We start from the raw sequence: 66572 nt of genomic DNA on the forward strand, positions 1-66572 counted from the left end.
ACATCCTCACCTCCACGTCTTAATTCTCTTAACGAAGTGCTTATACTTATCAGATCCCATACCACCACCACCACCTACTCCCTCTCCAATTGAAGATGTTAATTATGACATATCACCACCTTCTCAACCATCCCATGGACCCTTACCATCTCAACCTATTGAACCATGTGCCGTGGTTTCTCTTCAATGCACACATATAATGCTCACTCGCTCCCTTACCGGAACCAAAATACCTAAACTCTTTCTCTCAACCCTCTCTCTTGACAACACTGAACCTAAAACAGTTCACTAAGCCCTCTCTCACCTTTAGTGGTATCTTGCCATGATTGAAGAAGTGCAAACATTGCAACGCAACTCTACATGGACACTATGCAAGTGGGTATTCTGTCTTAAACATAACCCCAATGGTAGTGTGGACCGCTTTAAGGCCCATCTTGTGGCCAAGGGCTTCACACAACGAGAAGGCATTTATTATGTTGAAACTTTCAGCCCTGTACTAAAACTTGTAATCATACATGTTGTTCTTCATCTTGCCTAGAGGTGTAAATCGGGCCAGGCTGCCTGTGGCCCGGCACGACAGCCCATGGGTCATGTCGTGCCGGGCCGGGGCTTCATAGTCCATGGGCTGGCATGACTTTTCGTGCTGTGCCACCCGCGGCCTGCGGGTTGACACGGCCCAGCCCCCCCCCCTCAAGCCCCAAGTCCCTCCAACGACTAGTTTCAGCTTTTTTGGGGATTTTTTACATAAATGCCCCCCTAACAGCTATAAACAACTATATAGGGGGGCATTTATGTATTTTGCTTATGGAGGGGAAAAATGACACAAATGCCCCCCACAGCTATATAACAACTAGTTTATGGGGGCTTTTTATAAATAACTCTACAATAATCAAAATACCCCTCCTAACAACTAAAACACAATCAGTCTTTAGGGTATTTTGGGCAAATGAATTATTTTCAATTCCTATAAATAGCCCTATGGCCCCTATCCTCCACCATTCTTCTCATCACACCAATTCAACAATCAACATTCAACAATTCTCTTATTCTCTTAATCTTTTCAGTCTTCCTTTTCTAAGTCTCTTAGTCTCTCATACGTTCTCTGCAATTTGAGTGAATTCTAATAGTCTCGTAGTTTGATTGGCCGATTGTCTAATTCTCCAAGTTAGCAATTTGGGAGGCTTGGAGCCTTGGACATTATCACGTTGAAAGGCTTTAACTGTTGAAATCAAGTTGGGATTCTGAACTAGCAATCCAGAGCAAGTCCAATCAAATTAATTCTATTTTTTTAGAATTAAAAAAATGGCCAACTCTTCCTAAAACCCCAAGTTTAATAGCCCGATTTGGAAAATATTTAAAATAAAGGATGTTGAGGGAAAGGGGAAAATAGCAGTTTACCAAAAATATAGAAAAGACTTTAGCTATTGTAGTAAGGGTGGTACTAGCTGATGAAGGATGATTTGACCCGACCTATGAAATGGCGACACATGGACGCTGACTCAGCGTAAGCGACAACTCAGCATTGTGGTCCAGTACGGCTAAGTGATAGGCCCATAAAGCAACCCGCTACGCGGTAGCGAGGTAAAGGAGGGAATCGCCACAATGCGAGCTCCGAGTTCCCCGAGCTACCTCAAGGGATATTCTGAGGACCATTACAGAGTAGCTCGCGAACGGGCCGCACAAGCTTCCCTCAGGAAGCTTCTAGTTAATAAGCTGTACCTGTCAGACTGGGCCACCTCCCTAATTGACGGCGCAGTCCCTGTCCTTTCGACAGTCTGTGCCCACGTCTCTCAGTAGGCAGAGGCGTGCCTGTCACTTTGGGGACGTGTCACTCGCCCTAGTAAGGAGTACGTCCCAGCGGCCACCTGCGCAGCCCTGGCAAGTAACGGGTGTTGCAGGGACCCAGTGGCGGTTATGCCCGATCTCGCAAGAGCGCTCTTATAAAAGCCCTCAGGGCAGAGGAGAAACGTCCTCTTGAGACCTCTAATCTCGGGAATATAGTGATAAAGCGCGACCTCCACTCTTATCTTTCGTTTCTCTCTTTACTCCCCATACACAGTACTAACTTAAGCATCAGAGTATTCCCATCGAGCAAATCCCCGGGAATCCTTCCTTTCATCTTCTCAGGTGCCGGTCATTGCCAGCGAGGAGCCAGTCAGCCGCCAGCTAGGAGTGCCCGGATCACGCCACATCATTTGGCGCCGTCTGTGGGAAACGCTTCAAAAGGCCTTCCCCTTTAAATTCTCAGTTACTTCTTCTTCCTTAAACACAACTCAGTGCTCATGGCTTCCCCTAGCAACGTCGAACGAAGCATAGAAATGGGTAACTCCAGGGAGCAACCCTAGTCTCCTACTGTCTGTATCGGGCAGTTCACTGTCCCCCTCTCAGCGGATGGAATTCCCATCTTGAACGTACTTCTCACAATGGCACCTGTCATCGCCCCACTCCCCGCTACAGTCGGAACAACGTTCACTGAACCCTCGGTTGTGCCCCCAGCGGCCAGCCCGAACCAGCTGGAGGACCTGATGCAATGCATGAGGGCCATGTAGGCTCAAATGCAACAGTTCCAGCAACTTCAGCTCTATCAACAGCACGTGCTGCACCAGGTCTCCCAGTACCAGTACCAGCAGCAGTTCCCCCAGCTGCCCCAACCTTAGCTTCAACAGCCTCAACTCCAGCCTCAGCACCTGGCCCCACAGCAAGCCAGATCTCGCCGCCAGAGCGAGCACTCTGACCGAGGAGAAGCCCCCCAAAATCCCCCCAAAAACCAGACCTCCCCCTTGGCAGACGGAAGAGACCGGCTACCCCGATCTCGCCGCGGGTGGATAGGTCGGGGGGACCCCGACTAGGCAGGTCAACGTCGCCCCGACAGTTGAAGTTCGGAACCCCAATCCTCAAAAATCGGTTCGAGATACTGGTAGCAGACTCTAAGCAGGCCCCTTCTGTCCGCAGCCATCACTAGCAGACCGGGCTGCTCCCAGCGCAAACCATTTTGGACAGTGCGGAGCTGAGCAACACTAACGTCGAGCCCACCAAGAAGCAGAGACACCGCCGCCGAGCTCGCCGATCTGTCACCCGTGATTTGCCCGAGCTCATGGGCAAAGAAGAGGTAGGCTCGGCCGAAGCCAAGGCTCCACTCCTCTCGGTTCCATCCCCCCTGTCCGCCGAACTCTTGGCAGTCCCAATGCCCAAGGATTTCAAGCATCCCTCTCTTGACAAGTATGACGGGTCGTTCGACCCGAATGATCATGTAGACGCCTTTCAGTCACAGATGCACCTGACACGAGCCAGTGAGTCATGCATGTACGTGGCCTTCTCCACCACCTTCAAGGGAGCAGCATGCACGTGGTACCGGAACTTGGCGCCTGGATCGATAAGAAGCTGGGCGCAGTTCGCACAAGCCTTCACGTCCCACTTTGTCACCAGCAAGCGGTGCCCGCGGACTGAAGAAAGCATCTTCAACGTAGCCCAAAGAGAAGGAGAGTCCATCCGAAGTTATATCAAGCGGTTCAACGACGCTTGTATGTAGATACCGCGCCAGGACCTCGCCGTACGCCTAGCAGCGGCCAAGAAAGGCGTGAAGCACAAGGAGTTCAGTGGCACATGGTCGTCAACCAACCCGCGACCATAACCGAGTTCCTAAAGCTTGCGGATAAGTTCATAGCCACTGAAGAGGATATCAACCAGAAGGGTGAGGGCGCACCCGAAAAAAGGAAGAGAGAAGGGGAACCTCCCAGTCAAGAGGACACACGAAGAAAAAAGGAAATAGTCCGGGGTGCAAAGCCGGGTCAGTTGTTCCGGGCTCTTGCACCAGACCGGGCAGACTACACTCCACTGAATGCGAAGCAGGCCGAAATTCTGATGGCAATCAAGGACGCCCCATACGTGAAGTGGCCGCCCCGTCTGAGGGGGAATCCCAATGAAAGAAATAAGAGTTTGTATTGCAGTTTCCACAAGGACCACGATCACAGTACCGAGAGTTGTAAAAACCTCCACGACGAGATAGAGGAGCTCATCCGTCGCGGATATTTGAGAAACTTTGTACAAAATAATAATAATAATAATAACAGTATTAGAATAGCTCGGCAAGGGGAGCACGGTAAAGACGCCCCCGAGTCCAGTAGCAGGCCGGCCGAACAACCGCAGAGGCAGCCTCCAGAGGAAAGGCCAGTTCGGGGGACCATTCACATGATAGTGGGAGGCTCAATCGTCGCGGGTTGTACTTCGGCGGCAGCTCGGATGTCGGTTCGTGAGGTCACCCGGGAGGAGCAGAACCCCCCGAAGTGGCCGAGAACGAAAGAGCCAATTTTCTTCACAGAGGACGATGCGCGAGGAGTCCATTACCCCCATGATGATGCGCTCGTAATAAAGCTGAGAACCAACGACTTTGAGGTTAGGCGTATACTCGTCGACTCGGGCAGCTCTGCCGACATACTCTTCAAAGCTGCGTTTGACCAGCTTCAGTTAAAGAGAAGTGACCTGAAGCCCGCAGACACTCCTTTGGTAGGTTTCAGCGGAGAAGAAGTCCGACCCCTTGGGAAAATAACAGTACCTGTAGAGATCGGCACATGGCCTTGCGTGGTCAGGTTCGAACACAACTTCCTAGTGGTAGCGACTCCCTCTCCCTACAATGCCATAGTAGGTCGACCCATCACTCATGTCCTACGGGCGGTGGTCTCCACCTACCACTTGGCTATGAAGTTTCCAACAGACTTTGGTGTGGGGGTAGCGCGGGGCGACCAGCTCGAGTCCCGCAAGTGCTATGTTGCCGCCCTAAAGGGGAAGACCAAGGTGGTCGGTGATCTTGAACTGGAACGACCCACAGAGCAAGGCGAAGAACGAGCTGTGCCCACGGAAGAAACAGTCGCGGTCCCGACCTCAACAGCAGACCCAGCTCGGACGCTCCAGATCGGCGCTTCCGTCCAAGAGCCCCTACGATCTGAACTGCTAAGCTTTTTACTTCAAAATTTAGATATTTTTGCATGGTCCGCGGCAGAAATGCCTGGCATACACCCCGAACTCATAACTCACAAGTTGAACACGGATCCTATAGTTACGCCCATTAGACAGAAGAAACGCAACATAGCCCTGGAATGATGGAAAGCGGTCGACGAGGAAGTCGAGAAGCTCGTCGCAGCGGACTTCATAAGAGAAGTCCAATACTCGAGCTGGGTAGCCAACCCTGTCCTGGTAAAGAAGGCCAACGGCAAGTGGCGCATGTGCGTTGACTACACCGACCTGAACCGGGCTTGCCCAAAAGACTGCTTCCCGCTTCCCAGAATCGACCGTTTGGTGGACGTGACCTCAGGGCATGAGTTGCTAAGTTTCTTGGACGCCTACTCGGGCTATAACCAGATCAAGATGGACCCGACAGACGAAGAAAAGACTGCCTTCATCACTGAATTCGGTCTGTACTATTACAAGGTTATGCCCTTCGGGTTGAAAAACACAGGGGCAACCTTTCAAAGGCTTGTAAATAAATTGTTTGCGCCGTTAATCGACAGAAAAGTAGAATGCTATGTAGATAATATGGTCGTCAAAACCCAATTCTCACATGAATTAATACAAGACTTGCATTCTGTTTTTGAAATTTTGCGTAAGTTTAATATGAGATTGAATCCAAACAAGTGTGTGTTCGGTGTAACCTTGGGTAAGTTCCTAGGATACATCGTTAACCGGCGCGGCATTGAAGCCAACCCAGATGAGGTTAAGGCCATTTTGGACATGAAACCACCCCGGAAACCGAAGGAGGTTCAGAGGTTGAATGGCCGCATATCCGCCCTAAGCCGTTTCATGTCTAAGTTGGCAGGCCGCTCGTTGCCTGCCGTTCTTCAAGGCAATAAAGGGCAAAGGGTTCGAGTGGACCTAGGATTTCCAGCTCGCGTTCGACGAGCTCAACGAATGCCTTACTAGCATGCCGACCCTAACCCGGCCCGACGAGGGTGATGTTTTAGAACTCTACCTCTCGGCAGGCGACGAGGTGGTCAGTTCGGTACTAATAAAGGAAGTAGATCGGGTCCAACGACCCATCTATTATGTTAGTAAATTATTGCAGGGAGCAGAAACAAGATACCCGGAGATGGAAAAGCTAGCATACGCATTGATAATTGCAGCTCGGAAGCTCCGCCCGTACTTCCAAGCTCATACTGTTATCGTCCTTACCGACAAACCTCTGAGGCAAGTATTGCTTAAGCCTGAGGTCTTCGGTCGGTTGATGAAGTGGGCCATTGAGCTCAGCGAGTATGACCTCCAGTACAAACCGTGAACTGCCATTAAGGCCCAAGCCTTAGCAGATTTCATAGCCGAATGCACATTCAGCTCCGAGGTTCCCAGGCCGGTTGAGCGCGAGGCTCCCACCTTGGGTGAGCCTGAAACTCCCGGGTCAGTCGAGTCCGAACCCCGCGAAGTAGTAGCCAGTGTGGCACCTCTCCTAGCTCGGCCAACCGCGAGCTGGGATGAGGAGCCCTGGATCCTTCACGTAGATGGCTCCTTGAACCAACAGGGCAGCGGTGCCGGAATAGTTCTGCACGGCCCAAGCGGCATGAAACTAGAGTACGCGCTACGCTTCGAGTTCGAGGTGTCTAACAATGAAGCAGAGTACGAGGCATTGATAGCCAGACTAGCCTTAGCCAAAGAAGTAAAAGCTAAGCACATCATTATCTGTAGTGACTCACAGCTCGTGGTCAACCAGGTCACGGGCAAGTATGAAGCTCGCGAGCCGACCATGGTCGCCTACTTAGCCAAAGTCAGAGAGGCCCTGCTCAACTTCCAATCACACTTTATCAGACAGATCCCTAGGTCGGAGAACGCCGAGGCCGATGCCCTGTCCAAGTTAGCCAGCACTAGCGACATCACCACGAGAACCGTATACATAGAGGACCTGTCTCAGGGGGGCAGAGGAGGTCGCTCCCGTCGTTCAAGCAGAGCCAAGCTGGGTTGACCCACTCATGAACTTCTTGTTGCACGGGACCCTCCCTGCAGAGCGCAATGCAGCCAGAAGGGTGCAACATCAAGCAACCAAATATGTCATAATAGACGAGTGGCCATACAAGAGATCCTACATGCTCCCCTACCTGCGTTGCTTGCGACTTACCGAAGCTGAACTCATACTCCGCGACATTCATGAAGGTCTGTGCGGTAGACACTTGGGGGGCAGGGCCCTCGCCCAGAAAGCACTTCGACAAGGGTATTTCTGGCCAACGATGAAGGCAGATGCCATTGAACTCGTTAGAAAATGTGATAAATGCCAGAGACACGCCAATGTTCACCACCAACCCGCTGCCGACCTCAAATACCTCACAAGTCCGTGGCCTTTTGCACAGTGGGGCATTGATCTACTCGGGCCATTCCCGCCAGCAACGGGTGGAAGAAAGTTCTTAGTGGTAGCAGTGGACTATTTTACTAAATGGGTAGAAGTCGAACCCCTCGTAGCAATAACAGCCCGAAACGTCCAAAACTCCTTTTGGAAGAACATCGTATGCCGCTTCGGATTACCTCGGGTATTGATCTCCGACAACGGCAAACAGTTCGAGGACATCAAATTTCAAGACTGGTGCCGAGACATGGGGATTCAACAAAACTTTACTTCAGTCGCGCACCCTCAGGCAAATGGTCAGGCAGAAGTCACGAACAGAGCCATCCTCCGCGGACTAAAGGCACAGATGGATTGAGATAAAGGATTGTGGGCAGATGAACTACCTAGTGTTTTATGGGCCTACCGGACCACGGAGAAAACCGCCACGGGAGAAACACCTTTCAATCTCACCTACGACACCGAAGCAGTGATCCCCACGGAGATCGAAGTACCTACGTTGCGCCTGGAAGCATACAGCGACCAAACAAACGAAGATGAGCTATGCACCAACCTCGACCTACTCGACGAAGTGAGGGACCTCGCGTACATTAGGACCGCAGCCTACCAGCAGAGAGTAGCTCGGTACTACAACGCCAGGGTCAAGAAGCGGAACCTCCGCGTTGGCGACCTAGCCCTTCATAAAGTTATGGAACCTGAACCCGGCACTAGCAAACTTGGGTCCAACTGGGAAGGTCCTTACCGAGTGAAACGAGTGCTCGGGGAAGGAACATACGAGCTTGAGACCCTCGAAGGGAAACAAGTACCTCGAGCATGGAATATTGTCAATTTGAGGCAATATTATCTGTAAGAAGCGAGTAGGTCGCGAGCTACTCCCAAAGCCTAAGGGCCAAAACACCGAGCTAACATGACCTCGGCACAAGAAGACCCCAATCGCCACTTCGGCTTGGGAGAATCCAAGAGCGGACTACGGGTCCCTCCCTATGCATAAGGGCCAAAACACCGAGCTAACAAAGACCTCGACGTGAAGAAAGATAGCTACCTCAATAGTGAAGGCAAAGTATGAAATATTAAAGGTGTAAGCAGCTCGGGTTCAAACCCTACGAAGCATAGCTCGTCTCGATACGTCGGTCGAACTAAGGGATAACCAACCAATGCTTAGTTCAGACGTACGTAGTAATCACTTCGCGGTATGCCACGGAGGCCCTAAACGTGACCAATAGGGAGAACGCCTACCGAAGAGCCCTACTTTGGGTAGGTAACTTCAATAACCCAAATGATGAGATCGCTTTAGCAAAATAAAAGGAGTTCATCATAACAAGGGGAGAGACTTTCATTGTCAAAAAAAAACAAACAAACAAACAAATGCAGTAAAGGAAAATAAAAAGTGCAGCAACCGAGCTAAACAGCTCGGGAAAGGTTTGATCATCATGGGGCACAACTGCCCAACAGGAAGAAACTGGTGAAAGACCGGGTTTACGGCACCCGGAAGCCACAGAAGCCCAGAGAAACGCCACCTCAAGGATCCACCTCCTCATCCTCCGGAGAGTCGGGCTCCTCTTCGTCCGCTTGGTCTGCTGTCTCAGGGGACAGACCCTTCATGGTAATGTCATCGAGGTTAAGGCCGGAGAACTTCTTTCGAACCAGCCACCGACAAAGCTTGAACCCTGAGCGGTACGAACCCGAGCCATACTTCGCCTGGAGGTCATGGAACTCCTGGGAGTCTTTAAAATCCCAGATTGCTTTCTCTCGCTCAGCCTCCACCATTTGGTCAAAGTTTCGGGTCCGATTCAAAAGAGTAGACTCCAGTTCCCGCACCTGTTGCCTGAGGAGCTCCCTCTCTCCTGCCGTCCTCGACGATTCCTCCCTATAGCGTACGCTCTCTTCAGTAAGCCGAGCGATTTGAGCCTCCTGGTCATGAACGAGCAGCTCCTGAGACTCGCTCCCCTTGCGGGTGTGATGAAGCTCGCCCCGGATCCGGTCGAGCTTGACCTGGAGCTTCTGGTTGGCTGCACGCTGGTCGAGGGCATCGACGTGATGGATGTGTGTCTGGAGAGCCATGGCATGGATGGCAGAGTTTACCTATCAGCGAAAACGAAAGATCAGAAGATCGTGGAAAAGGGTAGAACAAGAGAGAAAAAAAGGGGAAAAAATGCCACTTACCACCATGTAGTGAGCAGAGGCGAATGCGGAGAGATCCCCGGGCTCCATATTTCCCCACTAAGCAATTTCATCGTTGGTGATTGCTTTCTGACTCCTCCGACGAGCTACCAGATAATCATTTACCCCCTCCCAGCTCCCCACTGGGAATCGAGGGTAAGGTCGAGGCTGAAGGGGGTTAAAGGGCACCTCCCCCGGCTAAGGAAGCTCGCTTCCCCCAGGGTTGATCCCACTAGTCCCCTTAGGAGGGGGCGTCGGGACCTTGGGTGGAGAAGGCAGGACCAGCTCGGCAGACCCGAACTCAGTGCTTCCCGAAGGAGGAGTCCGGTCGGGGCGTGTCCTCTTCACCTGGCACCTCTGGCTGCCCGAGAGTAGGCGGCGCGAATTGGCACTAGACATGATGGCTGCCAAAAGACCACAAGATATTAGTCCAACAGGAAGCAAAATGCATGTGTACACAAGTCACAAGACGCTACATGACCTAAAAGACCGACCTACCCGGGCTCAAGCCTGCCCGCACGAGCTTCTCCTCGGCCAAGTAGTTCGAGCAGAGGAAGCCTACCGACACCCAAGACAGCATCGTTTTCCGAATCTCGGGGTTCAGCTCGGCCCCTGGGTCCTGGATAGCACACCTCCAAGAGGTGGGAAGGGGCCACCCCTCGGGGTTACGGACCACAAAGTAGTCCTGCTTCCAGGCGAGAATCTTATTCGGCAGCTCGTATAAGAGCTTGTAGCCGCGACGGGGGGAGAGGTAGTAAAAGTGCCTCTCCGGAGGAACCCCAGGAGCAGCATTCTTTATACAAAGGATAGAGGCGAAAACATCAAGGTCCAAGGGGAGGCAGTACTCGTGACATAGGGATATAGTCCCAACCATGTTTCGAACAGCGTTAGGGTGAAGCTGGTCAATGGTGACGTTGAAGTGGTTCAGCACCTCCACTATCAAGGGGTGCTGGGGAAGATGCAGGCCAGCCTCGAGTTGTTCCTGGAAAATCACTATGTCATTGGGACCATGCTCCCAAGGAAAGTTGCCAGTAGGGAGGCTGTAAACCAGGTCCCCGGGAAGGCGAAAGTAGCGGATTAGAGACCTGAGTCTCTCCGCTATCATTAAAGAAGGGCCAAAGGTATCGGGCTCCCTCCCTCTAGAAGTGGACGCCATGTCGCCAGAGGCCTCCCGAGCCTCTGGGATATGCTCCCAGGCTCCCCCCGAGCTCGAGGGAGCATCACCATCTTGGCTATCGTCCCTATGGTAGGTATGGCGTGGGTACCCAGACATGGCTGACGGCAATTGGGACTCACCAGAGTAGACGGAACGAAGCGGATTGACAAACTTGAGTAGACTAAACGAAGTACGCGACCTCAGAATCCAAAGCAAGATAGCGTGGACGAAGGTAGGGCCGAAGGGTGGGGGGCTCCCCATTTATAGCCCTCACCCTCTCAAACCGATGGCCCAGATCAAAGCAGATCCAACGGTCCGAGGGTGCCCTGACCGCACGCCTTCTAAAAACCGAAGGCGATTGGCGGCACGTCTTCCGCGATTAAGGTAGTCGCAGCAGCACGACATTCGGAATTAAAGGCCACCTCAGCACGTTTTCGGAACCCGAAAAGTCAGAGAAGTCAGAAGATCTCTTGATTCCCGCAAATACATTTATTGAAGACAATCAATCAAGTTTTGAATTTCGGTCAAATCAGTCCATCGTGCTTCATAAACTCCCTGCGCTAAGGCGGCACTCTTAGCCCGAGGAGTGGGGGGCAATTGATGAAGGATGGTTTGACCCGACCTATGAAATGGCAACACGTGGACGCCGACTCAGCATAAGCGACAGCTCAGCATTGTGGTCCAGTACGGCTAAGTGATAGGCCCATAAAGCAGCCCGCTACGCGGTAGCGAGGTAAAGGAGGGGCTCGCCACAATGCGAGCTCTGAGTTCCCTGAGCTACCTCAAGGGATATTCCGAGGACCATTACAGAGTAGCTCGCGAACGGGCCACACAAGCTTCCTTCAGGAAGCTTCTAGTTAATAAGTCGTACCTGTCAGACTGGGCCACGTCCCTAACTGACGGCACAGTCCCTGTCCTTTTGACAGTCTATGCCCACGTCCCTCAATAGGTGGAGGCATGCCTGTCACTTTGGGGACGTGTCACTCGCCCGAGTAAGGAGTACGTCCCAACGGCCACCTGCGCAGCCCTGGCAAGTAACGGGTGTTGCAGGGACCCAGTGGCGGTTATGCCCGATCTCGCAAGAGTGCTCTTATAAAAGCCATCAGGGCAGAGGAGAAACGTCCTCTTGAGACCTCTAATCTCGGGAATATAGTGATAAAGCGCGACCTCCACTCTTAGCTTTCGTTTCTCTCTTTACTCCCCATACACAGTACTAACTTAAGCATCGGAGTATTCCCATCGGGCAAATCCCCGGGAATCCTTCCTTTCATCTTCTCAGGTGTCGGTCGTTGCCAGCGAGGAGCCAGTCAGCCGCTAGCTAGGAGTGCCCGAATCGCGCCACATCACTAGCCATTTGACCAGACATTTTCTCACACATGAGAATGAAGAAGAAATAACCTACAATTTAAATGAATTGTTGAAATAATGGAAAATGAATTTTAAAAATATTGGGTGAAGTTGAAGAACATTTCTCATTTCCAATTCCGCCATGGCACGTGATCCATTATCTACTAACCCCTCTTGTGTCTATAGGTTATAGTTCCATCAGAGTCTTGTTTAGTTGTTTTAGTGCAGGACCTGTAGGTACCACTGTACCGGGGTTGGCTAGCTGTAGTCATGATGTAGAATATAGATTAAACTTTACAATTACAAGACAAAGGAGGGCATGATACTAATACATACACCGGATATTTCACCTGAAACAAATGATGAAAGTGTGAATGCTTTCATCATAATGTATATGTAAATTTTGTTTAAATTGTAAACTTTAACAAATAACCCACCATTTTTTTTTATTTTTTTCAAATTATTGTAAATTTTGTTTTAATTTTATTTAAATTATTTGCTATTAATGTAATTTTGTATTTTCAATTTGTAACTATATTATATTTTTTATATTTTGTTAATTTATTCTATTTTCATATTTCATTCATCCAAGTATGAAGTATGGAGTATCCAACCATTGTATATTTCAATATTTGTATGCTTTGTAATTTGTATCATTATTTATTCAAATTTAAATGAAATAAAATTCCTATTTGAATTGTTTTATACTTTTATTTATTTATTTATTTTTTGGGTTAATCGTAAATTCGTAATCCATAACCATATCCATATCCATTCAGTCTAGCTCGGTTCGGCCCCCACCCAAGGCCTGCCCTGTGGCCCAACCCGGCATGTTCCAAGCCCATGACATGGCCTATAACCCGGCTCGGTCCAGGCCCACGGCACGGCATGGGCCCGCATGGGCTTGGGCCGTGGGCCGTGCTAAGCTGACTCCCAGAATTTTCACCGGGGAGGGCGGCATGACCCGTGATGGTCCGCGGACTAACATGGCACAACCCACACTTTGTGCAGACCACCCATGGGCCGTGCCATGCCGGCCCAGCACAACCCACTTTACACCTCTAATCTTACCCTCTCCAAGGGATGGCCATTCTGACAACTTCCTGTAATCACTGCATTTCCATATGGTAATCTTCAAGAGGTGGTTTATATGTCTCAACCACCTAGCTTTGTTGATACTCATCATCTGTCTCATGTCTTCCAGCTTCACAAAGATCTTTATGGCCTTAAATAGGCCCCACGGGCCTGGTATCAAAATCTCAGTGTTTTTCTCCAACAGCTTGATTTTCTTCTATTAGTGGCTGATACATCTCTCTTCACTCGCCACACCGCCATTGAAACCACTATGAATCTTGTATATGTTGATAATATTATCATAGTTGGCTCCAATTTTGATGTATCAATGATATCATTTCTACGCTTGGCTTAGCTTTCTCCATCAAAGATCTCAGTTCCCTACATTATTTTCTTGGACTCGAGGTTCTTCATTCTGGTTCTTCCATTCACTTGTCCCAAGGGTGGTACATAATTGACCTCCTTCATCGCACTAACATGGATGGTGTTAAGCCAGCTGCTACACCCATGGTTGTGAGTACTTCTCTTTCCAATAACAATGGCTCTCCCCTTGCTGATCCTAGTGAGTATCGTCAACTAGTTGGTGTCTTGCAATACATTACTATATCATGCTCTAAGATCTTGTTTGCTGTAAACAAATGCCAATTGCTCCATCAGCCTACGAGTGACCACCTTGCTGCCTTAAAGCGAGTGCTTTGTTATCTAAAGGGGACTCTAGATCTTGGTCTCACATTTCAGCAATCCTCTTCTTCTCAATTGCCTGCTTTCTCAGATGCAAATTGGGTAGGTTGCCTAGATGATTGGCAGTCTCATAGTAGCTTTTGCATCTTCTTGGGCCTAAACTTAATCTCTTGGACCTCTAGAAAACAGTCCACAATTTCCAGGTCCTAACCAGTTAGAATATCGGGGTATTGTTGTTTCCACATCAGAACTTATATGGCTGCATTCCGTATTCTTTGAATTGATAATCAATTTGTCTTCTCCAATTTTATGGTGTGACAACATTGGTGCCATGTATCTCACCTCCAACCCGGTTTTTCATGCACATGCTAAACATATTGAAATCGACTTCCATTTTCTGTGGGAACAAGTGCATCGCAAGCAACTTCAAGTTCAATTCATCAGCTTTGTTGATCAGCCTGCAGACATCATCACCAAACCTCTACTTAGGCCATGGTTTGACCTTCTTTGGTCCAAGTTGAATGTCGGAAACCCACCTTCACCTTGTAGGGGGGCTGTTAGAGTATAGAGAGATTGCCACACCTCTTTGTATCTTATCCTTTCATGTATTTATCTCCTTTTATTTTTACCTTTTACTCTGTAATCCTTATCATATGCAATCATCTCTCTCTCTTTCTCTCTCTCTATCTATCTATCTATCTATCTCTCTCTCTCTATATATATATAAAGACACAAAATTAATTCCTGTAATTTGCCAACTCTATACACCCAGAAACTCCACAGTCCCTGGTGAAGGCAGAATCTGATCCCAAGTCTCCTTTATAACTAGCCAGATACTTTATAAGGAAGCTACTGAGAACTTTCACTATTTTTTTGCCATCTATACTTTGTGACTTTACCCTTTTGAGGCATTGCTTGTTTGCGTTGCAGATTCAATTTTCATTTCTAGTGGTGTAAATGTATGAGAGTTTGTATCTTATCCATTTTGTATTGACATTTGCACCAATTTTGTTTTTCTTAGGCTCAATTTGTTTGTAGTACAAATTTTATTTGGTTCAGTGTAAATGCATGGAAATCAGGAAATGAAAATAGGTCACGTGTGAATTCTTGTTTACTAATTCAAAAATAAAAAAATAGAGTTCTCATTTACTTGGGTTTAAGATTTGACCTTTGCCTCAAGGCCTTGTTCATTTTTCAAAATTTCACTTATCCAGGTAAGTGCATTTACCTAGGTAAATGTTTCTTACGAAACACTTATCTGAATAAGTTTACTTACCTATGTTCTTTTGATTTTCAAGTAAGTTATATATTGTTTTTAATTTTTAATCATAAAAAGCCCATGTTAAAATGGACAAACTTGTCCCATTATGTTTTGTAAATTTTCTCTCAATTGGAAAAGTTACTTATCCACTTGGGAGATGGGTATCACTTACTTGGGTTACTGTAGAGCTTAGAACTTATCAAAAACAAGAACACTATATCACTTTCCCATTGACCAATTTCCCCCCTCCTATTTCCCAAAATAAAAAACAAACAGGGTCTAAGATTTTGCACTAAACATATTCGAATTTTCATATCATATGAAGTAAAATATGATGTAAATTGAAGTGGTTCCAACGAGGATTGTTTGTTTTGTTAGGAAGCAAATATGAGGTAATCACCGCTTTATATGAGAGAGAATTGTATAAGGAAGATCATTTTTTGCCCTGCCTACCCTGCAAATTTCAGTAAATTAAATTAAAACTATAATATTTAAAAACCATACTTTTATTAACTAATACAGTCAAAAATCAATGCATGACCCAGGCCCAGGCCTAAACATATATTATCATGCCTAGGGTGTGGGCTAGGCCAAGCCGGGCAGCTCTAAATACCTATTAGTACTGTTAAAACCCAGTCTAGTCCTGGCCCAACTTGTCCCATGATCATTGCTAGAATTGAGGTAGGAGGAAGGTGGTGAAAATTTTACATCAGTTTTTAGGATGCAAAATTTGAGATTGGCTTCCATCAGGGCATGCCCATGTTCACACTGTCCCAACAGCCTCTTGTAATCTTGCATCAGGAATATCTCCTCATAAAATAAAGTACATCAACACAGAGATATTCCTAATAAAAAGCTGTAAAGGCTGGAAGGGCTGTGGCCTTAGCGGAAGCTGAACTCGCAAAATTTAAACTATCTGTAAGTGCAAATGAAACAAAAGTACAAATTTTATGCCATGTAAGATTTGAAATCTCATAATTATAAACAAATGAATGGAAAATTGAACAGGTATGAAATTTGTATCTAGTTCAGATTTGCATAGTAAACAAACAAAAAGTTAGAGGATGGTGCAAATGTAAATACAATTTTTAGGTCTTGTGTACAAAACCATGTATCCAACGTTGGGTCCATGTTGGCATTGGATTGTATGACCCATGACATTTCACATGTTGCTCACACATAGGGAAAATCTTTGTTCGGCATAGACATGGAAGAGTTTTGACCAATCAAAACCCTATTGTGAACTTTCCAAAATTATAGTTGACCCGGGAAACATACATTTTTTTTTTATATTTTTGTAAGTACATAAACATAAATTTGTTTACACACACATATTTGGATAAATTTATGCAGGTCATAGATATTGGGGATGGGTTACTCCCATTGTGTAGATTTATGAACAAAAAATCATAAATTAAGATTTTTGGTTCTAACAACCATAAACATTGGAAAAGTCCAATTTCGATTTTAACACTATTGTAAAGGTTTTCCTTCCATTCTTTTTCCTTTCTCTATTTTTTCCTTAAAACCAAACATAGGCTAAAGAATTTAGAGGGCCATTTTAGACTTCAAACTAAGTTGTAGAGCCATTGTTAGCCCAAAAACACAGTATTAGTAATGCCATTCACAATCTGTTAAATAATGAATAAATAATAAAAAATACTGATGTGATCCTATTCAATTCAAAAAAATGAAAAATTACAAGTGAGTCCCAGTAAATAAAATAAAAATTATTTAACGAATAAATTAATAAATATTGCAAATAATATATAGGTGAGTCTCACTTGAAATTTTTTCTTTTAAGAGAAAAATAATTAATAAATCCCACTTGAAATTTCCTCATTTAAAAAAAATAATAGATGGATTTCACACACTCTTCTTCTTCTTCTTCCAACGACATGTTCATTGTCGTTTCTTGGCAAGTAGAAGACATTTAAAGCGGTGGTTCCTCTGCTCACCCTTTGCTTCTTTGGATTTTTGTACACCTATTAAATTGGATTTAGTAGACATGGGATTGCATTGCAAGCAAATCAGAGACTAGACACAGGATTGTACTCACTGACTATGATCCGATGTCGTACTTTCAGAAGGCCAAATAAATAGAATAAAGACATCAGAGAGAGTCCTTCCTACAATAGCCACGAATCACGATTTTACACATTCCTTTTCAAGTAGCAAACATTTTCTATAAGAAAGATGCTCACACAAGCCATTCATTTGTGCTTTGCCTTCTTGGATTGCCTACGACATTCAATCTTCTTCCTTGCAGCTTCAAATTCTTCTTTGGAGGGCTCTGGATGTGATGCACCGCCATTATATTTTGCCATCAATGATGAGAACATGGAATCAAATTGCTCTTTCCTCTGGCTTCGTTGTTGAGAAATAACTGCGAGCAACTCTGATTCAGACTCTTTGTTTGATTTTTATTTTCCTTCGTTTTAGAGGATCGGCAGGTGGCTCTGTTTCATCTACTTGCTTTGCCCACTTATGGTAGGCTTTGGTTGCTTTAAGCTGTCCTGCAGCCATATCCTCGTCAAGAATATCCTTGAACTTGTGTGAATCCAGTTTAGGATCTGAACAGAGCACCGAGCAGAAAAGCATGTTCATATTGCCCTTGTACTTCTGAAAAAGATTCTTCAAATCATTCTTCTCTGAATCAGACCCTTGGTAATTTGCTTCAAACTTTTCGATTTCAACTTCTATGACCTTTTTGTACATTGTTCTGAAACAGCTGTGCAGATTTTGAGCAACTTCCCCCGCAAGGTCAGCATCATCAATACAACTAAGGGTGTTAATGGACCGGTTCTGGGTTGGACCGTGTGCAGTACAAAATCAATTTGGATGGATTAGATGGGCCAACAAGACATTTTGGATTGGATCCAAAACATTTATTAGATTGGATTGGACCTGGTTCGCCCTTAATATTTATATTGAATTAGGTTGTGATGGAGGATGATTTGACCCGACCTATGAAATGATGACATGTGGACCTGACTCAACACGGGCAACAACTCAACATCATAGCCTGACAACGACTAAGTAGCGATCCTATAGAGCAGCTCGCTATATCATAGCTCGCTGAAGGGGGAGCTCACTACAACACGAGCTCCGGGTTCCCTGAGCTACCCCGAAGGGGATATTTCGAGGCTACTTCAGCTCGGGAGCTAGGAAACCAACTCACTCCAGCATCTGAGAAGATAAGTCATCCCAAGAGACCAACCTTAGTAAGGGTAACCCCGAAGTATTCTCAAGCTCGCTACAAAGTAGCTCGCGAGTGAGCGGCGCGGACATTTCTCAAGAAGCTTCTACCTGACAAACCGTACCGATCAGTCTGCGCCACGTCTCTTGACTAACGGCGCAATCCCTGTTCTTTCAACAGTCTGCACCCACGTCTCTCAGCAGGCGGAGGCGTGCCTGCCCCTTTTAAGACGTGTCACTCATCCAAGCAAGAGGTACGTTACAATGATCACTTGCGCAGCCCTGGCAAGTAACGGCTGCGGCAGGGACCTAGTGGCGGTTACACCCGATTTGACAGTAGCTCCCCTATAAAAGCCTCTGAGGCAAAGGAGAAGGGCTCTCTCAGACTTTTGAATACTTCCACACTCTCATATCCTCAACCTGAGTCTTTACTTGCTCGCGAGCTCATCTCTCGAGCACAGTGATAAAGCGCGACCTACACTCTTAGCTTCCGCACTCTCTTTTTTCTCCTTCCCCAACATTCTGACTTAAGCTTCGGAGTATTCCCACCGGGTAAATCCCCGGAAATCCTTCTTTCCATCTTCTCAGGTGCCGTCCATTGCCAACAAGGAGCCAGTCAACAGCCAGCTAGGAGTGCCCGGATCGTGCCGCATCAGGTTGAAAAGCTAATATCTGGTCTATTGATATAAGATAAGAATATATGTGTCAATGGACTGGATTTGGGTTGAAACCAATCTAAATCAAAATGAATTTGAATAGATTGGACGGTCCAGACGTTTAATTGGATCGGTCCAAATTGGTCCAAAACATTCATTGGATTGGATTGGACCTGGTCCATTTATAATGGACTCACATTGGACTAGATCGGATTGGACCAAATCCAGTCCAATTGACACCCCTCAATACAACCAGTTTGATAATATGGTGCCATTTTCTCTTCATCTCCAAGAATAGATATCATCTTCTATAGTGCAAGCAGAGGAACCACTGCAAACGTCCTTAGCTCGCCTAGAAATGACAATGAACATGGGTTTAGGAAGAAGAAGAGGAGGGAGAGAGACCCACCTATTATTTTCCTCTTAAAATAGAAAATCTCAAGTAGGACCTATTTATTAGTATTTTTATCTTAAAAAAGGAAATTTTAAGTGGGAGTCACCTATATATTATTTTTAACATTTATTAATTTACATATTATAAATTATAAAGACCCTCTTCTACTATCACCGTCAACAACAAAGACCCTCTTCTATTAACTTTCCATTGAAATATGCTGTTGTAATATTTTTTAATCCCCATATTACCCTTTTAATAATTATTTGTACAATTAGGAAAAAATATTGTTCATCTTCTTCCCCAAATTTACTATACACGAACAGCAGCAGTGGAAGAAAAATCTGACTTTCTTTGATGAAAAATGTAGAACGTCTAATCTTCGGCAATTTCCGTTAACAAAGATTGGCGTTTCGTCTTTCCAACAGCGAACTGCGATGGCATCCAATTTCTATTGGGCAGCAACAGAGGGACTTCGCTCATCAGATTTCAATCTTGGCCATACCATAGTGGCATCTGATTTAGAAACAACCAAGTGATGAAGAGTCCCAGCTCTTCCGAACCCATATTCGACTCCGCCGAGATTGGGGTCGGTTGGTGGATGCTATAGAAATTACGGCTTCCTAACCCAGATTCCACTCGACTGGACCAGCTTTGCAGCAACAGTGATTGCTACAAAGGAGATGTTGGTGGACCAATGGACTGGTCTAGCGGTGGTGGTCGCCCTGTGGGCATGTTTGGAACACCCCTACTTTCCATCTTTGTATTGATCACAGGACATCATCCAAATTCTCAATTCTCATGTCAGCTCTGACAACACCAATCATAGGACATCATCCAAATCCTCAATTCCCATGTCAATTACTCCTTACCCTTTTTCTGAAAAGGAGCCACCCACAGTGGAGAATGACTTTGCCCACTTCCCCATCTCCAAATCAAAACCCACTATGGAGAATGGCTTCATAATCATAAAATACAGGTGCCCATTATAGAATATCCCTTCCTAGTGAGAATTCTCGCTAAGAATATGGCAAAAGCCCTTGAATCGGCTCCATGAATTGGAGGTTGAGTCATAAACGAAAACAGAATTCGAAAAGGACCTAGAAGAGAGCACAACCATCTTGTATCCGTTTGACGATGAGGGGACGAGAGAGACCGATTTGAATGAGAAAGGGTGGGTTGGAAACTCGATGAGTCTTGAGTATCTAGATAGGGGATTTTGAACAAAGAAGGTAGATGAATCGTGGGGAGGAGTAGAGGAGGTTGTTGGAGGTGGAGAGAAGGCGGGATGGTGCGAAGGACGAGGGTAGTTTGAGGGTGCGCCACATAGGCGGCGTAAAATCAAAGTGAATGAACTCGTGGTAAATTTTAGGGTTAGAAAATAGAAGAAAAGAGAAGTGTGGATGAGCTTGGGTTTTGTCTCCAACTCCGAGCTGAGAAGAAGAGTGAATGGAGATAAAAAGACAGAGAAGAGCAAAGAAATTGAAGCGCTTACAAGTAGAACGGAGACTCAAGAAGGTTTGAGAGGGAGGAAAGTTAGTACACGTTCAAGAAGCTCTTTTGCACCCTACTCCAGATTGCAAGCTTCATCTCTAGTTGACTCATCGAAGTCCGGGTGTTCCAGATTGCAGGCTTCATCTAAGTCACCCTTAGGTGAAGAATATGGTTTAAACTCATGCATCTTTTTGCGAGAGCATGAGGCTATACCCACTGGTTCCCGGGACACCATTCACCAAGAGGCAGCGAGGATGACATGTTACCCGATGGAACGGTGGTGAAGATGATTTTTGACGAAATAGGTTGGAAGGTGTTGTCGTGGGAGGAAGAAAGGGGAGGAGAGAAGGGAAGGGGAAGAAGAGAGATCGGGGGAGAGGGAGAGAGAGAAATGTGAGAATGTTGTTCGGTGCATCGCGAATTTGGGGAAGAAGATGAACAATATTTTTCTCCTAATTGTACAAATAGTTATTAGAAGGGTAATATGGAGATTAAAAAATATTATAACGGTGGAATTCAACGGAAAGTTAACAGAAGGGAGTCTTTGTCTCATGGTCATAGTTAGACCTGTTCATGGGCCGGGTAGCCCGACGGACCGGACTGACCCGGCCTGAAACCCATACGGGCTTGAGCATGTGTTTTAGTCCGCGGGCTTGACCTCGGGCCTAAAAGACCGAGCTCGACTATTTTACGGGTTGGGCTTGGGACTTGTTAAAAAGGCCCGGCCCGACTATTCCTAAACTGCCTAACCCTAATCCTAAATACTTAAAATTCTTTCCATTCTCCTTTCTCACTCTCACTCTTAGAAGCGGCTCTCATTTCTCCCTCTCAACTCTCAAAACCGGCGAACCCAGCTACACCTACGAACTCAGTCACCGGCAGCCAACGCCACCAGAAGTAGTCATCTCTCTCTTCGGTGGTGATCTCTCTCTCTCTCTCTCTCTCTCCAGCCAGCACCGTTTTCATCTTCTTTCTTCTAATTCTCAGTTCTCTCTCTTCTTAGAACTAGGTCTTCTATCTTCTTAGTTCTCTCTCCAGCTGGTGCCACCAGAATCCAGGCGCACCATTTTCATTTTGCGAACTCAGGCACCGACGACTAGTGCCACCAGATCTAGATCATCTCTCTCTCTCTCTCTCTCTCTCTCTCTCTCGAGCGGTGAGTTCTCTTTCTCTCTCTCTTTGGCTGACATTGTTGTCATCTTCTATCTTCTCACTTTCTCAGTTTCTATTCTCACTCTCAGACTCCTAGGAATCGGCAAACTCAGCAGGCACCATTCTCTCAATCCTCAGAGGGCACCGGCGCTCAGACTCCCAGGTTGGGCTTTGGGCTTTTTATGAGGGCCGGGCTCGGGCCAAAGTTTTAGGCCCATTGGTCGGGCTGGGCTCGGGCCTGAAAAATTTATGTTAATAAAGAGAAAAAGCCCGGCCCGGCCCATGAATAGGTTTAGTCATAGTACAGGGGGGTCTTTTTTTGCAAAACAAAGTACAGGGGGGTCTTTCTCACAGATCCCATAGTACATGGGGTCTTTGTAATTTACCCAATAATTTTTATTTTATTTAATGGGCACCCCCTCCTTGTCCCTGCTCCGAAGTCACAATACCTTGCCCCGTACTCGCCCCGTCCTAGTGGCGGGGCGGGGCATGCATTCCCCATTGGGGACGGAGAATCCCCGAATTTTCTCCGCTCCAAGGCAATTACTTAAAAATTATCTATTTTTTGGACAATTTATACATAGGATATATGAGTTTGGGGGTATTTTAGAATTGAATTATAATACTTTAGGGATAATTCAAAAATAAAATTATGGGATCCTAGTATTTTAAAAATTTAAGAAAAACGTAGAGATATTTTAAATATCAATATTAAACCTAGAGATATTTTATTAATTTATCTTCGGATTCAAGGCGAGTTCGAGGAATTATATATAAAATCTGTCCCCACCCCATACCCAATTCAGAGAAAAATTATTTTCCCTATCCCTGCCCCGTTCGAGGCGGGGCAGGGCAGGCCCTGATTTTATGGGAGAAATTGCCATCCCTATATACACTAGTAATAAAGGGCTATATATTGGGCCTGGGCCTGGGTCAGCTTGGGTTGAGGGCTTGAAACGTAAGCCTAGGCCGAGGCTGGGTTATGTGTCTGCCTTGCTTTTGTTTTAGGTCCATGACTTTATTTTATTTGTTTGTAAGATGTAAAGTAGAAGTAAGATGATGGGGTCCCCAATTTAAATAAATGAAAGAAACATCAGACGGCGAGAAGGTTTATAAGCAAGGTTGGAAGTAAACTGATTTGTTCTCCACATACCACTTCATATGAGAGAATTAAGGTGGAATGATGTGGTGTAAATCTTGCATCGTTTTTTAGATGTAAAATTTGCTTTGTTAATAAATGCAAATGAGTCAAAATGTGCAAATTTTGCATCAGGTAAGGGTGCAAATAATAATCACAAACAGATGGGTGCAAATGGAATGAAGACCAAAATTTGTTCTCATTCAAATTTGTATTGCAAACAAATACAAGTTAAGGCTTGATTTGTTTGCAATGTACCGTGTAAAAATATGAGTGTAGATGAATTGAAAGAAAATTCCAGCTCATTTTTTTAATGGATGTTACTTTATTTTGTTCCTGTGCTTTGAAAATGAAGCCGAGGCTTAAGAGAAGTAAATCCTATAACAAGAATGAACCCAAATTTGCACTCTTTCGTATTTGTATTAGTGCAAGTTGCACTATAAACAAATGTAACTTTACAGCCAAAAGGGAAAAGAATGAGTTGTGGCCTACGAATATCTTACTTATTTTTCATATTAATATAAACAAATGTATGCCCAATTTTTTCTACAAAATATTTTATATTTTTGTACTTATTTCTATTTTAAAAATTTTATTATTTTACCATGACATCATGTGTTGACCCATTTGAACTTTTGGTTGAATTTTTACTCACCACTTGGATGGAAAAATAGTCTTATCTCTGGGCCAGTTTAAAGAAACATGGGTTTTATATTGTTAAAATATTAGATATAGATCTAATTAGTAGAATTTATTGGTGAGAAAAATACCTTAGATATAGGATTTAATAAGAAAGAATGGGATAGTTAATACCTTAAATATAAGACTTAGGTACGTGGTGTTCAGTAAATTTGAAGTGTGAAGTCTGAAAAGCAGAAAAACCTTTGAAAAAGCTCTAAAAATTAAGTAGAAAATTTGCTTTTTTGCTTTTGTAGGCATCCAAATATAGTGGGGTTGTTGACTATCTGAATAATTTGTCACTTGAAAAATGTGCATTTTACAAACTTACCCCTCAAATTGTCATTTAAATAACAATAAAGAAAATGATTAAAAATTATGATATCATAAAATAATAAAAAATAAATATTAAGAAACAATAACATTAATAAATTAAAATATAATAAATAAGATTAAAAATTAATAATAATATTAGTATTATAAAAATAATATTAATTGAACAAATGTTATAATATTTTATTAAATATTATAAAAACATATTAATTTATTTATAGAAAAAATTGGAATTCTGGAGAGAAAAAAGGTAAACTATAAGTTTAAAATATAAATATTAAAAAAATAAAATGAAGTAAAAAAAAAAGTGCTTGGTGGCAAGAAGAAGATAAAAATAGGGTACATGGAGAAATAAATTTTGATTCATTTTTACATGGGGCACACATAAGGAAAGTTTTTACCAAATTGTTTTACTTGAGCACACCCATCTCATCTCTTATTTAGGGCGGTGGCATGAGAGTAGTGGCAGCCGCTCTTCTCCCCCACCTCTCCCCTCTTTCTCATTTTCTACCTTCATTTTCTTTTATCCTTCTCCTCTTTAGTCATCCCCCATCTCTCCCCTATTTATTCTTTTTTTTCCTCTTCTTTCAAAAAACTAAAAAGAAGTTTCTTCTTCATTCTGAAAATGCAGAATAGAATGGCTGCCGTGCGCAAGAAAAAACTAGAGGGGAACCAAAATATGTATAACAAAGTGGTCACTAGCTACAGGGGAGAAGAGAATAGTGGAGAGACGGGAAAATGAGAAGGTGGTCACTGGTCACCGAAAAACGCAGAACACAGTGGTCACTTGATATAGGGGAGAAAAGATTGAAATTAGAAAATGAGACGGTGGTCACCAGTCACCGGAAAGTAAAGAATAAACCGAAAAACACAGAAGACAGTCACAGGGGATAAGAGAATAGTGGGGAGACCAGTGTTGTAGCAGGAATTTGCTGATCTCCCTATTGGATAACAGCACGGACGGATGGGCTGATGAGATCGGCCCACGCCTACCCACAATACACTATCCCCGTGAATTGGGAACATCTCCCCCCCGTAATACTATACAGGGGATGAGATATTCTCCATATATGATTATGATAAATATGGGTAGAGTTCTGGTGGGCAGGAACATGAAAAAGAGCTCAATCTTGAATTGGGTACTCGGATTCTTAAGTCAGCGATGAGAACATGAAAAAGAGCAAAAGGTGAATAGTTGGAACAGATTACAAGTACCTTCTGACGTCCTTTTTTATAGATGTCAGGATCCGTATTCCGTGTTTGAGATACCCGGGAACAGTCTGCCTTATCGGTCTGTTATCTTTGGAGTGCCTTTCTTCCATGTTGGCGGTGATCCAAATACGATCTTCTTGAATTGTGCAGGAACCGGAGATATGTGTACTGGGTAGTTGACATGCTACATTCTGGATAAGAACATTCGGCCACTTGGTCGGTAGGTTGGTACCCCAGAAGTTCTTCTCACTACTCAGGTCTTCATCTGCCTAGGTTGGGGAAGTCATGCTGGCCTCTGAGGTCTTTGGCTTGTCCTCTCGAGGTGGTGTGTGTGAGTCCAGATTTTCTGCCCACGAGAACTCTGCCCACATTAATCGCAATCACACATAGAGAATATCTCATCTTTTACATAATATTATACAGGGGAGATATTCCCAATTCATGGGATATAGTGTTTTGTGAGTAGGCATAGATAGAGTTCCTGTGGGCTGGAGATCCAGAGTTGGTGTGTGTGCCACCCTTCCACGAAGCGATCTATCGCTCTTCCTCAGCTCGGAGGTAAGTCAGCCTAAGTCGTCTCAACTCCATCCACCTGCCCCATGTGGCACCGAAGTGTAATCTAATAGTTAAGACATGCCACGTGGTGCTTTAGAATTGGCAGGCCAAATCAACCCTCATCAACCAAAAAACTAGATGGTGGTCACGGGTCATTGAAAAACATGGGACAAACAGAAAAATGCAAAACTCAAGAATAGTGGGGAGACCAGTCACCACCGTTAGTGTAGGCGATTTTGAGATTTTGGGCACAGTTGGAAGTGAAGTTTCGTCCGCTACCTCCGAATGCGCTCGGAGGTATCTTAATCACTGAACGGTTATGAGATTTTCGGCATCCAAAGGAACAGTTCAATGATGCATCCGAACGACCTGAAAAAACAATATTTTCAGCTTTCAAAAGTTTATTTAGTGCTACCAAACATGATCTTAATGAAAGAGATTTGAATGGGATGCAAAATAGCAATTCAAATTATATTTTTGTCTTAAAGAAAAAATTGAGGTATTTTAGTGAAAAAAAGTTTTAATTATAAGTATAGATATAGATATCAATTGTACTTTTAATATAGTATAGATATAGATATCAATTGTAAGAGTTGATTGGGGCATATAGTTGTAACACATATGAATGGACAGTTTTTAGAGTGAGAGTAACGGACATATATGCCCTTTTTTATGTCTATTATATGTTGCTTAGATAAGGGATAAAAATATCTATAATCCACTTTTTTATATATTCTCTATTGGGGGATATATAGATTTCTATAGTTCACTTCTTTTGTCATTCCATATATCCTTCAAACATTTTATTAGCTCCATTATAAATAAATAAATGAATGAATAAAATGCTTATAGTTCTAGAAACTAAGAATTTGTTTTTGCTAATTCTTGTAAAGTGGTGATACTTGATCCTCCGTAGACTACAAGAGCCCTCCTCTATGATAGCTTCTGCAATGTGTGCAATGAAGTAAACTTAGAAAGTATTTTTATTTTAATTTTTTGATGCTTTTAGGGGAAAAGCTTGGACCTTGAGGTAGAGAGTTGAGATCTGTTGAGACTAGAGGACCTGAAAAAAAAAGTTGTACCAGGACTGCTGCAAAGCTGGCAAGAAGCAAAATAATAGAACTAAGGGAAAGAAGGCTACATAATTAATATGATAGATGAATAGTCACCTGGCAATGCTTAGATCCATTGTTGCTACCAACTCCTCTAGAAGATATGGTGGTTCTGTCATTCTTACAGGGAAAGAAAGTCATTCTGGTTACTGATTTGGCTGAGGATTTGGCCGGTTAGGATTCCCTCGTCTGAGAAATCATGGATTTGGGCAGCATTCCTTCCTGAATTCATATTCCCCCTTGGAGCTCTTGGATGTAAGATGTGAGCCAACCTTTGTTGAATGGTCTTCTTTTAAAGAAAAGTAAAGAATAGAAATTAGAACCAACCTTTCGGTGATCTTTCTTCCTGGCAGCTTCATTGATAAAACAAAAATGGAAACTTCGTGGTTCTCACCTTCTCACCTTGACTAGCATATATGTAACTTAGTTGCTGTTCCAAAAGTTCCATTCCATCCCATCCCATCCCTCCCCACCATTTCTGTGGAGTGGTGCCCACCCTTTAATCCAATGTTTTGTGATTTGATCTCATCTTCTTGTCAATTTCATGGAGCAACATCAGAAAATTTGCCCAAGACTAGAGACAAAGTGAGCTGTAGGGTGTTTCACTCAATCGAAGGGTTCCTTTTTGCCATTTGATAGGTATTCGTGACAATCATGACAATAAAGGGTGGGGTATGGATGTCTAGATTCCAATACAATGGTGGAAATAAATACTACTCCCTCATATGATCTACCTATCATTAAATAAGGACTATATTAACAAAAATTATTAGTATTATTATTTATTTTGAATTTATATCAGAATATTTCAGAAGTTGGCGGGTTATCGATGATCAAGAGCATGTACGTACTATGAGCCAACAAGGGACGAGCAAAGGAAAGTTGGGAGGGGTTGAATGAAAGCGCGTCTCTGTTGGATGAAGGTCTAGAGTTTCAGAATTCACAGCAGAGATCAGAAATTGGGTTTTGTGGTTTCTTTTGGAGAGAAGAGGAATCTTAGAGGTTTTCGGTTTCCTATTTCTTCAGTTTCGACTTTCGTCCCTCCTCATTTTCCGAAGGTTCAAACGTTCACTGATACATGTTTGTTTTTTGTTACCAGGCAGTTGGCAAATCATGGCACCAAACGGAACCAGTGCTACGAACTTGACCCAACAGAAGATCAGAACCAACAGTACAGCTGCTACCGTCTCTACCGGTTGCTGCTGTGGCATCCTGAGGGGTGGCGCAGAGTCAGAAGCACCTCGTTTGGTTCCCAAAAGAGGAGAAATTCTCAAGGGTATCCTCAGAAAAGCGTTATCAGTTCTCTGTTTCTCTATGGAGAAATACCCATCTCGATTGCCGAGAGTTTCTCCTTCTCCTCTCCTTTGATAAAAAAAAAAAAAAAAAATCTATAGAGTTTCAATCGGAACCCATCTGGGAACCTTTTTCACTTGTATTTGATCTTCCATATTGCCTCTCCAGATCTTCTACCCCAAACTTTTCCCACATCCCTACCCATCTGGGAACCTTTTTCCTAATTTTCTGTAATTAGTAGGTTTTAGATTGTTTTTAATGGGTCTTCGTGGTTTTAATTAAAATGCAATGGACACATCTCTGTAATTCCTCTCTTTCGTTTCGGTGTCCATTTAATTGGCCTCTGTAGGTCTTCCCTCTCTTCGGTTTCAGAATTCAGACTGCTTTTAATGGATCTCTCTGTATCCCATATCCCTTTGTTCTTTCTTGTTTTAATTTGGAGTTCGTGTTCTGGTCTGGATCTCTATAAATCTCAAGTCCCAACTCTCTCTCTCTCTCTCTCTCTCTCTCTCTCTCTCTCCTGCGATGTTGTTTGTTTGAGAAAACTGCATCTCTCAGACATGCATGGGATCGAGATGTAGCTCGAGTGGATACTGGATAGTTCTGTATTTTCCCTCCTGTATTTGCATGGTTTTGATATACGTCCTATTTCATAGGAATTTGCAGAGTTGCAGGTGGATTCTCCAAAAACTTCTGTACATATTCAGTGGGAGTTCACTTCTAAGTCCATATTAACCTTTCAATTGTTGATTGATTCATGGATGCATGATCAACTATCCAAACGGTTCAAAAGGCCACAAACTCCCAAAAGATTCAGAAAAAAATCTAAGGAGTCACTTTTAATTGTATAAAACAAACGGTTCAAAAGGCCACAAACTCCCAAAAGATTCAGTATTAATCAGAAAAAACATCTAAGGAGTCATTTTTAATTGTATAAAATTGCAGTGAAATTCACAAGTCTACAGTGTGGTGCAATATATATTTTCGAAAAATTATTTCATGGCCGAAGATTTCTTTCAACTACTTTTGGGATATTGCAGTTTTGCCACGAAATCGATCAAAAGTACAACCCTGAAAATAGAAGCAAATAATTTAACGCATTTTATTCAGGGGCGTTGGAGTCCTGTTTTGCTTCCCCAGGAAACAAATACAGTACAAACTAAATATCTTCTTTGACAACTCTTACGGAATCGAAGCTGGAGATGTTCCCGATGTGTGGCTGTGGTGAGTTTAGTGAAATGTGGGTAGAGGTGGAAAGCGTCTTTATTGATAGCAGATACGGTCCATACGGACGCTGCAACTGGAGCATAATCCTTGGTTGATCTAAGTATTTCATTCATATTCAGGTTGGTCTTGGCCCCAGAAACCAGGCTGGTCAAGGTTTTACCTCTTAGAAAATGAATTAAACTTCTTAATTTGTTAAGATGAAAACCATTAAAATCATTTATTGATCTTAAGAGAAGAATATAACAGGAAACTTAGGATACCTTGACCCATATGCATTTTGGAAGTTAAAATCAAATTCACGTTTACCTACTACCTACTAAGCTAATCTAGACCTTAGTGCCCCGTTTTGTTGCTGATAGAAAGGATACAACTAGGGTAGGTCAGACTCAGACCACACTCAGCCCAAAGTTCAGCGGGCTACTGCTGGGTTTAGGCATTGTTTTAGAACTAAATATGAACTTTGGCAAGATTCAGATATAATTCAACCTTGAGAGCAGTCAAGCCCAAACTTCAATCGACACTAGGTATAAATGGGAGTAGGGGTGCAAATCGGGGAGCTGATATGAAGAATTTATACATCACCAGGCCCAGGCCCAGGCCCAAGCCCACGATTCAGGACCATTTAAATTCTAAGAAATCCTCAATCCATAGTTCCATACCCACTCATGTCGCACACTTAGATGGGAGAGCATGTGCATTGCTAGTTTGCCCAAAACGTTTGTAAGAACATCCAAGTCAAGTGGCCTCCCTATAACTTGCCACTTGTTGCAAGTGGGAGCGATGATTTCAGTTCATCGTCAAATGGGTGCAAACGTGGTTATTATGTGACCAACAATCATTTGGAAATATTTGAAGATGAGAGTGAAGAATTAAAATAATGAAAGTGACAAGGGAAATTAAGGAGTAAGAGTTGAAATAATTACATTAAGATCACCCATATATATATATATATATATATATTAAAGGAAGGCTTTTCAGGTAAAGGTGTTAATGGATCAGTTTTGGATTGGACCCAGTCCAATTGAAAATCAATTTGGATGAATTGGACGGACCAACAAGGTATAATGGATTGAATCAATCCAGTCCAAAATATTTATTAGATTGGATTGGACCTGGTCCGTCCGTAACAAATATATATTGGATTGGGTTGGATTAAGCCAATATCTGATTTATTGATATAAGATAAGAATATATGTGTCAGTGGGCCGGGTTTGGGTTGAAACCAATCTAAATCAAAATGAATTTGAACAGATTGGATGGTCCAGACATTGAATTGGATTGATCCAAATTAGTCCAAAACATTCATTTGATTGGATTGGATTGGACCTGATCCATTTATAATGGACTCACATTGGACTAGATCGGATTGGACCAAATCTAATCTAATTGACACCCCTACTTTCGGGCTACAACCCCCTACCATTCAGACACGTGGTTTTTTCAAATTTAGACACATGGCATTTTTCTGAGATGTTGTTGTTAAAGCCCACAGCCCACTACCACCATTCAGACAAGTGGCCTTCTCATTTTTTAGAAAGTTAAACACGTGACAATTTTTGAGAAATTCCTACTAAAGTCTACAACCCACTATCAAGCTACAACTCCCCACCATTCAGACACATGACCTTCTCATTTTTTTTAGAAAGCTAGACACATGGCATTTTCTAAGAAGTTGATGTTAAAGTCCACAACCCACTACCAACATTTTTAATCCATTCCTAAAAAATGCAAAAAATATAAACTTCTGCCTACATTCTATCAATCTCATTTAATCATTTTTTTATATAAAATCTCATTTAATCATTAACCCTCTACTTATCATAACAAAAGAAAACTATCTATATTCTAATAATTATTGAAAAGCTATTTTTTGAAATAAATATTTCTTAAAATTTTAATAATTATTTAAAATATTAATAAATATAAATTTAACGATATTGATTACATAATGTAAATTTAAGAGAGAATGACGGTTCAGCCCAGGGTCAGAATTTTTTAGGCCCAAAGTATAGTTGGACTAGGTGCCAGCTCAGAATTAATGCCAATTCACAGGCAGGCATTAGTGTACATAGAGTGGGGCTATTGACATTTTGAATGTTTATAGCTCTATAGTGGAATTCAGAAATCTGCATTGAATCTACCCATACATTTTCATAAATTATTTAACATTATTGATTCCCCGTACTTAGTATGGAGTCATTCACTAGTTTAAATATTGTAGTAATATAATAATGCTAAAACTGAATTTACCTCAAGGGACCCTTGAGTGTATATTATGTTGAATGTGGTTTTTATATAAGAACTATTATCATAGCATAAAAATGCTAAAATAAATTGTAAAACTGATAATATATATATATAGTAGCATGTTATTAAATGTGGAATGCTATAAAACTCATTTATTCAAAAGTAGAATGCCTGCAAAATTGATGGAGTTTCGTTATTATAATGAAAAACATGATAAAATGTGAAATACCAAACTAAAGTTTCAACTTGGATGGTGATATTGTTCGAGATGAGGTGGACGAGTAATAGAAAAATTTGTTGTTAAATGAAAGCTCCGTTTTGGTGCATTTTTCTGCGCAGTTTGTTGGTTATTTAGGCAGTTCATGGTTTTGCCTTTTCCCATTTGATTGGAGGAAGATTTATTCGTCAAAAAACATTGTCAAAAAAAAAAAAAACACGAAAAGCAAGATTCAAACTTATTTTAGGAATATAGAAATGAAACTTCTTGCCTTTTTCATCTTGTCTTCATGCAGAAAATATGTCTCCAACCAAACGGTCTGTGGGCTGCCATTATGTAAAAACTTGGAAATGTTGGTTTTTACCTCAATGTCATGGCAAGTTTTTTTTTTGGCATTTGTCATGTGTTCCGGCATGCACCAATGTTAGACTTTGGGTGTATGGGAGCGTGCCCTGTCACCGTTCCTTGGCCCATCTGAACTTTGGATAAGTGGTGGTTTTCGGCTAGACCAAGTGTCAGTGTGTCACCTTGCCCATCTTTCATGTGGCAATTCGACTCATGCCCAATTTTCAATCGCATTAGATAGGATTACATTATCTCCTGCCCACATTTACCCACATAACATTGTAGTCACACATGAAGAACATTTTATCTCCTGCCCACATTTACCCACATAACATCGCAGTCACACATGAAGAACATTTCATCCTCCTGTATAGTATTATGCAGGGAAAGATATTCCCAATTCACAGGATAATGTATTGTAAATAGACGTGGGCAAAAAATCCCGAGTCGTTACATTCTTCTAATTTTAGAATTTGATTGAGCTATGGAGGTACACGTAATATACATAGGATGATAGAAATCAAAAATAAAAAAAAAGGAGACCAGGAAAGGGAAAAATCAACTAAGCTAGATCAAAACCTTTAAATCCAAGAAAATATGTGATCTAGAGATGCTATTTGAATGAACTCATCTTAAAAACCCATCTAATACTTTGGTTCATTTGATTATTGTACATTTACCGTTGCCCACAATCTAAGTATAGAATAAAAAAACAAATTCCCTAACATCAAAATGGAAGAAAACACTTATCGTTGGCTGAGACCCCAGTTTGTTTCTGGTTCCCATATTTCCTCATTTAAAGCTTATTTTTATCTAGTTATTTTCTTGTACTTAATTATTTTGTGCATGATAGTGGTAGGGGTGAACAAACAGTTTATTTGGTTACAAACTGTATTGAATAAATCAGAATTTTAAATTAAAAATCAAAACCAAAACCAAAATTTCCGGTTTGGTTTTCAGTTATTTTGGTTAAAACCAAATTTCATCCATATATATACACATTTTAATATATATTATACATATTATATGTATTATATGTTAATTTATATATTATATAGATAATAAAGTTCAATTAATTTGGTTTTTTTGGTTAACTGAATTTTCTAACTTGAAAAACAAAGCCAAAACCAAAGTAACTAAAAGCCACCAAACTTAAAAAAACCAAAATTGAAATTATATTGTTGGTTTGGTTTTTGGGTTTTAATCGAACAATGCTCACCCCTAGATAGTAATGACAGGAATGTTGCGATTGATGATGATTGTCTCCTATGCTTTTAGTTCTTGTGCTTTTAGGGTGTGGTATTTCTAGGGAGAAGGGAGAAGGGAGAGGTAGATGGAGGATTGGTTTTTGGAACAAAGGAACGGTGGGAGAGAACAAAGAGATAGAGAGCAAAGCCTCTATTACATAGATAAATAATAGTGGTGTTAGGGAGAAGGGAGAGGTAGATGGAGGATTGGTTTTTGGAACAAAGGAAGGGTGAGAGAGAACAAAGAGATAGAGAGCAAAGCCTCTATTACATAGATAAATAATAGTGGTGTTAGGAGAAGGGGGAAGTGAGCAGGGTCTTTCTAGGAGAGAGGTGGATAGAGAAAACTAGAGAGACAAGGGAGAGGAAGAGAGTCTGAGCCATGGATGGAAAGAGACAGTCTTAAGGTTAGAGAGAGAGAGAGAGAGAGAGAGTTGGAAGGATTAGCTGAATGCGATGGCTATTCAATGGGATGTGGAACCAATGGTAATGTTTCACACCAGTGATAAAATACATGGGACTCACATTTTTCACAATGGGGCCTATAAATTTTTTATTGGTGTGGAACATTATCAATGGTTAGTGGCAAATCTATGTAGAAGTCAGTGTGGGCAATTGCCCCCATTGAAATTTAAAAAAATGTTTTATATAATTATGAGAATTATGAAGAAATTTAATTTTTTTATAATTTCCCCCACTCATAAAATAATAGGGGGTTAAAATAAAATTTGGCTTCTTAAATATCTGGGGTCATTTTTTTAGAGGTGAATAGGTAAGAAATAAAGATAAAAATATATGCAAGAATGACATCTATATCTCTCTATATTCCATATTGACCAAGTTATGAGGTTTGGGATTCATGGTTTTAAGTTTCACATTTTTTCTCCCATTTTTGTTTTTTTTTTTTCTTTTTCATTTCACATCAATTGACAACTCAATCTCATCTATCCACTTTGTCTCTTCAAACCTAGAGATGACAATTTTCCTCATCCCTATTAGGCATCCATCCTACCCATTGGATACCCTGCCCCCATTGATCAAAGGTTAGATCTACAACTGTTGATGGTTTCACAGTTCACTGAACAGGCATCAAGTTTAGCTAATCTTAATTAGGCAAAATGGATAATTAATTATAGAATAGATCTACAGAAAGAAACCATTGATATAACATCTAAGGGTTTGTATAAAATGGATATAGCGATGGATCGATAATCCGTCGGTATATAACCACTAATACTTGTAGCCAAGGTTCAAAGTATCGATATGATACGAGTATCAGTTGTATCGTATCGGTACTTAGAAACGGTTGATACATACTTTTTTTTTTTTAGTTTTTTCAAAGTTTAGTTTTTGGGAAGCTTATAAGATATTTTTTATTATTAAAAAAAATGGGGATCTGAAACACTTGGAAACAGGCATTTCAGACCGTATCTTTTTCAAAAGTTACGATACGATACATCTCGTATCGGACGTATAGTATTAATACTTTGAACCTTATTTATAGCAAAAGAAATTAACAACCATCGTAATAGATAGATTTATACCGATAAGATATCCATCGATAAAAATATCCGTAGGTATATATCATTATTTTTGTAGAGAATTTACAAATAAAGCCAAAGAGCATTTTCTTTTCTTTTTTTGTTTTCTGTTATAAATTGCACTTTAGCAAATGATCAGGTCATTTGGAAAACTAGCCAATAACTATTGAAGATTATGGGTGGGGTGACAGCTGAGAGTTCATCGAATGATATTATTTGCTTCTGAGTCAGAGGAAGAGATAAAAGGATAACAGTCGTAGCTTTCCTTTCAAGATTTAGGGTAGTTCATAGGTAAGACCAGAATTGGAATCAAAATGATCTATTCTTGATGCCTATTTGGTTTAATCAGGAATTGGAATTGGATTCGGATTGTTACAATTTGGTTCATTGGAAGTTGGAATTGGAATCAATTGAAAATTTTCAATTTTGTATTAATCTATTTATTATTTTATTATTATTTTATTAATATTTTATGAATATATAATTATTATTTTATTAGTATTTTATTATTATTCTTTAATAATTAATATCTTAAAATTGATCATTAATTTATGAATATTTTATTAATATATTATTTATTATTATTACTTTAATAACATTTTCACTACTATATTTTATTAATACTTTAAGGTAAATTATAAAGACCCCTGTAATTTATTTTGCGACAAAGACCGCTGCTGTACTATGACCGTGAGACAAAAACCCTTTTCCATTAGCTTATACGAACAGCGGATCCACATTTCTCTCTCTCCCTCTCCCTCTCTCTCCTCCGATCTCTCTTCTGTTTCAGGAGAGAGAGTATGTGTGTCTCCTCTGTAAATCTGTAAGGTCAATCTAAGAGAACCAAAAACAGATGAAAACGAAGATATGAAGAAGATATCTTACTGTTTTTCTCTTCTTCTTCCACTTCCAAGTTGTTGCCTGAATCTTCAGAACGCTGCAACCGAGTTCCTAGCGGAATCCCTTTTAAAGCACCGAATCAAAGCTTACGACATTTCCGCGTTTAGCAGGAAAATCCATTATCGTGTTTCTTCTCCTTCTCATCTTCTCTCTCCTAAAACTTCATCGCTGCCTCCATGAAGTAACACTAATACTGGAGAAGGTGCGACATGTGATGAATACGATTCTCTCAACAAGCCAACTAACAAAGTAACACTAATACTGTTCGTTGAGATTTATTCTTTCAAGCTTTTCCCCTACACTTCTTGGAGTAAGCTATTAGAATCAGAGCGTGTGACAAGTGCGAACAGGGCATGAAACACCGCTTCGATAATGGCTTATGGAAAGGGAAAGGCAAGGAGCTTTCCGATTTTCTATTTGACCTGAAGAAGGTCTCGCACCTCCTGGAGCTCCAAAGTTCGGGAGAATTAAAACTCTTTTGAGCAGATCTAACTGATGAAGGGAGGTTCGATGCCACTGTCTCTGGATGCGGCGTGGTCTTCCACGTCGCTACTCCAGTCCACTTTGCTTCTCCGGATCCTGAGGTAATGTAATGTCGTTGGATCAATTGTATTATTGGGCTATTTTCTTTGTATATATCATTTTTAGGCAACGCATAGCTGCTCTTTCTCAACAACAATGACGAAACGATATTGCTTTTCTTATTTTTTCAAGTTAATAACAGATTAAGGATTAATTTTAGAGTGAATTGTTTAAAACTCCCAAATTAGTGTTGTTGATTGAAACAGAATGACATGATCAAGCCAGCAATTCAGGGAAGGTTAAGTTTTGCTGGAGACTACAATTCTACGCGGGACGAAGTGATTCATTCCTGGAAACATGTCAAGGAAAAAACTGGATCTGATGCTGAGGAAAAATACAGAGACGCGGTGAACAAAAGGCGAGGGAAAAATATTGCAGAGATAGAACAGCAGCGATGGTAATCCCCGATTTTCCTTTCTCTCCCCTTATCTCCACTACTGTTTGTGTATTGTGAGGTCAAGGAAGGTGAAATAGTGTTTTTCTTATTATAAGAGTAGCATAATATTGTAACGCGGATTTTAATGGAAAGCTAACAGAAGGAGGATTCTGTCTCAGGTCATAGCACAGGGTCTTTAACGCAAAACAAAGTATAGGGGGGTCATAGACTACTTAGTATAGGGGGGTCTTTGTAATTAACCCAATATTTTATTATCATTTTCTTATCAGTTTATTAATTTATATTATTTTTGTTTATTATTTTAAAATGCAATGATTATTATTAAATAATTAATATGTTAGTATTTATCATTAATTTATGAATATTTATTAATATATTATTATTACTTTAGTAATATTTTTATTATTATATGTTATTAATAATTTATTATTTGATTATTAATTTAATTATAATATATTACTATTTTATTTATACTTATTTATTATTAATTAAATAATATTATTGCTTTTTATTATTAATTTATTATAGTACTATTATTTGATAAATACTTTATTTTTATTTTAATGATTAATTAATATAATTTTATTTTATCATTATAATTATCTTATTATTACTTTCATAATATTTTATTATTTTATTAATATTAAGATTTGGGTATTTTTTTGTCATTAATTCTTTACTTCTTGACATACATGTAGAATGAGAATCGGAATCCTATTCGTACCAAACAATTGGTAGTTATCCGAATAGGAATGGAAATGGGTCACTTGAATAGGAATGTAGAAGCTTCGTACCACGCATGCGTTGATACCGATAACCGGCCCCATCTCCATTTTGAATCAACGAATTGAAAGCTTTTTGGGACTTGCCCAAATGTCAAAGATCGGTCGCAGAGGCTACAGATCAAACAGAAAAGAGATCCGTTCATGATGTTAGATCATCACCCATCATTCACACTAAAGTGCAAAGGAAAGCACTTCATTAAGTCGGCCAGGACGAGGGAGTTTGGTTTCGTTCACATTTATTCAGTAAACGTGTTTATGGGTGGTGTTATATAAGTGTCATGCATTTTCTGTCTCTTGCTTTTTTGTATATATTAAAAATATAAAAAGTAAACTTTGATTTATGTGTATGCCGGTCTAAGTTATTTTTTAAAGCTAAACTGTCAGGCATTTATTCATTGTTAGGTTGAAGTGGCATTTAATGACGCTTAATTGTTATAAACGATTGTAATTATTGCATTTCTCTATTTTATTAGTAAATAAAGTACAAATATTTATTAAATAAACATAAAGGGAACCAATCACGTACATAAACTTACATCATGTTGGGAAAAAGAAAAGAAGGTTGAATAATTTTTATCTTATGGCAATTGCTATGGTGCTGGTTGATCGGTTATCAGCTTTTTCGGTTTTTAGGATTTCATTGTACCACATACCATACAACCAGCCAAAGTTGAAGCAGCAACAAACATGTCGACTTCTGTTTCATTTCTGCTAGGTTACATTATCAAGAATGTTATGTGCCTGGATCATCTTCTTCTTAATTTATATATATGTTTTTCTTTTTCTTTTGATGGATAAATCAATAATGGTTTTCTAAGTTAGAGTCTGGTTCTTGTACATTTCTATTTTCTCTACTAAATTTTCTTATTGGGGGATATAAAGGCTTCATTAATTCTAAATAAAATAAATAAATGCCTATAGTTCTAAAAACTAGCATTAGTAATTTGTATTATGCCTTATTATAATTGACAATTCGTGTAGAACGAAAGATATTATTCTTTTGTTCCCCTCACTTTTTCCTTTACAGGGAATGAATATATATAGATACAGGCCTTCTTCCATCTTTCCTTGTCCAATACAAACTACTCCTATGATAAGGATAAGTGATCACTGACTCTGGATAGGAGTTGTCCCTTGAATTAAGGAATATCCTCCTACTTTGACAGCTCACGCTAATACTCCCCCTCACATTGGTGCGTACAAATCTTGGATGCCCAACTTGCTAAGTGATCTGTGGAAGTTTTTACTGGATACAGCTTTTGTAAGTATATCCGACAGTTGGTCTTCAGACTTGACAAAAGGAAATCGGATGATTTTGTCTTCGATATTTTGTTTGATGAAATGCCGGTCCACCTCCACGTGCTTTGTTCGATCATGTTGAATGGGATTCTGAGAGATATCTATGGCAGCCTTGTTATCACAGAATAGGTCCATCTCAGAGGTTGGGGAGAAACCGATTTCAGTCATTAATCTTCTAAGCCAGAGAAGCTCGCAAAGCCCTTTAGCCATTCCCCGAAACTCAGCTTCAGCACTTGATAAGGCCACCACCTTCTGTTTTTTACTCTTCCATGTGACAAGATTTCCACCGACAAATGTAAAGTACCCCGAGGTGGATCTTCTGTCCGAGATATTTCTAGCCCAATCTGTGTCTGTATAGCCTTCAATCTTTAGATGATTATTCTTTGAGAACATAAGTCATCTTCCGGGTGAGGACTTCAAGTATCGAAGAATTCGCATTACAGCATTCATGTGATATTCGCTTGGACAATGCATGAATTGACTCACCATGCTGACCACGTAAGTGATGTCTGGACGAGTATGTGAGAGGTAAATAAGTTTACCAACCAGCCTTTGATATCTCTCCTTACTGGTAGGTACTTGGTCTGTGTATTCTCCAAGTTTATGGTTTTGTATAATTGGTGTGTCTTCCAGCTTGCACTCCAACTGTCCTACTTTAGATAGTAAATCTAAAGTGTATTTTCATTGAGATAGAAATATATCTCTCCTTGATCTAGCAACTTCAATTCCTAGAAAATATTTGAGCCCTCCCAAGTTCTTCATTTCAAACTCAGTCGCCAATTGCTTTTGAAGAGTTGCTATTTCTCCTGAATCATTTCCGGTGATAATCATGTCATCTACATATATTATTAAGGTTGTTACCTTCCCTCGTTGGTGCTTTAGAAATAGTGTATGATCCGAATTGCTTTGTTGAAAGCCATATTTCTTCATCGCAAGACTAAACCGCCCAAACCATGCCCGCGGTGATTGTTTCAGTCCATATAGTGCTCGTTGTAGTTTACACACAACTTTGGTCTTGGAATTTGTTGTATAACCAGGTGGGATGTCCATGTACACCTCCTCTTCAAGGTCACCATGGAGGAAAGCGTTCTTTACGTCGAACTGGTGTAGCGGCCAATCAAGGTTTGCTGCAAGAGATAATAAAACTCTAACCGTATTCAATTTTGCCACTGGTGAGAAGGTTTCTTGATAATCTACGCCATGTATCTGAGTACAACCTTTCGCGACCAGCCTCGCTTTGTATCTCTTGATCGACCCATCTGCTTTGTATTTAATGGAAAATACCCACTTACACCCTACAGGTTTCTTCCCTTCGGGCAAGGTAACAAGAGTCCAGGTTTTGTTCTTCAATAGTGCCTTCATTTCTTCCTGTATGGCCTGTGTCCATTTCGAGTTTGTCAGAGCTTCTTGAACACTGGTGGGAATATGATGTGAGGACAATTCTTGCACAAATGTTTTGAGAGGTTTGGAGAGTCTCTTTGTTGATACATAATTGGCAATTGGATACGCCTCCAATTCTCAATCTCTGGAGAATATCTATTTGGCTGTTTGCCACGATTATGCCTGAAAGGTAAAGTGTAACCAGCAGAAGTATTCATATAATTAGAGCTTGAAGGTGTAGTAGGAGAGTTTACCTCAAGGTCATTCGCTTCAGGAATATTCTCAGGAGATGGGTCTTTGGGTACTATGGAGGTTGGGGTCTCTATTTCTTCTACTGGAAGTGGCGATGGTGATGTAGACGTTTCCGGTGTTGTAGATGTCTCTCTTGAAACTACACCAGTTGTAGAAGGTTCTTCATTGACCATCTTTTCTGTTGAATCACTATTATTTAGCCAATCGGGTAGAAACCAGTTCTGTTCTGCACTCTGACTCTCCCCCTGAAGAGAAGAATTGATTTTGGAAGGAGAGTAGAATGTTTCAGATTCCAAAAAAGTAACATCCATGGTAATATAGGTCCATTGGGTGGTTGGATCATAACATCGGTATCCTTTCTGATGTAACGCATACTCCAAAAATACGCACCGAGTTGCTCGTGGATCAAGTTTTGTGCGTTGATTTTTATGCAGATGTATGAATGCCACACAGCCAAAAACTCGAGGTGGAATCATCAACACGGATGGCAGAGAGACATGTGATGAAAGAGCTTGTAATGGTGTCTTAAAATGTAAGACGCGTGATGGCATTCGATTAAGGAGGTGTACAGTAGTAGCAACAGCATCAGCCCAATGTCGATTAGGTACATGTGCTCCAAGTAGCAAAGCACGAGCAGTTTCGAGTATGTGCCGATTCTTTCTCTCAGCAATGCCATTTTGCTGCGGAGTCTGTGGACATGAAGTCTCATGAAGTAGTCCATGAATCCGGGAAATAATCTTGGAACCGTTGATTTATGTATTCCCCGCCATTATCAGACCTGAGAACCTGAATTTTAGCTGAGAACTGAGTCTTCACCATCATATGGAAGGATTGAAATACAGTCAACACTTCATCTTTATGTTTCATCAGATATAACCATGTCATGTGATTGCAATCATCAACAAATATTACAAACCAACAAAACCCAGACACCGTAGTTACCGGGGATGGCCCCCACACATCAGAGTGAATTAAAGCAAATGGAACTTTACTTTTATTCATACTTAAAGGATAGATAGTTCTATGACTCTTAGCTAAGATGCAAGTTTCACATTGAAAATCACGAGGCTGCATTTCTGTAAATAAATCCGAAAATAAATGCTTCATGTAACCAAATGATGGATGTCCCAACCGGCGATGCCAGATCCAAATCTGTTGTTCTTTGGTATTACTTTGATGGTGTGCATGATGTGCTTGACCCATATTAAGATCATCCATGTAGTAGAGCCCCCCCCCCCCCTCCTAGTACCATGCCCAATTATCTCCTTGGTGAGAATATCCTGAAGAAGACAAAAAGAATGATAGATGAGCACAACACAATTTAGATCAGTGGAAATTTGGCTAACAGATAGTAATTTATGGGAGAGAGAGGGAACAAGCAAAGTGTTCTTTAAGGATATTGTAGGTGACAAGGTTACAGTACCTGCTCCTGTGACTGGAGATATGGCCCCATTGGCATTAGCAATTGTAGTCCATCTTGGTGGTGAAGTTTTTGAAAAATCAGTGGCATCATAGGTCATGTGGTCGGTAACCCCCAAGTCAAGTATCCATGCATTGCTATCAACGGTGTTGTGGGGAAGATTGTTACCTGAATCTGAGAGGTGTACGTCTCCTTGTGGTAGTTCAACAAGCGGTGTGAATGACAGTTGGGGTTCTGCTGTAACCATCGTAGCCTTACCACCAGTTTTAGCCTTGTCTTGACGTTTCCGGGCTTGGAGTTCATGCCACCAGTCGGGGTAGCCATGTAGTTTGAAGCAATTCTCCCGGGTAAGCTTTGAGTTACCACAATAAGAACACTTAGTTTTATTAGAAGATGTTCGAGATTTAGAGGACATACCAACTTTTTCGTTGCTCAAAGAAAGAGAGCCTGTTGAGGATGAAGTAGGTTGTCCCGTTTTAACACTTTTGGAGGCCAAAACAGCTCCTAGAGTTTCAATATTATTACTGGTGATCATGACCTTTTGCCGGATAGCTTCCCTACGAACATGTGCGTATGCCTGCTCAATAGTGGGAAACGGGTGCATTTGGAGTACATCTGTTCGAATCTTGTCAAGTTTGTCATCAAGTTCATCTAAGAAAATATACACTCTCTCTTCTTGAAGAAGATTATTATATCGTTGAATATCTGCAGCACACTCCATTGGATTTGGACGGCGAAAATCAATTTCACGCCACAAACCTTGGAGATCATTATAATATTTTTCAAGAGATCCTTCAGACTGGCGCAAGCGGGTCACACGGTGTCGGAGATCATATACTTGTGAGGTGTCACTGCCATCAAAGTAGGTAGTAGCAACAGAATCCCACACCATCTTTGCCGTAGGGAATCGAATAAAGTTACCGATCAAGGATACGTCCATGGAGTTAATTAACCAGCCCTTGACAATAGCGTTGTTCGTGTGCCACCTTCGAAAGGTTGGGTCAGTCTGAGGAGGTTGGGGAAGCTCGCCATTAATATATCCCAATTTGTCTTTGCCGGAGATATACATCTCAACAATTTGGGACCAAAGAGCATAGTTGGTGCCATCCAACTTGATGCCAATCTGTGCGACATGAGTCTCTGTAGTCAAGGTTGGTCTGTGCAGGATTTCAGCCATTCTAGTGGTCAATTCGGTGAGGGTAGGGTCGGATCGTTCTTCCCCAACTGGATCTGAGGTTTCTGAATCGGACATGGTTGTATCTCCCGAAGGGTGTCCATGCTAATGGCGTCTTGGAGCAGAAGAGCTTAGTGCCACAGGGCGGAGGAAGAGGTGAGAAATCTCGGAAATCAAACACCAAGTTTGCAATCTCGACGAAGGAATCTGAGTTCCTCTTGTTGGTCGAAAAAACCGTTTGCACTTCGCCGATCTCCGAGATAAAAAACCAAAGCTCTAAAAAATAGTAATATTCTAGTACGGTGACGAATTACCTCAAGAACGTGATCTTGATGCTGATCTCTATAGATGCTCCACAGAACCGATAAATTTTCCCAGCAGATTAAACGTGTAGAGGTCCTTTGGAGATCGCCTATCCGGCTGCGTCCACAGGGCGGAGGAAGATGTGATCGCCTATCCGGTTGCGTCCGACTTCCGACGTCGGAGATAGATGACACGATCCGACTGCGTCCGCAGGGCTGAGGAAGAGGTGATCGTCTATCCGGCTGCGTCCGACTTCCGATGACTTTATCGCTGCTCCGAACTTCTATTTATCTTTCCTGGTTTTCGAGTGATTTGCCGTTGATCATCAGGCGGAAAGAGAACCAACCATGACTGGAAGGACGAAACCTAAGAAGCATGTGGCTAAGGAGATTGCCGCCAAAATCGATGTTGCTACCACTAACAGAGGAGGAGGTAAGGTTGAGCTCGCCGATCGTTCTGGGCTCGGCACGGGTGGCCAATCACTGTAGGATCACTGATTCCGGATAGGAGTTGTCCCTTCAATTAAGGAATATCCTCCTACTTTGACAGCTCACGCTAATAATAACATGGTGACACTTGATCTCCATACATGCATGCATGGGAGATGATAGACATGCGCATGGACTAGTTGAGTCTACAGGAAGCCCTCCTCTCTCTACTGATAGCCTCTAAAATGTCTATGTGCAATAAGATAACTTATAAGAAATATTTCTATTTTAATTTTGTTTAATTAATTTTGACTCTTTTAGAGGAAAAGCTATGGCTCTGAGTCATGTGCATATTCGATGGGAATTAATCACTTTTCAATCTCTTGTTTGATTCATGGATGTATCAACTACCATACGGTTCAAGTGTTCAACAAAGAAAAGCACAGTGGTACAGCCTACATGTCTTCCTTCAAAGCTCTTGCATGGGATTTTTGTCACGTCTACTTTAAATTAAGTATTAGGAAATTTAAGTTTTAAGGTATTGCTGCGGGACTATGTTTATTATCTTTTCTTGAAAACAGAGCCCTTCTAAAGTATTAATTTGCATGCACGCCCCCACCACATCTCAACCGTGTATTAAAAACATCTCATGAAAAGTAGGAAAGATATTCCTAATGCACGCTGAGTGTGCACGTAGAGAGTCTGTGAGGCACCAATGTGAATCCTCACATCTTTCTGAGTGAGTTTACATGTATAGATGGACTCAGGAACCAAAAAGAAAGAACCTTTTCATCACAGAAAAGGTGTAACTTTTTAGGACGGTGTTGGGACGGATCCAAACTCAAAATGGGTAAGGATGTTTAACCAAAAAATAGCTCCCAACACAATCCCAACAAACCACTGTGGCCACATATTGAGATTGGAGAACATCTCCCTTAACGTTCATGAAGTGCTACTTTTATCTGTAAATGTCATGAAAATGGAGCATCCCACCACCACTGGCCTTTGGCGTAGAATGGCGCGAAGCGTTTTTCAGTGACATTTACTTCTAAACGTCAAAGAAAAAGCTTTTTGCCACATTTTGATTGTGTTTCCAAACATCACCAAGTTTTTTTATTGTGATAAAATTAGCAATTTATTATTGTATCAAATTAACTTTTATATTCCTATAAATTAGTTTTAAAATTATTCAATTATTTTATATTTTATTACTAATTATTAGTTAATCAATTAGGTAGGAATGTCACCAAAATTCTTTTTTTTTTGTGAAAATTCTAGCAAATTTGTTGTTGTTGCTAATTAACTTTTACATTTGTATCAATTAGTTTTAAAATTTCTTTATAATTTTATATTTATTAATAATTATAAATTAATTAATTAGGCAGGGATGTCAATGGATTTGCCTCAACCCTAACCCTAATTAACTAGAAGTATCGTACACCTAGGGGTGTAAATGGATTGTTCTAATCCGAGATCCAATATCATATTCTATCAAATTTGGATCTCCTAGTTTGAATCTTTGGATTGGATCAAATAATAGGACCTGATCATAAATTTGATCGGATTCAAATCACCTTTGTTCAATCCAAGAAGACCTGATTCGATATATATGTTATTTATTTATAAATATATTATTTTTATTGCATTTTGTAAATATATTATATTATTTATTTCAAAAAAAATCAGATCTAAAGATTCGATGATCTCATTGGATTCGAATACAAATCTACGTCTATGAGATCCAATCGAATCAGATCTCCCCTTAATAGTGTCATACTGGATTCAGATATGTATGTTATGGCTACTAAGTTGCTATCTACTTCTTATTGTGATCAACTTATGTAGAGTGTAAAACAGTTCATATAAATTGCAATGTTGGATTAGTTTTGCATTGACAAATTTACCTTCTTACCAAACAGATTTTTAGCTGTAATGGATGCAAATACGAATTTCAATAAAGCATATGTTTTTTTTTTTATAAAAAGCCCACTTGAATACAAATATACTTCTTTTTTATTGATGTACTTTTACATCTTATTATCAATGTAAATATGCATTGGTCTGTCATTTGTCAATACAAAAATGTAATATTACCAAATACAAGCAAAAATGAAATAAAGTATATATTTACCTGAGCCGAGATTTACACTCCATTTGCATTGTTTCCAAACGCAGCCTAAAGAATTGGAGGTCGATTACTGAATCGAAGTTTTTTGGTGGTATGGGGTTAAAGAATTTCAACCATTTAAATGCTGCATTGGTGGCAAAGTTGTGTTGGTGGTTTCTCACAGAAAGTAATCAATTGTGGGTGCAAGTATTGACAGCTAAAAAACTTTGGACTGTTTCTCCTACGGAAAGATGTACAGCTCAGTGGGCAAGTATGTTGAAGTGTCGGTCTACTCTCCGTAAGGGTTGTCGTTTGGTTGGTACGTAATGGTGGTCTAGTTCTGGCATTTGCTGATCCTTGGTTACCATTGGAAACTCAAGAGTTAGATGTTAATGTGCAATTGTGCATAATGATACACCACACGTGTCGGAGCTATCAGATTTCTCATCGCCAATGATGATAAGGTTATCGGCCATCAGATCTACGAGGCAGCCGGCACATGTGTGCATTATGCAAAAATAGTTAATTACAATTAATTAATTAAAACTTAATAAAGATTGTCATTGATTATTTATCGAGATAAAACCACTGTTTTCAAAACCGGATTGGACCGGAAAAACCAGAAACCGGTCACCTTCGTTTTCCTCCAAAATTGTTTTTTTCCCTAAAATCATTAATTTTGGTCAGCAAATTGTTGAACTGGCCGATTAACCATTCAAATGGTTTTGACCGTTTTTTAATTTTTTAATTTAAAAAATTTTTTTTTGTCAAAACAAGCCAATCGTTCGAATCGAACGGTCGAACCATTTGAACCAGTAACTTGACCCCTGACCAGTTTGGTCACCAATTTGTTTTAAAAACCATGGATAAAACTTCACACGTCCCTCAAAGGTCACTTGTAATCCGACGGAAACAACTGCCATTGATTACTTACCAGGTAAAACTTCACATGTCCCTTGAAGGTCATTGGTAATCCAACAAAGGAGATAACAATTTTCACTTTGGCTCCATCATAGTGCAATGGCGAATGTCACAACACATAAACTTTACAGAAACCTCCATCATCATGCAAAGGAAGAAAACTCCTTCCTATGACTTGAATAGGGTTTCTAAGGGGGTAGTGTTAAAACTCCTATAATAGGATTTTTGGGATAGGGATTTTCACCTCCCATGACTGAAAAGAAGAGGGAAGGGAGTAGGGTTTAGGAGAAATAAGAGCGAATAGAGGGAACAAAAGGATCTAGGGAACATATGGTTTCTAAGGGCAGTAGGGTGTTTCCCTTCTCGTGACTGAAAATAAGAAGGAAGGAGGTAGGGCAATAGGAACTGAAAAGAAGATGTGTTGCGAATAGGAAAAGAGAGATAGAGAATCATAGAGACAAGAGATGAGAAAGAGAACCACAAAGACAGGAGAGAGAGAGAGAGAGAGAAGGGGGAAGGAGATATGGTCCAGAGAAGAAGAGGTGTTGTGAGTAGGAGAAGAGAGATAAGGGTGTCCACGGTTTGGTTAACCGAATCATAAACATTTCTTTCAAACTGAGCTGTTCCTATCAATTTTCAATTTTTCCAAATCGAACCACCGGTTGACTAGTTGATTGGTCTTGGTTTTTGACTTGTTTGATTGTTCATTAGTTTTTCAGTTTTTTATATTTATAATATATATTATATAAATATGTGTAAAATATTATAAAAATATATAATATATAATATATTTATAAATATAATGTATATACATATTTATATATAATGCATATATATTTATATATAATATATAGAAAATATGTGACATATTAAAAATATATATAAAATATACATATAAATATATATACCAGTCAATTCGATTTTCCGTTGTTTCTTTTCTAGGTTAACCGAAAACCGAACTGGTCCTTCAGTTTTTCAAAAATACCAAACCAACCAATTCAATTAACTACATTTTCCGTTCAGTTTGGTTTTTTGTTTTTTGGTTTTGTATGGACACCCTTAAAGAAAGAGAGAGAAAGATAGTGCAATAGGGATTGAGAAGAAGAGGTAGGAGGAGAGAGAGTAAAGGGGGAAGATGACCAAGAGATGTTCACCATAGACACAGGAGAATAGAGAGAGAGAACCCAAAAGATAGGAGGAGAGAGAGGGGGCAAGAGAAAGGGGAAGCAACAAATTGGATTTTGTGAAAAGGGGGTAGAAACCTGGAAGGGATTGAGAAGAAGAGGTGCTCACCACAGACATAGGGGAGAGAGAGAGAGAGGGGAATTATAGAGATAGGAGAAGAGAGGGAGAACTACAGAGATAGGAGGAGAGAGAGTAAAGGGGGAAGATGACCAAGAGATGTTCACCATAGACACAGGAGAATAGAGAGAGAGAACCCAAAAGATAGGAGGAGAGAGAGGGGGCAAGAGAAAGGGGAAGCAACAAATTGGATTTTGTGAAAAGGGGATAGAAACCTGGAAGGGCAAGCACACGTATTTGCAGCTTGGACTTCTCATGCTCATAAGTTAGTCCACTCATGTGGATTCCATTTAATTCATGATGAAGGTGTCCACAAATAACCATTTCATATATATATATATATATATATATATATATTGATTATAACCATGAGAGCATTGGTTGATCCATTTGATGCTGATGGTTGACTATCTACTTGCCACTCAAACAAAAGGGTGGTTTATTTAATTATTTTTCATGTTAGTTTTGAACATAGTTTTTATATTACTAAAAATATTAGATATAGACTTACTTTGTAGAATTTGTTGGTGAGAAACAAAAAAACTTCAAATAAAGTATCAAATGAGAAAGAATTAGAGTTAATACCTTAATGAGAGGAAATTTAATGAAGTGGGATGCAATAGTACTTTAAATTACATTTTTTTTGCCTACATAGTTAAAAAGGGATTAAATTCATAAATAGGGGTGTTTAAATCAAGAAAAGTCCTCAAAGCCCATTTATTTAATGTGCCTTAAATATAAGATTTAGTAAAAGAAAATGAGACTTAATAATTTAAATATAGGACTTAATGATGAGGAATATAATGAATTTAATAAAAGTAGTATTTCAAATTATGTTTTTTGCCCTCATAAATATAGGGAGACCAAGTTCAAAGAGTAAAAATATTTTAGTTAAAAATTTTCAGAATCTAAACCTCATTCACACTTTTAATTAATAGCAATATAGCTATAGATGATTGCTATATCAAAAAATATAACCCCATCAATAACAATATACAAATATGAAACATGTTTGAGATGTAAAAATATAAATCCTGTTGGAAGCTATGCCGATCGCTACGATGTCGATGGTAGCAGATTCGAACCCCCCTTTTTAGACCCTACTACATCCACTTTCCTCATCTGGATGGGCATTTTGGATATAACAGGGCTGAAATCTTCTCCACAAGATCTTCACTAATGATGTAATCCCATTCACCAAGGCATCTATCAATGTGAAAAAAAAGAACAGATTTAGATAGATATGTGTGAGAGAGAGAGTGAAGATTTTTCATACATTTACCACCTGCACATTAAATATAAGCAAACATTGGGCCTGATTTTTACTAAGTCTTATATTATTGGGCCTCGGCCTAACTTGGACATATAGTATTTGGCCCAATTGTTTTTGGACCTAAACGGAACCCTACTAATTAATTAGAATAGGGTATGTTGGATACCCAAGTAATTGGATGCTTGCTAAAATCACTTAGCTTGAATATGTTCCCACGTGTTCTATAATGTAGAAATACAATATAAAGTATTAAAGTCATCGTTAGATAATATTGGAAACAACAAAAAGCTGATTTTTGGGGTAAATTAAAAGGCTGCCGCCCTGCATTAAAGGGATGGTGATAATTATTCCTATAATTTTGTTTTCAACAACTCCCCCATGGATTTTAGTAGGGAATTTGTCTAAAATTCATCATGAGTTTTCAATATTTCTTAAACTTTCCACAACTTTTTCATAATGTCTAAAACTCACCATGTCAGAAAGTTTTTATCTTCCAAAACCCACATTCCGTTAGTGCACCGTTAATGCTTCTTAACAGAGGTGTCCATGTTAGCATAAATAATATTTTTTATGACCAAATTACCCTTGAATGGTGAGTTAAAGGAAAATTGATCTTTTCAGTTTTCAATTTTCTTGTTTTTTTTTTCTTTTTTAGTGTTTTGTTATAATTTCCAATGTTTTTTATAATTTCTGTTTTTTTACATTTTTCTATTTCTACAATCTATAAATTTTCCTATATTTTTTTATTTATTTGCAATTTCTGTGTTTTTCTAAAATTTTTGGTGTCTTTTCGACAATTTTTATTTTCTGATTTTGTTTTTCAGTTTCTATAGTTTCTATAATTTGAAAATTATTATTATTTTTTTTTGCAATCTCTATAGTTTTTTATATTTTTTGTAATTTCTTTGTTTTTATGCATTTTATATTTGAAAATATTTTTTTGAACTTTTTCCTTTTTTCATGTCTAAATATTAAAATGGTAATATATTAACACCCATTAATTTATTTTTTATATATTTTATATTTTTCTGTGAAGGTTAAAATGGTAATCTATTAACACCCATTAGTCTGTTTAACATGAAGTTAGTGACATGGTGACATTTAGACATTTTGAAAAGTCGTGGTGAATTTAAGAGAAATGCTGAAAACTTATTGTGAGTTTTAGACAATTTCTTTTGCCCCTATTTCATTATTCCATGTAATTAATAGTGAAAATAAAATTACAAAATTATCCTTTGAAATTTGATGAGGGAAAGCGAATTTTTTTTTATAGAGAATTACATTGCATCTCACCGCAGAATTCTAAAATTACAGCCCCCATAATCTACTAGTAGCCTCCCCTATAAACTGCATCTTGCCTGTGGATTTGGCATCAATCCACGATCAGGATTCATCCCACTTGTACAGTGAGGCTAAGAATTCTGAGGTGGGCTGAACGGTCATTCTCTGGACTATTGTGTAGCCCATCCCTTATACCCATAATTTCAACCCTTGGTGGCGTGAGATCACCTATTCACTTTTTTTTTACTGTTAATTTTTGTTTTTGGTATATATCCACCTCCTACCTGTTATTGAATCATACTTAGCACGTAAATCATAATAATTACTGAAAAGACTTTATTGGATGTAATTGAACCCTAAAATATCAAGAATTTCTTTTAAGAGGCATTCTTTTTCTGGATTTTGAGAGGGGGAAAGTTGGTCAATGGGATTTTGATTCCCATTGACCAAAAATCCCATATTCTATTTTCAGATTTATGTGGGACCAGGGAAAGTTTATTTTCCTGGATATCACTTATCCGAGTCAGTGATACTCATCTCCTAGGTGGGTAAATAACTTTCCCACCTTGGGGGAAAGTTGCCAACACTTGAAAGGGATAAAAATGCCCCTTGTAATAATGGATTTTTATGGATAAAATGGTCATTGCCTTATTTACATGGAAAATAAAAGAACATGGGTAAATGTACTTACCCGGGTAAATCTTTCCTAGGAAACAATTACTTGGGTAAGTGCATTTACCTAGGTAAATAACTTATCGAAATGCGAATAGGGCCTTAGGCTCTTTTATCAATCAGCCTCCTATGGGAGATAGGGTGAGCGACTTAGTAAAGATGAACCTTTGGTTTTCAATCTATGAATACCTTTGATAAGTAAACCTAACAAAATTAGGCTAAGTAAAAGAAACCTATCAAGTTTTATTTTTTTCAAAGTTACCATAAAGCAAGCATCACCTTAGGCTATGTTTGTTTGAAGGAAAAGGTAGGGAAAAGAAGGGAGATGTAGGGAAATCTTTACAAACCTTCTATAGGTTTCCTTGCCTTTCTCTTCCTTTCCCTACTTTTTCCTTCAAACCAAACACAGCCTTAGTGTCTATACATTCAGTTATAGGTGAGTTTATATCCGGTTTTATATGTAGTTTTCATTTCCTAGTGTGATAATTGAGTGATTTGGAATCATGATTAGGTATTTTGATGTCATATTAGGTGTTTTGGTCAAAAAAAAAAGTGAAAGTGGAAAAAATGCACATGCTGGAATGGATGAGTGGAAGAAGTAGAAAGGATAAGGTCAGAGATGAAATTATTCCATAAAACTTAGGAATAGTTGCAATTAATGACGATAAAAAAAATAGAATAAGATGGTTTGTTCATGTGCATGGAAGCATTTATAAGAATAAACAATTTGTTGTCAAAGAGGCTAGAATTGCTAGAGGATATACAGACCAAAAAGAGCATGTACTGAAATAATAAGAAATGATTTAAGCACTCATAACTTAACAATAAATATGACATTAAACAAAGTAGAATGACAAAGTAGAATGGCTTAATTAGAAGAAGAAAATGATGATGATGATGATTTAGGTGCCTTGATGTTATTTCTCTATTATGTGGACTTATATAGTGTAATAGAACTCAATTTGGTGTTATTTCCCTATTATGTAGACTTATATAGTGTAATGGAACTCAACTTTCAATACTCCTTAGTTTGGAATATGAATCTCAAGCTTTTTTTTTTTTTTTTTTGTCTTTTGGAAAGAACCTTTAGACTAATTTCATTCAATCAAAAGAGAATAGGGATAACAAATCAAATACACTCCTCCAAGATGGCTGAAGCAATGCAAGGAAGGGAATCTTCAGACCGTGGCATACCACAACTCAAAGAATGAGAAATCAGCACCCTCGTTCACATGCAGAACTGAAATAGAATCAAATTCAAAAAAAGGGAGTTCCCTGCAGTTGGTGATTAGAGATTGAATACGCCAATGAGAAGAAGCCGGGTTCTTAATTTAAAAGGGATTGCACCAGAATTAGCAAATCTGCTTCTATAGTTACTCTCCTCAGATTCAAATCAATTGCCAGTCTCAGACTCTCAACAAATACCGCTGCTTCAGCCTCAACAAAAAGGCAATCAGGATGACCTCCAACTTGACCCCCATGACTTGAATTGGGTTTAGGTTTAATTGGCCGATTCACCCTGGCTTGATCCATCTTAAAGCTTAGAATTTCTTTTCATGTTGATTATGGTTTTTCTTCTTTTTCTAATGAAAAAATAGCACACCTTAATTAAACCTATAAAACAAATTTCAACTTAAATTAACGACTTGTATGGTTTCAAAATGTGATATCAAAAATACAATTGAAAAACTAAGGATAATGTTGGATCAGTATTGCGTTAAACCCTATAGGGTCAGGTCGGGTTTGGAAATTGGATGAGGTTTTTGGGTGGAGACATTGGAGAGTGGGATTAGGATTGAGGCGAAACCCATGCTAGCTAAACACGATCCGTTGACACCCCTTGTATTCCTCAACTCTTTCAAGTGAAACTCAAGCTCTAGAATCCACATATGCTATCCATACCAACAAAAGCTACCCACAAGAAAATACAGCCGCACATTGGAAACATGTTCCATGAAAGACAACATAAGGGAGATGTTGCCGATATTGTTGTGGTTATGTGGCCGTAGTATCTTCTGTGTAGCGTGTTGTTGGTAGTAGATCCGGGATCCTTGCTCCACAGGACCTGGGAATCAATGAGAGACAGGTCAGTGTCGTCAAGGCGCTTCCACGTTTTGATAGAACTCACCGCTCCCCAACCCCCCTCCCCCTCGTCTGTCTGCTCCAGGGTGGCCAGCACCACCCTTGCCCTCCTCGCCCACCCTTCCTTCCCATATCCATGGTACCCAAATCCTCCACCATAACACAGATGAATACCCATTACGTTTCCACAGAAATCATTGATGTGGTCATGGCCTGTGAACACTGCCTTCACATCTCCTCTTTCTTCCATGGTTGTGAAGAAGCCCGAGTTCACAGAAGCTGAGTTAACATTCTCTTGCTTGACACCCACTATGTTTGATGAGTTTACCATCGCATATTCAGGCAATGGGATGTGGAAGTACATAAGTCCTGGTGCCGACCTTTTCTGTGGCTCTGGTTCCTCCATGAATGCTTTCTGCATGGGAATGAAATAGGGTAAAAGAAAACGTTAAATTCAACAAAATCACAAGGAATTGAATAAAATTAAATTAATTTCTGACGCAAATTAAAATACATTAATACCTCGAGCTCGTTGGAAATTCTTTTGAACCAAAGCTGCTGTGAGAGCTTGATCCAACCAAAGCCAGGAATGGAGAGAACGTCACTGGTGCCTCCGCTGTCAAGAAAGTATAGATTGAGAACTGACTTGTTTTGGAGACTGGAACCGTCAACCCCACCTACCTCCAGGTTGTAGTTCCCAAATCCATCGATGATGTATCCTGGAGGATTGAGCTGAGACAAGCTGCCGTTCATGGTAACGATGTGTTTCATCACTTCTTCACTTGACAGTGTCGATGGACGGTCGTGGGTGCCTAGGACGGCAGCCCATGGGATCCTCGACGACACAGCTGGGCCAAACGCTGCATCCATGGATGCTATTGCATTCCCCGCGTAATCCAAGATGTTATCTCCTGCTCCACAACCCAAACCCAATGGAAAGATGTCAAATTAATTTGAGAACGAATCGATTTTACAAGGCTAGTTCATCTGTTGGCCTGGGTTTCGCAAACTAGCTAGAGGGAAAAAAGAAAATGAGAAGAGGAAGAGAATACTGCCATTGAAGACGATGAGATCGGGACTCTCGAGATGGATCAGGCGCTCAAGGAAGGCCGTGGTGTTGAGGTCAGAGCACGACGTCATCTGCTCCGGCAACACGTCCTGACAACGTGTTTTATTTCCATTGGCGTAATGCATGTCTGCAACCTGCAGGATCTTAAACTCTCCATTTCTGCGGAAACGGAGCTGAGCCGGAGGACGTGGGTCATTGGCAGACACAAAGATCGGAAAAGTGCAAAGACAGATCAAGAAGAAAATAAAGGAGGAAGGTGATGGTCCGTTTTCCATTTTTGCAGATTTCTTCCGTTCTCTCTTGCTACTATTTATAACTTTCCAGCATGCGACCGTCTAAATCAACACCTTCACATAAAAGATTCTCTATTTTTATTTATTTATTTTTGAAAAAAGATTGTACTAGTCATGACCTGGGCTCAGGCAAAATTGAAGCAAAAATGACTCCTATGACATTCTTTCACAATCTAAGTTGTACTACTTTAGTGGCAGTGACCAATATCTTATGTTCTATTTCTTATTTTTTTATTTTTTTATTTTTATTGGAGTTTTAAATTAAAAGAAAATAGTTTTAAACTAACAAATTATTATTATTAGTAGTAGTAGTATTATTACTTTTTACTATTTTATTAATGATTATTAATTTTTATTATTTTTTAACTTTTGTTAATTTATTAATAATATCGATTTTTTTTAATTTTTATTTCTATATTTTGTACTAAAGTGTATCAATAATTTTTATATTTATTCTTATTTTCGTTGGTTATTGTTAATAAATTTGCATCTATTTTAATTATCTTTTATTAATTTAATTACTCTTAAATTGACTATAAATTCATAAATTGACCCCACTCAAGTTGAAAAAGAAATACTAAATATAGGTGTTATTTTGGGTCATTTTTCCATATTGACCTACACTCCAATGAAATTGAAAGAAAATTTAAGGGATTAGGGTCAATTTAGTAACTTAAATATTAAAAAGTATTCAGTATTGGGTATCATATTAAACAACTTAGATACGAATATGGATATAGACAATAAACAAGGGATTAAAGTATCCGGTATCAAGAGACAATAAACACAGGATTTAATCATTGGATAAAAAGCACAAAATAAAAAAAAAATCTCTTGTGTTTTAACCAAGGATTAAAGTATTCAGTATTGGGTATCATATTAGGCCATTTAGATATGGATACGGACACGGATATATATATATATACACTTTGGAGATGCATGGATGCAGATAAAAAATATAGAGATGCTTGGACATACTAAGAAATGAATATAAATTCCATGAATATATTAATAACATCATATTTAAAGTCAAAATAACCAAAATTAATGTATTAATGCATAGGAAATGTATATTCTAATGGTATATGTGAAAAATATATTACAACTAATATAGCGGGATGCATAGAAATCATACAACTTTATTGATAATGTATCCAATCAAGAGTTTTAGTAACTTATAAAAATATAGGCACAAAATATATTCAAGGCACAAAATATATGTCACTATTTTATATGAATTATTATACCAATTATTTTCTATTTTACTATTTTTAATTTTATCATTAACAAAAAAATCAACTAAAAACTTATTCTCAAATGTTTGGTAAACAATATTTTTATTTTTCTAAACAATAAAAATGTTATTATAAAATGTAATTAAAATATCAATTAGTAACTTATAAAAATATAAAATCTTAGCCTAAAATATATCAAATATATTAAAAATTTTAAGATACATTTCATATGCAAATTCATAATTTTTAATTACTAAAATAATTATTTCATTATTAATATTTTATTTTGATAAATTTTATGAAACAAAAATCATTTTTTGATATAAAATTATATTAGTGGATTTGAAAAATTCAAATTATATTATATTAAAAATTTTAAGATACATTTCATATGCAAATTCATAATTTTTAATTACTAAAATAATTATTTCATTATTAATATTTTATTTTGATAAATTTTTTGATATAAAATTATATTAGTGGATTTGACAAATTCAAATTATATTATATTCTTGTGTATTTTATAAATAATAATTTTATTTTAATAAACAATAAATATGTTTTTCTTTAATGAAAATTAAACTATTAATTAATAATTTATAAAAAAACTTAAGATGCATATCATGTTCAAATTTATAAATTTTAAGTACTAAAATCATTATTCCATTATTAATATTTTTTATTTATACTTTTTGAGATTAAAAACAACTTTTTGATATAAATGTGGATTTGACAAATTATTTATTCCATTAGTTTACAAAATATTAATTTTTAATATTATTTTATATCTTTAATTGGAATTGTTGAACATAAATATATGTTATTTTTCAGGGTTACACGTGAACACTAGAATTGGTAAAAGTTATTTTATTACATTTATTATCATAAGAAAAAGAATATTAAGTTAATAGTTTCATTTAAAGCTTAAGCACTAGGCAATTTGGATTTAAATCACGCCAGTTGCAATTTTTAAATATAGACATGCAAGTGAAATGTGAATCACGTGTCTACATCGGTCAGCATTATCGTGTATCAGTGTGTCTCAACCAATACAACATGATACAAGTAGATACAGGTGTGTATTGCTCCAATACACACGACTCAAGGGATGTGGGCCTAGTCAATTCCCATATCCCCTCTAACCGATGCCAATACAGTACACCACATATCGAACTTATCGTATAGATATTTAAATCCTTGGTTTTTAAACTTAGATAAAAAAAAAACAAAAAAAAAAACATAAGAAAAAGCTTCAAAAGAAAGTTACCATTCCAATTGCAGCCATCTCATATGTTTTATGCATATAATTTTCTAATGTAACTTTCTTTTTTCATTTTATGCAAGACTCTTTATAAAGTTAAAATCAAGAACTGCTCACTTACCACCTTAATTTAACTACAAGCATCACAAGTATAAAATTGAGAAAGGTAAAGTATAAGTTCTCTAACTTTCTTACTTACAATTGTGTAGTTCACTTAATCATTCTATATGATTGAATTATGTTTTTATTGGTTTCTTTTGTACTTATATCTAGATTATTTGTTTTAAGATATATAATTGTCGAGGATAATTGTAAAATGGCATTTATTTTTTTTTTTTTTGAAGTAATGTGATTAATGTATTAATCCTTTTTCCTTATATTTTTATTCTCAAGACTTTAAATTATTTTTGTTACTTTAGTCAAATCATTTAATGTATGAAAATATTTTTGATATAAATTATTGAATGACTATAGTGGAACCAGCTACACCACTAATGACTAGTACATGCATATATATATATGCATAAGTACTTACATGCATAAATACATATTTATATAATATTTATACATGTAAATATAAAGTTAAATTACGTTGGTCAAGGCCTCAACCCTAAGCCAACCCAAAGTTAAGTCATGCTCATACTTTTCAACCCTAACCCTAGTTTTTCGGGTTGGGTTAATGTTGTTCAAGCTAACCTAGCCCAAGTCGCACCCCTAGTTTCCTAATTCTATCAATATCTCCATATCTCTAGGGAAGTAATCAACTATCTCTCCATCTTTGGGCTAAGCCAGGCTTAGAAGTTATGATAAGGTCTATACCCCCAACCCTAGGCCTAGTTTGGCTTGGGTTTTGGGCCTAAAAATAAGCCTAGGACCATACCGACCTATGACTTTTATGTTAAAATATTAAATATGTATATTTTATATTATATATAATACAATATGTGTATAGATTTCATTTTGTACATTATATAATATAGAATATTATATATAATATGTGTTATAGGTGTTATGTTACATATTTATATATAAAATATAACACAAAATAACATATATAAATATGTATGTTGGTTGGATCAGGCATAAAGTATTTGACCAAAGCCCTACCGAGAAATTTGTGGGCCTAATCCAAGCCCATGCCCAACCCGGCCCTGAAAACCAAAGCTAGCTCCAAGTCTAGAATTTCTTAGTTGGGATAAAATAATCACCCCTTTTTTAATGGAGGATCTTGGAGGGAATTCCATATATAGCTTGATTCATTGGAATTTTGAGAAGAGTGATGAAAGAGATCCCTAGAACCCATTCCAACTAGTTTAGTCAAACCCATTCACCAAAGCCTAAAAGTGCCAAAGCTAAGTTTTGCAAGTTCAATCTTAGATCAACTAAAACCAACCCAACTCAATTTACTCAATTCACCCACTAGAGTTCACTCCAACTTAAACCTCTACCACCTAAAAGAACTCGATCAAAACTAACCCAACGTACTTAGACCTACTAGAGACAATTTAGCCCATGCCTCCACCAATTAAAATCCTAAATCACCTGAATATTCTCTCTTCATTCTCTAATTTTCTAGTATGTCTATATCAAATATATTGAATATTTTTCCATTACTTTGCCTTTTATGTGTAGAGCTTGGGTCCCTCCCACTCCAATTCAACCTATAGATTATGCAAATCCTACTCCCAAAGATGTATCAACACTGGTCTCAACTGTGGATTAACTTAACTCTAACTTTATTTTTATATATTTGCATCTTTTAGAAAGAAAATAACATTGCATTTTCATTGTTTCCCCTTTTGTAGGAGAGACAATGGCTTGAAATAGCATCATTTGAAGTGCCTACAAGAGGGAGGGAGAAGGGGATGGGAAGGGAAGGGAAAGGGAAATGAAAAGGGGAAGGCCCACAGGCCCACATCCCTTGACGATTTCTTTTGTATTGTTGTAAATTATTTTTATTGTTGAAATATGTACCAAATGATTAATTGTAAATAAAGTTTATCTTAACTAAATAATGAATTTCCATATCTTGTAATAAGGCAACTCGGAAATTAGCAAAATATGCCTTGTCTTGTTCATCCCCCAAAGCTTGGTCATCTATACCAAATTTTATTAGAAGATGGCTTTTTACTTTCATTGGTGACATTTTACTAATAAATAAACATCACGAAAAGTTCATGAGACATGCAAGGTGTGATAGTGTACAAACATTGCAAAAAGTTTGATGTGACATTTGCTATACATTCAGAAATGTTTATTTAAATTCGCTAAAGGGTTATTTTTTAGCTTGATTAGGTCGCTAAGGTCGCTAAAGAGCTTATTGTTTGTAGTGAAATGATTCTCACTTTATATGATTAAAAATAGGACCCAATATTGTTTTAAAAACAAACTGAATGGATGACTTAGTTTTTTCCTCTAAGTTGTGGGTCTACAGTTTAGTCATTCAAGTTGATCAGGTTGACTTGTGGCATTAAAAATTGAGAGTTGATGCCCAAAAAGGTGTTTTGGAAAAAAAGATATTTAGTGGACCAGGGTGCCTCTAGCATTTTACACCACATAAACCATGAAACATTACCCAAAATTAAGGGTGCAATTTGGGTGGGTCTAACCAAATCCCGACCCAATCCAGTTGGAGCTTTTGCATAGGTAGGGCCTTAGTTTTGGGGCTTTAGGCTGGGTTTGCTTCTGAAAACTTGAACCTAACCTAAACTTAGGTACCTTTGGCAACCTAAGCCCAACCCAACCAAACAAATACATGCATACTAGTGAATGATCCCGTTTTTAAGTATGGGGAATTAGTAATTTTAAATTTATATTATGGAATCAATAATGTTAAATTTATATTTATAAAATTTTAAATAATTATTAAAATTTCAAGAAATATTTATTTAAAAAAAAATAGTTTTTTAACAATTATTATAATATGAATTGAAAATTGTTATGTATAACCACTTTTGCATTTTTTTAGGAATGGATTGAAAACGGTGGTAATGGACTGTGAGCTTTAGTAGCAATTTCTTAGAAAATGCCACGTGTCTAGCTTTTTAGGAAAATGAAAAGGCCATGTGTCTCAATGGTAGGGAGTTGTAGCCTGGTAGTGGATTGTGGGATTTAGTAGGAATTTCTCAGAAATTGCCACGTGTCTAACTTTCTAGAAAATGAGAAGGCCACTTGTCTAAATGGTGGTAGTGGGTTGTGGGCTTTAACAGCAACTTCTTAAAAAATGCCATGTATTTAAATTTGAAAAAGCTACGTGTCTGAATGGTGGGGGCTGTAACTTGAAAGCCTTCCTTTAATATATATATATATATATATATATATATACGTTTTCAAAACCAGACCAAAAAAATTGGTTTTACCCCAAAACCATCTTTTTGTCTAAAAACCGTTGATTTGGTTAGCAAATTGCTGACCCAGGCGGTCAAACCATTCGAACCGTCAAGTAGTTTTTGGCTGTTTTTTATTTTTCTATTTTTTATTTATTTTGTCAGAACATGCCATCGATTTGGTTTTAACGGTCGAACCGTTCGACCCGAGAATCAGACCCCTGAACAGTTCATTGTCCAGTTCGATTTTAAAAACCTTGGTATATAACCTAAAAAGTTGGGCAATTGTAGAGCCATAAAGTTCCCTTTTATGGATGAACTATGTCGAAGATAGAATAGTAGCAATAAAGAAAATAGATACCCTCAAAGCCAATGAAATACTCCCCAAAGTCTCAGAAGGAACTGATATACAGTGGAATAACATTCTACAACTAGGGCTAAAATCATATAAACAAATTAATTGATATATAATAAATTTATTTGTTATAGCAGCTAGGCTTATATAACTCTTGTCAAGCTACAACTGAAACTGAAAAAGCTTTTCTTGCACCAACTAGAAAGAAAATTGTCACTTGATGAAATGAAAGAAACTATGTCTAATCTTAGCTTGCACCACAACCACCAGCACAATGGATTATTCTGGGGATGAATGTTAAAGCAGTAAGGGGCCATTTGATAATAGATGAACTGAATAGTTACCAGAAAAAGAAAGTTGATTAACTGAATGATTATTGCTTTGTATTCTTAGCTAGTTCAGTTTAGTTTAGTTCAATTGACAAATGGTTACTAGTACTCGTTATAGAATTTTCTAGATTCTGAAATGTCTCTATATTTGTATTTTCCTTTAAAAGAATCTACCTAATAAATAAAAGAATGTTGGAAAAAATTACTGATCTGAGTTAAATGATGGTGTTTCCTGTGGCTTGCTGAATTCTGATAAGAATATTTGAATACACAATGCTTTTTGTGCATAGCAATGTGTTGGAAAACACTGTCATTCCACTCAGAGATCTCTATCCCCATGATGCAGTTCCGTCATCAAACCCGGAACGATAAGTCAAATTTAACTTTATTTTATACTTGCCAAAAAAATTTATGTTTATACTTTCATATCTTTTAGCAAAAAAAGTTCATCATTATTTTGCTTTTTTGCATGACATCGAACATACACATTAACGAGTATGGAGAGGGAGAATACCAATGAAAAGGGGAAATTCCTTTATTTTGGATGATATATTTTTTTTATATTTTTTGTTTAAACATAATTGTTTAATTGTAAATGTTTTTTTTATTAATTACAACATTAAAATTTAATTTATAATTTTTTTTGTCAATTAAATGGTTATATGGATGAATGTAATGAATTAAGTGTAAAGTAGGTGATTTGAAATCATTAGGATAACAAAAAGAGGAAAAATAGAAAAAAAAATGAGTTTAACTTTTGGTGATGCTAAACGTCACCAAATGTCTCACAAACAAAACAAAAAAAAGAAACAACTTTTGGTGATGTTTATAAACATTGCGAAAAGGCGACTATTGGTGACAATTATAAACATTGCAAAAATGCGATTATTGACCCATGACTAAGTGTCTTCTAAAAATTTTCTTAACTTTTCATAATTTTTGTGTTACTAATTTTTAATAATTTCATTATTTAATTATGACATCATAGATATTTGACCTATGACTTAAAAGGTTAAAACACTAATCCACCACATGAACATAAAAACACTTTTATTTTTGGGTAATTTTAATTTTTTATTATCATCATTTATAAAACATAATTATTGTTTATGATACTTGATTTTGTTTACTATAATTTTTATTTTTCTATTACTTTTGTATTTTTTTCAAAATTTTATTATTTAACTATATATGGCATTATGGGTCAACTCATTTGACTTGAGTGATTGACCGCACTAGACGAAAAAGGTTTCATTCCTATGTCAATTTTTAATTTTGTATTCCATTTCCATCATTAATAAAAATACTTACTTGTCATACTTATTTTTCTTTAATACAATGAACATATAATATTAGAGATGATGTGCCCAATTTATTTACATTTCTTGTATTTAATTGTGGCTTTAAAGGTTGAACTATTTAACCCAAATGGTTTATCCTATGACGAGAGAATCTTGTTGAACATGAATTGTTTCCAAGGCATCCCAAGCTTCAAATTGATTGATTAAACAAAACCAAATATCCTTTGCAAGTTGCAACCACTAGCACATTCTTCCTTCCCAATCCCGAGTTCCAACACCAACGGCACAAGTGCCATTCATTTTCCATTAAACGTGAATTGGCATGGGAGAACCATTAAGAGATGTCAAACGATTTTGTTTTTTCTATTGATTTTGATTTGTACTGAATATACTCAAAACATCTTGCTCTTGCCTATTAATAATGGGGGAGTGGTGCTTTTGTTGTTAAATACTTTACTATACCTATTTTTTTCATATATAACAAAGGTGAAACTACTGTTTTCCAAAGCATTTTTTTCCCTGTTTATTAAACCTTCAGCCTTGGCCCTCTGCTACTTAATTTGGAGAGCGGACTGGATGTAATAGACACAATATAATTAGCACGTTCAATGAGCACTTGATAAATATTCTAATAACTGTCAAAAGTTGTTTTTAATCTTTTTCAATGATAGGCTGGGGTATTTTAAGGGGCAGATGTCAAAAAGTTTTCTAAGTGCTCATTGAGCATGCTTACAATGTTGTGCCTACCTGATTTGGACTGGTTTGAGAGTACTCTTTGTGGGAGTAGAGTCAGATTTGTGTGGTCACAACACGCATGTATGAGAACAAATTGAGCTAGAATGATTAGACTTAACCTCCCTAGAATAAGAAACATAATTTGATATTTCAACTATAAGTAATGGTCAGTTTCAGACATGCATTTTTAAGGTATGCCTATTTCAACTATAAATAGACTCTAAAAAGCATTGTATACCAAATTATATTGATCAACCCAAAACATTTAAGGTATGTATGATTTGAAGGAAAAAGGTAAGGAAAGGAAGGGAAAGATTGTATGGGTTTCCTTACCTTTTCCTTCCTTTCCCTACTTTTTTCTTCAAACCAAACATAGCCTTAGAAACAACAATGATATCAAATATAAACCTAATCTTGTTTGGTGTATGTATAAGTTGGATCAGGTTGAGTCAAACCCTATACTTAACCTGACTCATTGACATCCCTGAACAATGACTAAAGTTGTGCCCGCTTTACAAAAACCTGGGATCTTACCAAATCATCAGCTTTCCATACCGGAGCCATGTCTACAATAATTAGGAATTTATTGTTAAGATGGACTCATGAATCTGAGGCCAGCCCATGATCCAATTGAAAGATAAAGGAACTTTGCTTTCAGAGGCAACGGTTTGAAGTGAATCATATCCAAGCCTCTGATCATTCACGTCTCTAGATTTAGGACAAAGTGGACCTGGGTTAAGCTCAGCCTGATCCAAAAATGACAGCAGCTTGTAACTTGTGAGTGAGGTTAACAACCCAGCCCATCCCTTAAAAAGGACCAAGGCTGTGCCCCTGGCCCAAGAAGCCCTCTTCTTCATTTAGACATGAAAATGTCAATGGATTGGACATTCGGACAGCCTACAAGACCCGAAAGGAATTAACACAATTATATAGGGTCCCGCGGTCTGCATTATGTGTTTCCATTATAACTGGATCGGGAATGGTTTTGGTTGGTCTGAACCGATTAATACCTAAACTAATTAATTATTGATGTAGTTGTATATATAAGTACATATATATGTATTGATATGTTACAAAAAAATCTCCTAATCTAATACTTAGATGTCTCTTTCACCATAAAAATAAATTATCTATTTTTCTCATGATATACTTTAATGTTACCATATTATAATGTCCAATTGGATCAATTTAACAATTACAGATTTTATCATATTAGACCCAATAGTCCCAATTACAGGCCCGGCCTATAGAGTCTGTCAGGCTTCTTTATGCACATTTACCTATGCTAGTAATTAAGTATGTGCATTGCACGTGAGAATTTTTTTTCATCATATTAATTACTTGAATTTTAGATACATCATATTTAACATAGAAATTGAAAATTAACAAAAGTAAACTTAAATGCTTGTTGTAAATGTGCACATGCATTGCACATGGAAATTTTAAATTATAATAACACTTCTTCTTCTTCTTCTTCTTCTTCTTCTTCTTATTATTATTATTATTATTATTATTATTATTATTATTATTATTATTGTTATTATTATTATTATTATTATTATTAACTTTTGTATTCTATTTCTATCATAAATAAAAAAATATTTTAAAAACTGTTTATTTAATATGATGAATATAGAACATTAGATATGTTTCCAAATGTTTTGGACAAAATTCTGCACTTCTTCAGTTTTTATGTTCTATCTTTTTTAAATATTTATTATTCAATTATGACATCATGAGTTTCTTTGAAAAGTTGGACCATTGACCCACCATCTAAATAAGAAAATAGTTTTGCTTTTAGATTAGTTTTAAGTTACATATTTTATCTACATTTCCATCATTAATAAAAATCATTTCTTATTTATCATACTTATTCTTGTTTAATATGTCAGATATATGATGTTAAAATGTTCCCATTTTTTAATTAAAATATTTTTTGCATTTTATCTATTTTTAAATTTTATTATTTAATTGTGACAACACGAATTGTTCCATTTGACCCAAAATGATTTAATTTCTTACAACCACCTAGATGAAAACACTTTTTTCAATGTATATCTTAAAAGTATAAGTTTTGTATTATTGAAATTATAAATTTATTATATATGAATTTAATTAATAGAATTTAAAGATGAGAAGAAACAAAAATGCCCTAAATATATTATTCAATGAAGGTGAATGCAAGTTAATACCTTAAATGTTGGATTTAATGAGAGGGAATTGAATGCATTGAATATCTTAAAATTACCTATTTTCAAGTCATTTAATATCAATAACCAATTACCCTAGTTGCCCTATTTTTTATCAATAAATTTAAATATGGAGGGGTAAATTTTGTCCCCAAAAATTTCTAAAAATATTATTGAGGCTATTCGTACTTTTTAAAGTAGTATAGATAGGGGCAGGACCAAAAGTCTACCTAGACTCAAACCAGACCGATCCAAAGAGGGAGAGAGAGGGAGATAGATGAAGATTACCCTTTGAATGAGTGGTGAATAACATGCAATGAATAACAAGCAAGAAATATTTTTGATGTGTGGTTGGATATTCTGTTTTCGTAATTTTTACTTTCAAGATATCGAGACTGGAAACAGCTAACAATTTCCATTGCATGGCTTCGAGAATTGATGATCAATCACTACAAATTCCATTTTTTGGGGATGTTCCTTTATGCTGTGTTTGGTTGCAATGCAATTTTATTTGCACTAGTACAAATGTATGGAAATATAAATGAAAAAAATTCAAATTCTTGTTTAATTTTGTTTTGAATTTTACTTTATTTTGCTTTATGCCTTAATTTACTTCATTTATACTGCAGTCGAACAAAATAAGCTAAAATTTGAAACAAAAATAAGCGAAAATTTACACTCAAACCATTTGCACTGCCATAATTTTATATTAGTGTAAATTTATTTGCATTGCAACCAAATACAGCCTTAGCTAGGCTCAGTTTGAAAAGAGTACAAAAGCAAATATATATAATGCAAATACATACCAAATAATACAAATTACAGGATTTTGCATTTTACATATTTGTCTTTATATTCCTTCCAAATTGAGCCTTAATTTTTCTGATCCCA

At 38.5% G+C, this 66572-nt stretch overlaps 1 protein-coding gene, 1 long non-coding RNA gene and 2 pseudogenes across 3 annotated transcripts; 1 reads left to right on the forward strand and 3 right to left on the reverse strand.

Annotated features, from left to right (window-relative positions):
- Positions 1-16648: 16648 nt before the first annotated feature.
- On the reverse strand, positions 16649-17823 carry LOC104611071 (chaperone protein dnaJ 6 pseudogene; annotated as a pseudogene).
- An 861-nt stretch (positions 17824-18684) lies between these two features.
- On the reverse strand, positions 18685-27212 carry LOC109115729 (F-box/kelch-repeat protein At5g43190-like; annotated as a pseudogene). Its single transcript, XR_002023433.2, has 2 exons — positions 26971-27212; positions 18685-26170 (listed from the first exon to the last, which is right to left on the reverse strand). The product of XR_002023433.2 is annotated as an F-box/kelch-repeat protein At5g43190-like (transcript).
- An 8526-nt stretch (positions 27213-35738) lies between these two features.
- LOC104611070 (uncharacterized) lies at positions 35739-38111 on the forward strand. Its single transcript, XR_737564.3, has 3 exons — positions 35739-36514; positions 36719-36909; positions 37608-38111. It is a non-coding gene; the product is annotated as an uncharacterized LOC104611070 (long non-coding RNA).
- A 14290-nt stretch (positions 38112-52401) lies between these two features.
- Positions 52402-54919, reverse strand: LOC104611097 (putative inactive purple acid phosphatase 29). Its single transcript, XM_010278016.3, has 3 exons — positions 54644-54919; positions 54111-54499; positions 52402-54003 (listed from the first exon to the last, which is right to left on the reverse strand). The coding sequence occupies exons 1-3, from the start codon at positions 54780-54782 to the stop codon at positions 53383-53385; spliced, it is 1149 nt and encodes a 382-aa protein (XP_010276318.3). The 5' UTR covers positions 54783-54919; the 3' UTR covers positions 52402-53382.
- Positions 54920-66572: the final 11653 nt, after the last annotated feature.

Source organism: Nelumbo nucifera, chromosome 4, assembly GCF_055504915.1.
Source record: "Nelumbo nucifera cultivar China Antique chromosome 4, China Antique-T2T, whole genome shotgun sequence".
NCBI lineage: Eukaryota > Viridiplantae > Streptophyta > Magnoliopsida > Proteales > Nelumbonaceae > Nelumbo > Nelumbo nucifera.

Bases quoted from the DNA above. Each gene is read 5' to 3' on its own strand.
- LOC104611097 (XM_010278016.3), bottom strand. From the start codon at position 54,782: ATGCATTACGCCAATGGAAATAAAACACGTTGTCAGGACGTGTTGCCG. The intron at 54,500-54,643 runs GCAGTATTCTCT...GTTGTGGAGCAG, and splicing joins CGATCTCATCGTCTTCAATG to GAGATAACATCTTGGATTAC. The intron at 54,004-54,110 runs GTATTAATGTAT...ATTCCCATGCAG, and splicing joins GAATTTCCAACGAGCTCGAG to AAAGCATTCATGGAGGAACC.